Source organism: Oncorhynchus masou, chromosome 5 (assembly GCF_036934945.1).
Source record: "Oncorhynchus masou masou isolate Uvic2021 chromosome 5, UVic_Omas_1.1, whole genome shotgun sequence".
In the NCBI taxonomy this organism is placed as follows: domain Eukaryota; kingdom Metazoa; phylum Chordata; class Actinopteri; order Salmoniformes; family Salmonidae; genus Oncorhynchus; species Oncorhynchus masou.
Genome location: NC_088216.1, coordinates 75,098,651 through 75,161,986, shown reverse-complemented (window position 1 = coordinate 75,161,986; position 63,336 = coordinate 75,098,651). Strand labels below are relative to the sequence as shown.

The following is a 63,336-nucleotide window of genomic DNA, read 5'->3' as shown; positions in this document are numbered from 1 at the left end:
TATGGTGGCGCTATTTCATTTTTGGAAGAAAAACGTTCCCGTTTTAAACAAGATATTTTGTCACAAAAAGATGCTCGACTATGCATATAATTGCTACTGTTCGAAAGAAAACACTCTGACGTGTCCAGAAATACAAATATCTTCTCTGTGCGTGCCCTTTAACGTGAGCTTCAGGCAAAACCAAGATGACTTGGCATCCAGGAAATGACAAGGATTTTTGAGGCTCTGTCTTTCATGATCTCCTTATATGGCTGTGAACGCAAGAGGAATGAGTCTGCCCTTTCTGTCGTTTCCCCAAGGTGTCTGCAGCATTGTGACGTATTTGTAGGCAGATCGTTGGAAGATTGACCATAAGAGACCACATTTACCACGTGTCCGCCCGGTGTCCTGCGCCGAAATTGGTGCGCAAAAGTCACCTGCCAGTATTTTTCCATGGGGCACAGAGAGAGAAGCAAGCTTCCATGAACTGCATGTCAATGAAGAGATATGTGAAAAAACACCTTGAGGATTGATTCCAAACAACGTTTGCCATGTTTCAGTCGATATTATGCGTTAATCCGGAAAAAGTTTCACGTTGTAGGTGACTGCATTTTCGGTTCGTTTCAGTAGCCAGGCGCAATGTAGAAAACGGAACGATTTCTCCTACACACTGGCAGCTTTCCAGGAAACACTCGCATTTGGTATGTGGCTGGAGTCTCCTCATTAGAAAACATCAGAAGCTCTTCAAAGGTAAATGATTTTATTTATTTGGTTATCTGGCTTTTGTGAAAATGTTGCGTGCTACATGCTACAAAAATGCTATGCTAACTTGCATACTCTTACACAAATTAGTCAATTTCTATGGTTCAAAAACATATTTTGAAAATCTGAGATGACAGTGTTGTTAAGAAAAGGCTAAGCTTGAGAGCAAACGCATTATTTTAATTTTATTTGCGATTTTCAGAAATCGTGCGTTGCGTTATGCTAATGAGCCTGAGGCTTAGTCACAATCCCGGATCCGGGATGGGGAGTTTCAGAGGTTAAACATTGAATACACTACAGGTTTGCATTTCCTGCTGTGCAGTAAATTTCCTGCAACAACAGGGTGATCAAAGTAAGATCTGGACCATCCATGTTTCAGATTAGCACTGTTCCTGTTGGACTATACAGGAGTATAAAGTCATGCCACAATCCCCATCCCTTACTCCCTAACCTCTAGAGGGCAGTGATGAGACCCTATCTCCTGTGAAAGGTCCTTGGATTGAGTGGTGGATACAACATAAATCACATGATTCCGAAAATTCTAAAACAAAGACAAATTCAAGGACATGGCAGACCTCCCTCGGTTGAAGGAATTTGTCTGTTTTTCATCAGAGAATGGCGCTGTGGACATTTTTTTAACATGGCAAGTCCCAATCCGCCTGCCATTGCATTTACATTTGAGTAATTTAGCAAGACACTCTTATCAGAGTAATTTACAGTAGTGAATGCATACATTCCATGAAGCCCTACCACACTAGGGTTAGTTTAAGGCTAGGGTTGGGATTTCTTCACTGTATCAGAACTATTGTCCAGGGTTTGGTAAGGTGATGTGGTAGCAGCAATGTAAATTCAGCCCCTCTGCTGCTGCTAACCTCAGTGGAGTGCTTTTAGAATGCTGTTCAAAACCTTTGGAATCTTCTCATCCTTATTTTTCCTTCTTGTTGTTTTGATATTTGATCCGGCAAACAATATGCGCTGCAGCAGAACACTTTGAAGTTAAAGCCCTTCACAATTCACAATGTCTAAAAGATTCACATTTTATCAGTACTTTTTACCCCTCGATTTATTTGCTTTGAAGTGCCTCTTAATGCACAAATTAATATTTTGTTTCAGCTGCACAAATAAATCCTAGCTTCAAAGCACTACTTGTTAATAATGAAACAGTACTATCTACGCAATAAGAAAGTCATTTGAAAACCACAGAGTAATTCTTCTAAGGGGATCAGATATAAGTTCTACTGGAAGCTAGATATTTATATGTATCTGGTCCTCTTAAGAAAACCGTGCGATAAACCACTCTGTGGACTCAGACTCTGTACTATATCAATGTCACCAATGCCACTCAGTAGTTGGCTATATCAATTCAAGGCTTAGTAATGACGGTACAATGGTACAACACTGTCACATCACCAGTCTTAATGGAGCAGGCATCTCCAGTAACACTAATAATCCCAACCTTACCTGTGAACACCAAGTCAAAGTCATCCCAGCAAACCAAATTTTTTTCTGTGAAAGTTCCCAGAACATTCGTTAGGTTGCGGCCAATGTTCTCATAACTCAAAAACTGTCCAGTTGTGCTGATGATTATATAATATTTGTATAAAACATTCACATGATGTTACAAGAATGTTCCCAGAATGTTGAGCTCACATTTTGTTGCCACAGTACCTTCTAAAAACATTACTGGTACATTGTGTTATTACGTTACCTGGAAACCTAATGAAAATGTTTGGGGAATGTTCTGTGGTGGTTCTTACAGATGTTTTGCACAACATTTCTGTGAATGTTAGGAGACCTTTACAAGTATATTTCTCACACAGTTTTATCAAATACGTTCTTTGATTTGTTGCTAAGTTTCTGGGAATGTTCCCGGTTTGCTGGGAGAACTGTCCCTCCTCCTGGTGCTGAGAGGCCTTAGCAGGACCAGAACAGTACCCATGTCTCAACACCAAGGCACCAGGGTGGAGCAGTGAGGGGACCATCAGTCGACCCACAGTGAGATATGACACCCTGAGAGCAGCCTGCATGTCGCTCTGAGCAAAGACCTGTTTGGCAGGCAGGTGGGTGCAATGCGGACAACGGATCTGCTGAAACCACGTAAATTGTGATACAGCATCCTCTGTTATCACATCGTTAAAGCGTATGCTCACAACACTGCTAAGAGAGTGTTGACTGATGCCTCACAAGATTAAACTTGATAGATAATCTATGGGGTTTGTACAATTATTCAGGTGACATTTCATATCAACTAAAGGCAACAAAAAAAACAGCATTGAAGATTCTGGATATAATAAATCAACATCTTGGCATAATTTCTCCAATAACCTCTGCCCAAAATTGTTTTCCACAGGAAATTATTCGACTTTGTTGTTTTCAAGGCTAATGTACAGTTAATGACGGTTTATCATTTAATTGAACAAAATCAGCATTTCGTTACACTTCAACTTCACTGCTCTGTTCTCAAAAGGGAATTTTGAAAAGAGATGAGTCATGTGCCTTTTGAAAGCCAACCATTACTAATGAAGTTACTTTCCTGATTATCCAGCCTGCTGTTTATTAATAAAGGGAATATCAGAATATACATAAGATTTTCACGAAGACACTGGCAGTTTAATTTGTTGAGGTGCTACAGATCCATAGACATACACAGAAGGCTCATAATAGATTTCCAGTGCACTGCAATATATCCAGACAGGATCAGGTTCATGATATAAACCTTAGCCATTTCAGAAAGCCATTTCAGTAGCAGGCTCATCTGCTGATGTAAGGCTGATCACACCCAGAATAATTTTCCTCCCACTGTGTCAAAGCCTGGTGTTAAACGATAGGAGAGCTTTGCCAAATGATTTACAGTGAAGAGACTCAAAGGAGAAGAGACTCAAGGAGACCTCAAGTATCCTGTCTCTTCTCTGTTTGATCCCTGTGCTCTCTGCTCTCCCTCATATGTGTTGGCCGGGGCACAAGTATTTCCCTTTCTTAATTTGTCCCATGACAGCTTGACATCCCCATGATTACAGCTGGGAGTGTTTCCGGTACGTGACCTAACAAGTAAACACTGAGGCCTAGATGTTACTCCATGACTAAGAGGAAAGCTAAATATACAGTAGTCTACAAGCTTCACTCAGTCAACCTTACAGTAAGTCAACCCCAGATCCACCCCTGTGCATATGACTAAGCCATATGCATATGGCACCTTAGTCCACTGTCCCTACATGTGGTCTGTAAATGTAGGTAATTCCCAGTAGAGTGTGTTGTATGTTGTAGCTGTTTGTTCTTAAAACATCCGCATCTAAAATAATATAAAAAATGATTTGGTCATAGCAATTTGATTATTATCCTTATAGAAGATCACGTTCATAACTCCATTTTATAAACGTTCAATAAACCTGTATTGCATAGTGTATGATGTTAGATATTTGATTAGCATAATGTTCAAAATTATAGTGTTTGTATTAGCGAGTCATTCCTAAATTCAGAGGTGCAGGTTGTAATGACCTTAGTTGTAACCAATTAAAGATAGTGTAGGGGCACTGACACTCACTATATCATGCACCTCGTTAACACACAGGTCTTATACTGTCTGTCTTACCTCTTTTAATCAGGCATTATACAATGGGTGGTTCAAATCCTGAATTCTGATTGGTTAAAACCGCATTCTAGCCGGTGTCTATTCCACAAATTACCGCCGGCTAAATCTATGAAGTTAAACTGCCTATTTACTCTGTTCCAACTGACTGCGTAATCCTCTGTCTCATCCCAGCCAAGTCATTTATAAACTTGATCTCCGCTATAAAAAGCATCTAGACATTATCTCACATTTCTTTTAGACTAACATTTAGCTTTCGAACAACCAAGATTTGTGTAAACCTTGCTGTCTGTCTCTCCGGCATTTGCAAAATTGATTCAATTGTCTAATTCGAACTCCAGTATACACAAAGAAATGTCAATTGAATAAAGGTAAAAGGAAACGAAGTGCAGATACTTTGCAGTCTAGCCAACTTCAGTTTGAAGTGATTGTGTTAGATGTGTTGTTGGCTAGCTCTTCTGAACAACAGTGTCCTGACGAGAGAGCACATTTTCTATGCCAGGCGAAATTGCGCCTCATTAGCTCATTTTGTTGTGGATGTATCGAAATGAATGTCACAAGAAAACAGCTTAAACAAATGCAAATGTTCTACTTGAAACCGCTTTTATAGTTTCAACATGTCCACACTTTTTTTTAATCCTAATTTAATATTTTATGTATAGATATATATATATATATATACATAGGTATATATATATATGTGATCGATATCTACAGTGATATATATATATATGTATATATATTACTGTAAATATTAATCACATTCCTTGTTCGTATATTTTGAAAAACTAAATGCATGCTCCTCAACCGTCCGCTGCCTGCACCCCCCTGCCCGCTCGACTAGCATCACCACTCTGGACGGTTCTGACTTAGAATATGTGGACAACTACAAATACCTAGGCGTCTGGCTAGACTGTAAACTCTCCTTCCAGACTCATATTAAACATCTACAATCCCTAATTAAATCTAGAATCGGTATCCTATTCCGCAACAAAGCTTCCTTCACTCCACGCCAACAAACATACCCTCGTAAAACTGACCATCCTACCGATCCTCGACTTCGGCGATGTCATTTACAAAATAGCCTCCAACACTCAACTTAGCAAACTGGATGCAGTCTATCACAGTGCCATCCGTTTTGTCACCAAAGCCCCATATACCACCCACAATTGCGACTTGTGTGCTCTAATCAGCTGGCCCTTGCTACATATTCGTCACCAGACCCACTGGCTCCAGGTCATCTATAAGTCTTTGCTAGGTAAAGCTCCGCCTTATCTCAGCTCACCGGTCACCATAACAACACCCACCCGTAGCACGCACTCAGCAGGTATATCTCACTGGTTATCCCCAAAGCCAACACCTGCTTTAGCTGCCTTTCTTTCCAGTTGTCTGCAGCCAATGACTGGAACAAATAGCAAAATCGCTGAAGCTGGAGACATATTTTCCTCACTAACTTTAAACATCAGCTATCCGAGCAGCTAGCCGATCACTGCAGCCGTACAAATATTTTTTTGTATTGTGTTATTGACTGTACGCTTGTTTATTCCATGTGTAACTCTGTGTTGCTGTTTGTGTCGCACTGCTTTGCTTTATCTTGGCCAGGTTGCAGTTGTAAATGAGAACTTGCTCTCAACTTGCCTACCTGGTTAAATAAAGGTGAAATAATAATAAATAAAAGTTTAATATTGTGCACCTACTGTATGTTACATATTTTATACCTCCTGATTCAAGAAGTGATGTCACTGAGTACTGCCCCTATATATAGTACCTTCCACCCTCACCTGGGATATTGATGCCTGATGAAGACCTAAGGGTTGGAACTTATGCGGCGTTTTCCTTTCTGTTTTCCATGAGTTGCCTAAAACTCCAGCACCTGCTGAAAGTACCTGGATGTGCGTATGTTCTTTATCTTTTGTATAAGAACGTTTCCAGCCAGTATGACAATGGAACATTTAGAGATAATGACTGGGTCACGTACATAAATACAGAAAAAAAATACCTAATGACTGGGTCGCGTCTTTAAAAAAAAAATTTTTTTTTTAAATGTATTTATTAACCAGGTAGGCCAGTTGAGAACAAATTCTCATTTACAACTGCGACCTGGCCAAGATAAAGCATAGCAGTGCGACACAAACAACAACACAGAGTTACACATAAACAAACGTACAGTCAATAACACAAAATAAAATAAAAATAGAAAGATCTATGTACAGTGTGTACAAATGTAAGAGAGTAAAGAGGTAGGCATAAATAGGCCCTAGAGGTGAAAATAATTACAATTTAGCATTAATACTGGAGTGATACATGTGCAGATGATGATGTGCAAGTAGAGATACTGGGGTACAAAAGAGCAAGAGGGTAAGTAATAATATGGGGAGGAGGTAGTCAGGTGTGCTATTTACAGATTGGCTGTGTACAGGTACAGAACTCGACGTCTCTGGCAACCGAACCGATAGACCAAACTACCAGCTGGCTTGGGTAGCATCCTATTTGTGTCGGGACTAAATCTTGTGGAAGGATGAAAACACGCAATATATCCTCCAAACACCAACTTCTCTGGCATTATCGCTTAAATAAGATACAATTTTCTTCACATCCTTTTTCCACTATGTGGGAAGGGGTCCCTCCTCATTGTGAAACCTAAAGAGATTTGCACACTATTCAATGGATGCCAATATAGATATTCCTGCAATATCTCAATTAGCCCCTGATAGCTGTGCTATTGAGCATGAAACTCATAAAATGTTAAGGGAATTTGGGCTACAGAACGTCACAGACCCTTTTCTTGAAACAGAATTCAAAGATATTTGATGTTTTCAGATACAGAGAGAGATCAGGAAAAAAATATGAAAATCTAAAACACAAAGGCCTATGCATTCCTCTCCAGCCATGGAGGATCAATAGCTTGCACTACTCACTTCAGTCATTGGGAAGGAGATCAGTTCTACCATAAATAATTACTGAACATTAGGAGAATTGTAATCACAGAAGCTATTTTCTGTTAAGTTTGACATGCGAGTGCAACAAAGTCCATCCCTATACAGCCCACCCAAGGGTGGAGATCATGCTTGGGACAGGTGGCAACTTTTTCCATGTCAGCTTTTCCACACTGGTGTCAAAATGTCTCATGTCTGCTGGGGTGGTCCAGAGTTCCACAGGTTCCCGCATAGCATGTGGATTCATATCTGCTGTTCCCTGAGAACTGTCTAATATAATCCAACATTGCTTTACAGGAACGTGTGCAACTAAGTGATTGGCTTTGTTCCAAGACTATGTGACAGTTGTACTTTATGCACTCATCACAGCGGTTAAACTGATGGTGTCTCTCCTCCCAGCTGGTCCAGCTGAGAGGAGCTGATGCCTGGATATCCCAGGGGCTCTCATATCTAGGGACAGGATTCTTTCCTGACTATGTGACCAGACCAGGAAGAAACAATGAACCTAGTTATTCCTAGTCAGTTCACAAGGTCAGTAAAGTCTCTTGGGCCTGCTCATATCTGCAAGTGCAGGGATACAGGACATCTGACTGAGCGTCACCCTTGACTGTAGGGGATGTAGCAAGGGGCTCTGTATTTGTGCCCGGTGGTGGGTCCCCCAGCCAGCTGCATGGACCAGGGGCACAGACAGACAGGCCTTCTTTCAGACACATTGCTCCTTTTATGCCTCACACACTAAGGCATTGATCTAGGATGCCTGTCTATGCTACAAGTCACAACTAAGGTCTGTGTGGAGTTAATGCAACATTTATCTTACAAAGGTCATTTGCATAATAAAAATGAATAATGTCAACATAATATCGAGAACATTATATTCTTAAGTAGCCAATCACTCCACACAAAGTATGAAAACTTACAAAATATTCACATTACTCAATATATCTTTGAAACCTACATTCTTTGCCCCAGACACTTGGATACTCCAGTGAGGAAGTTCCCTGCAGGCCCAGTGGAGTTTGGATGGAGCACTAGTTTACTCTTTCCATCAGTGGGCTATGGCTCCAACAGTGAGGTTGACATGAAAATGTTGGGATTGTATTCTGTGTACATGGTCCAGTGTAGCTCAGTTAGTAGAGCATGGCGCATGCAACGCTAGGGTCGTGGGATTGATTCTCACGAGGGACCAGTTTGAAAATGTACGCACTCACTACTGTAAGTTTCTCTAGATAAGAGTGTTTGCTAAATGACTATTTTTTTAAATGTAAATGCACTAGGGAGGAGGTGATTATGACAGGGTCTAAGAGTGAGAGAGCACAGCCTCTTCTGTCTCTCTCAGTCACTCTGGGGTTCTGCTCAGTAATCACTATCAGCCCTGGTCTGCCTGCTTGATATTCACTGCAGTCCTCCTGTACTGTTGCTGATCCACCGCCCAGTGTAAACTCTGAGACAGATAAGGGAATGTAAATGTTAAACTGTAGCCTGGTCATGCCAGGTTGGTTAGTGATTTTATTTTTTTACCTTTATTTAACTAGGCCAGTCACAAGTTCTTATTGACAGTGACAGCCTAAGCTGGGCCAATTGAGCGCCGCCCTATGGGACTCACAATCACAGCTGGTTGTGAAACAGCCTAGATATGAACCAGAGTGTCTGTAGTGACACCTCTAGCACTGAGGAGCAGGGCCTTAGACCGCAGCGCCACTTGGAAGGCCCGAATGTATTTTGTATGGCATGAGGATGAAGTTCAGAGGAGTTGGTAAAGGCATAAAACAGATAAAACATACACCAAGCTTGTGAAGTTCAGGTTCCTCTCAGATTTACATGTTTTACAGACCTCTTCTAGGCAATGCCAGTGAACATAGATCTCCTCAGCATGGTGTGTATGTTTCATAAGTTCTTAACAGCTGTTTAGCTATAGAGGGACTTCCTTTGAGCTACTCTGTTGAGATTAATGAATCCCCCCCGCTCTGACCATAGGGAGGTAAGGCCACCTGCGCCGTCACATTACAGACCTGCCGAGCCGTTTGAAAGCATCCTGTTTCCTATGAGTGCAATGCCCTTGGTTTCCGCTGACTCAATTTGACTTTGCAATGATTTACTTAGATATTCATCAGAGTCATTGTGAGGCACTACAATGAAAGTTATGCAGACATCATGATGTTTGTTTAGTATGATATTTACGTCTAATTAAAGCCTGATAATCTGAAATAATATCTTACAGTACGTATTGTTACCATTGTCATCAAGAACCCCAATCATTTAATGTGCTGATGTACCTGGTGGACACATCAGTGAAGTAAGAAGAAAGTCAAGATCAATATTCACAATTCACTCTTTCTATTATCTATGAGGCTAAAGCACTCATGTATGATTAAGAACACATAGGCCTAATGGTTTCATTGTTTGTACTCCTGACACTGTTTGTTCTCCAGAGATGGACTTGATGTATAGGTTGGCTCAGAAATTATGAGACTGGGGACCTCCTGAGGGGTGCAGGGGTATAAGGCACTGCATCGCAGTGCTTGAGGAGACACTACAGATCTGGGTTCAATCCTGGACTGTGTCGCAGCCGGCTGTGTCCAGGAGACCCATGAGGCGGCACACAATTGTCCCATCGTTGTCTGCGTTAGGGGAGGTTTTGGCCAGCCAGGATGTCGAGTTGTGCTCTAGCAACTCCGTTTTCCTCCAACACATTGGTGCTTAAGCGAGCAGGGTTGTGTTTTGGAGGATGCATGGCTCTTGACCTTCGCCTCTCCCGAGTTGCAGCGATGGGACAACACTGTAACTACCAATTGAGGAGAGTAAATTTGGGAGACTATGATATTATGTTTGGTAGTGTTACATAAGATAGAAGGTTACTTTAGACAAAAACAAAAGGAAGGTCAGGGTGGATGGATGGGTGGGCGTATAACACAAACGTCTAGCTATCACGGACAACTTTCGAATTTGAGCTAATTAGCAACTTTGCAACTCAGCTGGCTAACCTAGCAACCTAGCTAACGTCAGCCACAAAAAAAAATGGAATTCGTAACATATCATATGTTTTGCAAATTCGTAACAAATGTACAAATTGCAGTTCGTAACATATTGTATGAATTACAATTTGTAGCATATCATACAAAATGGATGATGGACATTCACAAATAAATACATACCATACGAAAATCAAATTTTATTTGTCACATACACATGGTTAGCAGATGTTAATGCGAGTGTAGCGAAATGCTTGTGCTTCAAATTCCGACAATGCAGTACTAACCAACTGTCACGCCCTGGTCGAAATATATTATGTTTATTCTTCATTTATTCGGTCAGGCCAGGGTGTGACATGGGTTATTGTGGTGTGTTTTTGTCTTGGGGTTTTGTGGGGTGTCTAGCGTAGTCTAATGGCTGCATGAGACGGTTCTCAATCAGAGTCAGGTGATTATCGTTGTCTCTGATTGGGAACCATATTTAGGCAGCCATATTCTTTGAGTGTTTGGGGGGTGATTGTTCCTGTCTCTGTGTTTAGTGTCACTAGATAGGCTGTATAGTTTTTTCACGTTTCCGTCTGTTGTTTTTGTACATTCCAGTATTTTCATGTCAAGTCATTTTCCATCATTAAACATGAGTAATCACCACGCTGCATTTTGGTCCGCTCCTCCTTCAACAGAAGAAAGTCGTTACACCAACAAGTAATCTCACTAACAATTCCAAAACTACTGTCTTATACACACAAGTGTAGGGGGAAAAAGAATATGTACATAAAGATATATGAATGAGTGATGGTACAGAGCGGCATAGGCAAGATACAGTAGATGGTATCGAGTACAGTATATACATATGAGATGAGTATGTAAACAAAGTGGCATAGTTAAAGTGGCTAGTGATACATGTATTACATAAAGATGCAGTAGATGATATAGAGTACAGTATATACGTATACATATGAGATGAATAATGTAGGGTATGTAAACATTATATTAGGTAGCATTGTTTAAAGTGCTAGTGATATATTTTACATCATTTCCCATTAATTCCCATTATTAAAGTGGCTGGAGTTGAGTCAGTGTGTTGGCAGCAGCCACCAATGTTAGTGGTTGCTGTTTAACAGTCTGATGGCCTTGAGATAGAAGCGGTTTTTCAGTCTCTCAGTCCCAGCTTTGATGCACCTGTACTGACCTCACCTTCTGGATGATAGCGGGGTGAACAGGCAGTGGCTCGGGTGGTTGTTGTCCTTGATGATCTTTGTGGCCTTCCTGTAACATCGGGTGGTGTAGGTGTCCTGGAGGGCAGGTAGTTTGCCCCCGGTGATGCGTTGTGCAGACCTCACTACCCTCTGGAGTGCCTTACGGTTGTGGGCGGAGCAGTTGCCATACCAGGCGGTGATACAGCCCTCCAGGATGCTCTCGATTGTGCATCTGTAGAAGTTTGTGAGTGCTTTTGGTGACAAGCCGAATTTCTGCAGCCTCCTGAGGTTGAAGAGGCACTGCTGCGCCTTCTTCACGATGCTATCTGTGTGGGTGGACCAATTCAGTTTGTCTGTGATGTGTATGCCGAGGAACTTAAAACTTACTACCCTCTCCACTACTTTTCCATCGATGTGGATAGGGGGGTGTTCCCTCTGCTGTTTCCTGAAGTCCACAATCATCTCCTTAGTTTTGTTGACGTTGAGTGTGAGGTTATCTTCCTGACACCACACTCCGAGGGCCCTCACCTCCTCCCTGTAGGCCGTCTCGTCGTTGTTGGTAATCAAGCCTACCACTGTTGTGTCGTCCGCAAACTTGATGATTGAGTTGGAGGCGTCTCGACCCCCCAGGGCGGGGTCGAGACCCAGGGTCTCGAGCTTGTTGACGAGCTTGGTGGGTACTTGGTGGGTACTTGGTGGGTACTTGGTGTTAAATGCCGAGCTGTAGTCGATGAACAGCATTCTCACATAGGTATTCCTCTTGTCCAGATGGGTTAGGGCAGTGTGTAGTGTGGTTGAGATTGCATCGTCTGTGGACCTATTTGGGCGGTAAGCAAATTGGAGTGGGTCTAGGGTGTCAGGTAGGGTGGAGGTGATATGGTCCTTGACTAGTCTCTCAAAGCACTTCATGATGACGGAAGTGAGTGCTACGGGGCGGTAGTCGTTTAGCTCAGTTACCTTTGCTTTCTTGGGAACAGGAACAATGGTGGCCCTCTTGAAGCATGTGGGAACAGCAGACTGGGATAGGGATTGATTGAATATGTCCATAAACACACCAGCCAGCTGGTCTGCGCATGCTCTGAGGGCGCGGCTGGGGATGCCGTCTGGGCCTGCAGCCTTGCGAGGTTAACATGTTTAAATGTTTTACTCACCTCGGCTGCAGTGAAGGAGAGGCTGCATGTTTTGGTTGCAGGCCGTGTCAGTGGCACTGTATTGTCCTCAAAGCGGACAAAAAGTTATTTAGTCTCCCTGGGAGCAAGACATCCTGATCCGTGACGGGGCTGGTTTTCATTTTGTAATCCGTGATTGACTGTAGACCCTGCCACATACCTAACATATCATACTAAATGGAGCGTACGGATTTACGTGCAGAATAATACAAATGTTCTGAGACCACGTTAAAATGATTGACAGATATTCTAAGACTGTCATCTATGTGGGATTTTTAGCATTGCACTTAAAAATATATATAATTTGAAATATCATAACCTTCAAATGATGGCAAAAAATAAATCAGTTTTCCATCCTGGAAAAAATCCTAATCTACAAGCCAGTGGATGGTCGCTTGGTATAAATGTCCTTTCAAAAGCCTTTTTACAGGATCTTCCCAGCCAGACCATAGTACCTCTTTGGTTCTTGGTAAGAGTCTACATCATGACCAAATGTTTAACTCTACAAGACATTACTTCGTTACTTCAATTATTGGTGGATTTGTATCAAACCAGGTGACCTATTTTACATTGGCATTCATAAACATTCCATTGTTTACTTTCTCTTTACTGTATATATCATTGATGAACAAATCATGTAATTGCAGATCAGAACTATTTATACGGGACAGCAGGGTAGCCTAGTGGTTAGAGCATTGGAATAGTAACCGTAAGGTTGCAAGTTTGCATCCCCGAGCTGACAAGGTACAAATCTGTTGTTCTGCCCCTGAACAGGCAGTTAACCCACTGTTCCTAGGCCGTTATTGAAAATAAGAATTTGTTCTTAACTGACGTGCCTAGTAAAATAATAAATACAGCTTCAGCTTAAACAAGAGTCCAGTCAACAGCGCCCTCTAAAGGCCCTGGTAGAGTCCTACTTACTGGAGTGCTACTCTCTGACAAACATAATGGACTAAGTCCCCAAAAATGTTTTTTTATCATGTAGGTTTAAGATTAACATACTGGACAGTAATGAGAATAGGAAGATATCTTCTTCATCTTCTGTTCATGCAGAAGGTTTTCAAAGTCTTGCTGTGATTGAAACTTTTGACTGTTATGTGCTGAAGAAGTGTATCTAATTAAATGATTTGATCTATGAAAAAGATATAGTCAATGACAGTTATAATTGAAATCGTAATCTTATGGTCTGTGCAACATATGTTATCTATCCTCCATGAGGACTTTTAACCCAAAATGGGTATGATACTGCATCATCCATCTTTTTGGGATTCTCTGTTATTGCAATCTACACTAAGATAAACGTATTTTTTCCCCACTACATTTGTGTAGTGATGCTTCATCACTTTATATGTCTTTGATAAATAGTTGCATTAAATTAACGTCATTAATTGACTCTTGCAGTCTATGTCTTATTCACAGGTAACTCAGACCTCCAAATGTGCATGCATAGGCATATAACTGTTCTAATACCTTAACTTGCACAATGATTGTTCTCTGCCACATCCAACAACAAGTAGCACCACATTGTGGCACCACGCACAATTACGAGCCATTTTTGGTTTGATCTCATTGTTCAAGATCAATTACTAATCAATTTGTTCTTTAAATGGCTTTAAATTAAAGTTGTTAAGAAAAAAAAAATGTGCCCACACTTTCAGCGTTAATGGTGTTGTATTATCATCCCACTTGGCACACAGTGGTTGAATCAACGTTGTTTCCACGTCATTTAAATTAAGTTATGTTGAACCAAAGTGGATACACATTGAGTTGAAGTATGTGCCCAGTGGAATGGCTTCATTCAAATGCTCAATTGCTCAATTTGGCATTCACTATCTCTAGCAACATCACACATTTCCATGGTAATTCTGACAGTGTAATTACATTTCAGGTAGGCCTACATAGCCTACAAGCTTCATAACTTACATCATAAACCCCCTGTGCATGTAATGGAAATGATGTCACCATTGCACTTGATACTAAGCAATGTTGTGCTGCTCTTTTTATTGACTTGGCCAAAGCTTTTGATACGGTAGACCATTCCATTCTTGTGGGCCAGTTAAGGAGTATTGGTGTCTCTGAGGGGTCTTTGGCCTGGTTTGCTAACTACCTCTCTCAAAGAGTGCAATCTATAAAGTCAGAACATCTCAGCCACAGCCTGTCAGCAAGGGAGTACCCCAAGGCTCGATCCTAGGCCCCACACTCTTCTCAATTTACACCAACAACATAGCTCAGGCAGTAGGAAGCTCTCTCATCTATTTATATGCAGATGATACCGTCTTACACTCAGCTGGCCCCTCCACAGATTTTGTGTTAAACGCTCTACAACAAAGCTTTCTTAGTGTCCAACAAGCTTTCTCTGCCCTTAACTTTGTTCTGAACCCTTCCAAAACAAAGGTCATGTCGTTTGGTTATAAGAATGCCCCTCTCCCCACAGGTGTGATTACTACCTCTGAGGGTTTAGAGCTTGAGGTAGTCACATCATACAAGTACTTGGGAGTATGGCTAGACGGTACACTGTCCTTCTCTCAGCACATATCAAAGCTGCAGGCTAAGTTAAATATAGACTCAGTTTCCTCTATCGTAATCGCTTCTCTTTCACCCCAGCTGCCAAACTAAGCTCGACTCAGATGACCATCCTACTCATGCTACATTACGGAGACGTAATTTATACATCGGCAGGTTAGGGTGCTCTCGAGCTAGATGTTTTTTTACCATTCTGCCATCAGACGTGCCACCAATACTCCTTATAGGACACATCACTGCACTCTATACTCCCCTGTAAACTGGTCGTCTCTGTACACCCGTCGCAAGACCGACTGGTTGATGTTGATTTATAAAACCCTGTTAGGCATCACTCCCCCATATCTGAGATACCTACTGCAGCCCTCATCCTCCACATACAACACCCGTTCTGCCAGTCACATTCTGTTAAAGGTCCCCAAAGCACACACATCCCTGGGTCACTCATCTTTTCAGTTCGCTGCATTTAGCGACTGGAACGAGCTGCAACAAACACTCAAACGGGATAGTTTTATCTCAATCTCTTCATTCAAAGACTCAATCATGGAAACTCTTTCTGACAGTTGTGGCTGCTTTGCATGATGTATTGCTGCCCCTACCTTCTTGCCCTTTGGGCTGTTACCTGTGCCCAATAATGTTTGTACCATGTTCTGTGCTGCTATCATGTTGTGCTGCTGCCATGTTGTGTTGCTACTGTGTTGTTGCCATGTTGTGTTATTATCATGCTGTGTTGTCATGGGTTGCTGCCTTAATATGTCTTAGGTCTCTCTTTATGTAGTGTTGTGGTGTTGTGATGTGTGTTTTTCCTATATTTTTATTTTATTTTTAATCCCAGCCCCCATCCCTGCTGGAGGCCATTTGCCTTTTGGTAGACCGTCATTGTAAATAAGATTTTGTTCTTAACTAACTTGCCTAGTTAAATCAACATTAAATGTAAAAAAATAAACAATAAATTAAGGAGATAATTACTTGATAATAACGGCTCAATACATTCATCTTAGACCAACATTGATAATTGTAATCGTTTGGCATATTGTTGAGCTAAAATGTTGTCATAGTAACGAAAGGGACAAGGAAACAAGAGCAAAGTAATTAAGAGCAAAGTAATGACATTTATTTGATTAAAATGGAGTCAATGAGTCACATTATAGATAACACCTTAACTTAAGGTGCGTATAAAGTGATTCAATGTCACAACAAGAACTTGGATAAATCTCCAAGACATGATACTCCATCAGAGTAAGACACACAGAATTGTTTGAAATGAACATGGGTTTTACAATGAGAAAACATCTGCAGTAAATACATTTTTCAGGTAATAAAACAGATAAAATAGTGATAATCACAGAGTGATGATAACATAATACCCAGTTTGGGTAAATCATCCTCATAGAGAAACAGGGATGCTATAACTCAGGTTTAACATTATCAATATAACTGATACATGTTTCACAGAAGATGCTGAATACACTGTAGTGGTAAAAAAAAATGTTGCTTATACATTTTGACCTAAAAACAGATCTGTCATAGACAATCACAAACAGATTGATCCCAGTTTTGGGTTAAAATTCCTAATCTAGGACCATTAAAGCTATTGTTAATCATGAATAAAAACATGATCAACATAGTCAAGGTTACGATTTCAATGAACACAACATGTAACGGCGTTCTTCGTTTGTCGAAAGAGAGTCGGACCAAAATGCAGCGTGTTGGTTACTCATGTTTTTAATGAAACAAAAATGACGATGCAAATACAAAACAACAAAACGGAACGTGAAACCTATTACAGCCTGACTGGTGAACACTAACACAGAGACAGGAACAATCACCCACGAAATACAAAGTGAAACCCAGGCTACCTAAATACGGTTCCCAATCAGAGACAACGAGAATCACCTGACTCTGATTGAGAACCGCCTCAGGCAGCCAAACCTATGCAACACCCCTACTCAGCCGCAATCCCAATAACTAAAAAAAAAAAAAAAAAAACACTACGAAATACAACAACATAAACCCATGTCACACCCTGGCCTGACCAACTAATTAACGAAAACACAAAATACTAAGTCCAAGGCGTGACAGAACCCCCCCCAAGGTGCGGACTCCCGGACGCACCTCAAAACCATAGGGAGGGTGCGGGTGGGCGTCTGTCCATGGTGGCGGTTCCGGCTCGGGACTTGGACCCCACTCCATAAATGTCATAGTTCCTCCCCTTTGCGTCCTGGGATGATCCACCCTCGCTGCCGACCATGGCCTAATAGTCCTCACCCAGAACCCCACTGAACTGAGGAGCAGCTCGTGACTGAGGGCTGGGACTGAGGGGCAGCTCGGGACTGACTGGCAGCTCGGGACTGAGAGGAAGCTCGGGACTGAGGGGAAGCTTGGGACTGAGGGGCAGCACGGGACTGAGGGGCAGCTCGGGACTGAGGGGCAGCCCAGTACTGAGAGAAAGCCCAGCACTGAGAGGAAGCCCAGTACTGAGAGGAAGCCCAGTACTGAGATGAAGCCCAGCCAGGCAGTTGAATCCGGCAGATCCTGGCTGACTGGTGGATCTGGAAGAGTCTGGTTGACTAGCGGATCTGGAAGAGTCTGGTTGACTAGCAGATCTGGAAGAGTCTGGTTGACTGGCAGATCTGGAAGAGTTTGGCTGACTGGCAGATCTGGAAGAGTCTGGCTGACTGGCAGATCTGGAAGAGTCTGGCTGACTGGCAGATCTGGAAGAGTCTGGCTGACTGGCAGATCTGATATAGTCTGGCTGACTGGCAGATCTGGAAGAGTCTGGCTTACTGGCAGATCTGGAAGAGTCTGGCTAACTGGCAGATCTGGAAGAGTCTGGCTGACTGGCAGATCTGGAAGAGTCTGGTTGACTGGCAGATCTGGAAGAGTCTGGCTGACTGGCGGATCCTGGCAGACTGACGGCTCTGGCTGCTTCATGCTGACTGATGGCTCTGTCTGCTCCATGCTGACTGGCGGCTCTGGCTGCTCCATGCAGATTGACAGCTCTGGCGGCTTCTTGCAGACTGACAGCTCTGACTGTTCCATGCAGACTAATAGCTTTGGCAGCTCCTTGCCGACTGGCAGCTCCTTGCAGACTTGCAGCTGCTTGCAGACTGGCAGCTCCTAGCAGACTGGCAACTCCATGCAGACTGGCAACTCCATGCAGACTGGCAACTCCATGCAGACTGGCAGCTCCTTGCAGACTGGCAGCTCCATGCAGACTGGAAACTCAATGCAGACTGACAGCTCTAGCTGCTCCATGCAGACTGGCAGCTCTAGCTGCTCCATGCAGACAGGAGGCTCCGGCTGCGCTGGAGAGGAGAAAGGCTCTGATAGCGCTGAACAGGCGGGAGACTCCGACAGCGCAGGAGAGAAGAAAGGCTCCGTCAGCGCAGGAGAGGCGAGGCGCACTGTAGGACTGATGCGTGGTGCTGGCACTGGTGGTATTGGGCCGAAGACACGCACAGGAAGCCTGGTGTGGGGAGCTGCTACCGGAGGGCTGGGGTGTGGAGGTGGTACTGGATAGACCGGACCGTGCAGGCGCACTGGAGCTCTTGAGCACCGAGCCTGCCCAACCTTACCCGGTTGAATACTCTCGGTCGCCCTGCCAGTGCGGCGAGGTGGAATAGCCTGCACTGGGCTATGTAGGCGAACCGGAGACACAGAGCGCAAGGCTGGTGCCATGTAATCCGGCCCAAGGAGACGCACTGGGGACCAGATGCGTGGAGTCGGCTTCATGGCATTTGGCTCGACGCTCAATCTAGCCCGGCCGATACGCGGAGCTGAAATATACCACACCGGGCTATGCACCCGCACTGGGGACACCGTGCGCACCACTGCATAACACGGTGCCTGCCCGGTCTCTCTAGCCCCCGGTAAGCACAGGGAGTTTGCGCAGGTCTCCTACCTGGCGTAGCCATACTCCCTGAAAGCCCCCTCCCCAAGAAATGTTTAGGTTTGGCTGCCTGAGGCAGTTCTCAATCAGAGTCAGGTGATTCTCGTTGTCTCTGATTGGGAACCGTATATACTCAGATGATGAGGAAGATCTCTGATCACTGTCCATCACATGAATGTTAGACTAACATGGTCCATTGACTTTGTTTGAGAGTGGAGTTCCAGTCTGTAGGACATTTTCTACCCGTTACAACCAGAGACTCCAGAGGGTGATGTTGACTTGACTCTTCTCTTTGCTGATCAGCATCAGCTGGGCTGTGGAGCTGAACTAAGGCAGGTCCTGTTTTTATCAGAGGATGGATGGAGGCTCTGGAAGTGGCTCAGCAGTCTTCTCTGGGTTTGTGTCTTCACCTCATCCTTGGTCAGGAAGTGCACAATCTCTTGGACACATCTGGAGTAACCCTGATTGACAGCTGCTGAGCAAGAGGAGGAGCTAACTGGCTGGTTCTGTTGCTCTTATCTCAGGAAGAAAACTGTCATCTCCAGGATGTTGGCTTTCTCCACCTTGGAGTCTGACTGCTGGTTGAGGATCTCTGGACGCAGGAGAGAATTGAGCAGCTCAATGCTGATGTTGATACGATCTCCGTGTAACTTCACCACTGTCTTTTTAGCTGCAAGCAGAGAAGGGGAGAGTCATTAATAACCTTATTATGAGATAATAATGAAACAAATAAATAATCAATCAAATAAGATTAATTTCCTTGAAATTGATTCTTCAATTTACCTTGTTCGTCAGTCAGGTGCTCATTCGAGTAGATCACAGCTGAAGTGATTGTGGGTGCCATGGTTGGATCTCTGTGCTGGCCTCTGTGTAGAGTGAATATGATTCCTACTGGCTTCATCTCTCATATATATATATATAGTCCATAATCTGCATATGAATGTGTGGGTCTTGGGCTTCTTGGAGTTTCTCACAGTCTGTAGCCAATGGGTGAGCTTGGGAGGACAGGGAGGAATGTGGAGCTGCCACATGCTCAGTGTTCTTATTGCTGGGGGACAATGGTCACGTATCATGGAACAGGTGGAATGGTGGGGGGGATGGAGAGAGACTCAGAGTGTTGTGTGAATCTGGTGACCCCCAGATCTGCTGCCTGATGTTGGAATCAATGATGCTGAGAGAGCACATACTCATCATCACAACTTACAGGTTTGAGACTGACGCAGATCCTCTACATTACATTTACAATGTAACATAGTCCCCACCTATGAAAACATTATTTAATGTATAGTGTTTAAACGCTTTATTACTGATTCAGTCACGTTTTATTATCTCACAATGAATGGGAGATAATCAAATCAAATCAAATCAACAATTATGATTTAGTATAGTGTTTTACATTTTACATTTTGTCACAATTGAAAAGTAAAACATATTTATAATTTTCTGTGCTGCTGAATTTCATTTTTGTCACAAAAAAAATATGTTTATTTGCAGAGAAATATGGCTTGTGGTTAAGTTCACAGGTTCGATATTGTATTAATATCATGAGGTCTCGAAAGTCAGAAGTAGTAATTATATGGTCAAGCACTCTGGAGTCCAGAGGTAGCAGATGTTTCCTCTGTCTTGAGGCTACTGGTCAGCATGAGTAGATAGCTGATCTGAGTTTCCCACACTGAGTCATGTGTGCCGTGATCAATGCACTACAAAAGCTGCTCAGTGGATCCTCACTGACGGCTATTGGCTCTGTGTTGTATTATAGACAGAGTATGACATCACAGACCATCTGGATTCTGGAGGGAAACACTTGATTTTATCCTAAAAGTGTGATGCAAGACATATACTGTACTTTATCAGTTTTCATTTCTACGTTATGTTTGTACCCTGGAGAAACTGATGTATTCAGCTAATGTTTAATTCCCTTCTATAGGTGTGGCTATTCCCCAGTGACTCTGGGTGTTCCCCAGACAGACGGGTGCTGGTCGGACTGAGGATGATGATGACGCTAGACTGAGACTCTGCTTTCCAGAGCTTTCCCACACTCTGCCCATTGACAGAGCTTCCACCTAACAACAGAAGTGTGCCTTGTTAAATGTTAATTCATCTCTACACAAGCAGTTCCCATTAAAAAAAAAATCTGACATGCATGTATTAAGAATGTAGTAAATACAAATATTTTGACTATCGGATGACATAGACTTGTACAGCATATGGCCATTCAGAGATGGTCAAGAATGGACTGAATGCTGAATATATTTCAAGCGTGTACATTTTAGATATAAGATTTATAATCTTCCATACAACAATCACATTTTTGCAGTCACTCTTATCCAGGCATATACTTTCATACTTTCTTGTTGTTGTACTGACCACCTGTAGGTCTTGAACCCACAACCCTGGCTTTGCAAGTGCCATGCTCTACCTACTGAGTTACACAGGACTACTAGAATGTAATCACGTTTGTATAAAGTGTAATATAATGTATTTCCTGATCTGTTACCTAATTCCTCTTACACCCTGTCATAATAAAAAAACACTTGTGCAAGTCCTTATAATTCATTATATCTGTGATATAATTAATTTCTAGAATTCAATGATGAAACCTTACTAGTGAAATTGCTTCTCACCCCTCATCATACAGGGTACAGACGTTTGAGTCTATAGTCCCAAAGGCGGTCTGTGAGTGAGTTTTCCTTGGTTTCCCACACTTTCTCCATTCACTGCTCCAAAAAAAATCTGACATACATCAATTAATAATGTAGTAAATACAAACATTTTGACTATTGTATGAAATAGACTTGTATCGCATATGACCATTCAGAGATAGTTAAGATTGGACTGAATGCTGAAAGTCTTTCAAGCATATATGTTTTAGATATAAACGGTGTCAAATCAAATCAAATTGTATTTGTCAAATGTGCCAAATTCAACAGTGAAATGCTTACTTACAAGCCCTTAACCAACAATGCAGTTTTAAGAAAATACCTTCCACCCCTGAAAAAAAAGTAAGACATAATAAAAACAAATAATTAAAGAGCAGAAGTAAATAATGTGTCAATGTGTCAACGTGTCAACGTGCCAACGTGCGGGGGCACCGGTGTCGAGGTCGTTGAGGTAATTATGTAAATGCAGGTAGGGTTATTAAAGTGGCTGTTGTGTCAACGTGCGGGGGCACCGGTGTCGAGGTCGTTGAGGTAATTATGTAAATGCAGGTAGGGTTATTAAAGTGGCTGTTGTGTCAACGTGCGGGGGCAACGGTGTCGAGGTCGTTGAGGTAATTATGTAAATGCAGGTAGGGTTATTAAAGTGGCTGTTGTGTCAACGTGCGGGGGCAACGGTGTCGAGGTAGTTGAGGTAATTATGTAAATGCAGGTAGGGTTATTAAAGTGGCTGTTGTGTCAACGTGCGGGGCAACGGTGTCGAGGTCGTTGAGGTAATTATGTAAATGCAGGTAGGGTTATTAAAGTGGCTGTTGTGTCAACGTGCGGGGCAACGGTGTCGAGGTCGTTGAGGTAATTATGTAAATGCAGGTAGGGTTATTAAAGTGGCTGTTGTGTCAACGTGCGGGGGCAACGGTGTCGAGGTAGTTGAGGTAATTATGTAAATGCAGGTAGGGTTATTAAAGTGGCTGTTGTGTCAACGTGCGGGGGCAACGGTGTCGAGGTCGTTGAGGTAATTATGTAAATGCAGGTAGGGTTATTAAAGTGGCTGTTGTGTCAACGTGCGGGGGCAACGGTGTCGAGGTAGTTGAGGTAATTATGTAAATGCAGGTAGGGTTATTAAAGTGGCTGTTGTGTCAACGTGCGGGGCAACGGTGTCGAGGTAGTTGAGGTAATTATGTAAATGCAGGTAGGGTTATTAAAGTGGCTGTTGTGTCAACGTGCGGGGCAACGGTGTCGAGGTAGTTGAGGTAATTATGTAAATGCAGGTAGGGTTATTAAAGTGGCTGTTGTGTCAACGTGCGGGCAACGGTGTTGAGGTCGTTGAGGTAATTATGTAAATGCAGGTAGGGTTATTAAAGTGGCTGTTGTGTCAACGTGCAGGGGCAACGGTGTCGAGGTCGTTGAGGTAATTATGTAAATGCAGGTAGGGTTATTAAAGTGGCTGTTGTGTCAACGTGCGGGGCAACGGTGTCGAGGTAGTTGAGGTAATTATGTAAATGCATGTAGGGTTATTAAAGTGGCTGTTGTGTCAACGTGCGGGGCAACGGTGTCGAGGTCTTTGAGGTAATTATGTAAATGCAGGTTGGATTATTAAAGTGGCTGTTCTGTCAACGTGCGGGGCAACGGTGTCGAGGTCTTTGAGGTAATTATGTAAATGCAGGTTGGATTATTAAAGTGGCTGTTGTGTCAACGTGCGGGGCAACGGTGTCGAGGTCGTTGAGGTAATTATGTAAATGTAGGTAGGGTTATTAAAGTGGCTGTTGTGTCAACGTGCGGGGGCAACGGTGTCGAGGTCGTTGAGGTAATTATGTAAATGTAGGTAGGGTTATTAAAGTGGCTGTTGTGTCAACGTGCGGGGGCAACGGTGTCGAGGTCGTTGAGGTAATTATGTAAATGCAGGTCAAATCAAATCAAAATCAAATTTTATTTGTCACATACACATGGTTAGCAGATGTTAATGCGAGTGTAGCGAAATGCTTGTGCTTCTAGTTCCGACAATGCAGTAATAACCAACAAGTAATCTAACTAACAATTCCTAAACTACTGTCTTATACACAGTGTAAGGGGATAAAGAATATGTACATAAGGATATATGAATGAGTGATGGCACAGAGCAGCATAGGCAAGATACAGTAGATGGTATCGAGTACAGTATATACATATGAGATGAGTAATTCAATTCCCATTATTAAAGTGGCTGGAGTTGAGTCAGTGTCAGTGTGTTGGCAGCAGCCACTCAATGTTAGTGGTGGCTGTTTAACAGTCTGATGGCCTTGAGATAGAAGCTGTTTTTCAGTCTCTCGGTCCCAGCTTTGATGCACCTGTACTGACCTCGCCTTCTGGATGATAGCGGGGTGAACAGGCAGTGGCTCGGGTGGTTGATGTCCTTGATGATCTTTATGGCCTTCCTGTAACATCGGGTGGTGTAGGTGTCCTGGAGGGCAAGTAGTTTGACCCTGGTGATACGTTGTGCAGACCTCACTACCCTCTGGAGAGCCTTACGGTTGAGGGCGGAGTAGGTGCCGTACCAGACGGTGTTACAGCCCGCCAGGATGCTCTCGATTGTGCATCTGTAGAAGTTTGTGAGTGCTTTTGGTGACAAGCCAAATTTTTCAGCCTCCTGAGGTTGAAGAGGCGCTGCTGCGCATTCTTCACGATGCTGTCTGTGTGAGTGGACCAATTCAGTTTGTCTGTGATGTGTATGCCGAGGAACTTAAAACTTGCTACTCTCTCCACTACTGTTCCATCGATGTGGATAGGGGGTGTTCCCTATGCTGTTTCCTGAAGTCCACAATCATCTCCTTAGTTTTGTTGACGTTGAGTGTGAGGTTATTTTCCTGACACCACACTCCGAGGGCCCTCACCTCCTCCCTGTAAGCCGTCTCGTCGTTGTTGGTAATCAAGCCTACCACTGTTGTGTCGTCCGCAAACTTGATGATTGAGTTGGAGGCGTGCGTGGCCACGCAGTCGTGGGTGAACAGGGAGTACAGGAGAGGGCTCAGAACGCACCCTTGTGGGGCCCCAGTGTTGAGGATCAGCGGGGAGGAGATGTTGTTATCTACCCTCACCACCTGGGGGCGGCCCGTCAGGAAGTCCAGTACCCAGTTGCACAGGGCGGGGTCGAGACCCAGGGTCTCGAGCTTGATGACGAGTTTGGAGGGTACTATGGTGTTGAATGCCGAGCTGTAGTCAATGAACAGCATTCTCACATAGGTATTCCTCTTGTCCAGATGGGTTAGGGCAGTGTGCAGTGTGGTTGAGATTGCATCGTCTGTGGACCTATTTGAGCGATAAGCAAATTGGAGTGGGTCTAGGGTGTCAGGTAGGGTGGAGGTGATATGGTCCTTGACTAGTCTCTCAAAGCACTTCATGATGACGGAAGTGAGTGCTACGGGCGGTAGTCGTTTAGCTCAGTTACCTTAGCTTTCTTGGGAACAGGAACAATGGTGGCCCTCTTGAAGCATGTGGGAACAGCAGACTGGTATAGGGATTGATTGAATATGTCCGTAAACACACCAGCCAGCTGGTCTGCACTATTAAAGTGGCTGTCGTGGCAAAGAAGGGGGCCGAGTGATAAATGGCAGAAATTGGAGTGACTCTAGGGATTCTGGGATAATGGTGTTGATGTGAGCCATGACCAGCCTTTCAAAGCCATTCATGGCTACAGACGTGAGTGATTTGGGTCGGCAGTCATTTAGGCAGATTACCTTAGTGTTCTTGGGCACAGGGACTATGGTGGTCTACTTGAAACATGTAGGTATCACAGACTCAGACAGGGAGAGGTTGAAAATGTCAGTGAAGACACTTGCCAGTTGATCAGCGCATGCTGAATCATTTTTGATTCTACAATCTGATCATGTTTTGTATAAAGTGTGACATAATGTCTTTAATTGTCTGTTACCTAATTCCTCTTAAACCTTGTCATAATAAAAAAAAACACTTGTGCAGTCCTTATAATTCATTGTCTAATTTCAACTGGTGAAGATAAGCTTTACCACTGTCACATAGCCCCTGACCCCACAGCCCTAGGTGCAATATGTGAAACATAAAAATAGCTGCTACCTATTCATGATTTTGTAGCATTTTGATGCAGAGGACATATCTGTGATATAATTCATATCTAGAATTCAATGATGAAAGCGTACTAGTGAAATTCCTTCTCACCCCTCATCATACAGGGTACAGGAGTCTATTGTCCCAAAGCGGGACTGTGAGTGAGTTTTCCTTGGTTTCCCACACTCTCTCCATTCACTGCTCTCAATGGTGGAACAATAGAAGTGTGCCTTATTATAATGCATCATATTAGGTACTCAGTTCAGTCCAGTTTCTAGGCAACCATTAAAAATGCTTCAATTACCAAAACAGCATCTGGTCGTAGAGAAGGTTCCCTGAAAAACCTGGCTTGGAGGAAATTATTTGAGTTAAAGAACAATCAGCACTATAGACATGTCTTGGTTCTGACCTAAATTGAATCAATGAGAGACAAGTGACATGTTGATTTTAGCCATCGCCTTAACCCTAACCTTAACCCTAACCCTAGTTTTACTGTATATTCACACCCCTTCTGAACCCTAGCACGAACATCAACGCTAACTCCAGCTTCATGTCCACACCCTGTTTCAACCCTAACCCTAACTCCAGCTTCATGTCCACACCCTGTTTCAACCCTAACCATAACTCCAGCTTCATGTCCACACCCTGTTTCAACCCTAACCACAACCATAACCCTAACTTCATGTCCACACCCTGTTTCAACCCTAACCACAACCATAACCCTAACTTCATGTCCACACCCTGTTTCAACCCTAACAATAACCCTAACACTAACTCTAGCTTCATGTCCACACCCTGTTTCAACCCTAACCACAACCATAACACTAACTCTAGCTTCATGTCCACACCCTGTTTCAACCCTAACCATAACCATAACACTAACTCTAGCTTCATGTCCACACCCCGTTTCAACCCTAACAATAACCTTAACACTACCTCCAGCTTCATGTCCACACCCTGTTTCAACCCTAACCACAACCATAACACTAACTCTAGCTTCATGTCCACACCCCGTTTCAACCCTAACCACAACCATAACACTAACTCTAGCTTCATGTCCACACCCCGTTTCAACCCTAACAATAACCCTAACCATAACTCTAGCTTCATGTCCACACCCTGTTTCAACCCTAACCATAACCATAACCATAACCCTAACCCTAACTCCAGCTTCATGTCCACACCCTGGGCCTTTTCTTCTTACATGCTGACCACACAGCTCACGTCTCGTGCCTCAACGAGATTCTGCATTGCCAGGAACTAAAATAGAACTTGGTTCTATTTGTGATGCTTGATGCACTGTATGTCCCACCTCTCCCATCTCCTCATTGGCTTTTAGGACAATATACCCATGTTCCATCTCCTCATTGGTTTTTAGGAGCATATACCCACGTGGGTGATTGAAATATGAACTGAGGTCCACACTCCAGTACAATTGGTAGTGGTAATGCACCTTAAAGTTGGTGTCCAAAAGCCATGCTAAGTCCGAAGAAGAAGCCTGAAGGAAGAGAGATTACTAGAAACAAACTCGGTTCACCCTTTTATCTGTGGATTAATTGTTGGAGTAGAGGACCTTGTTCATTTCAGGTAGGATAACAACTCAATATTTATATCACAGGACAAATTAGCTGGCAACAGCAAGCTAGCTAGCTAAATTTCCATAAATGTTTCATGCTTTTCGGCCTGTCCCAAAACTAATAAGGTTGGTTCAGAGTCTGTTTTGATATTTCAACTTGTGCTGCATGTGATCGGCATGTTAGACACATACAGCCATCACTATTTCTGTTTCTGCTCATAACTGGGACCACTGTAGATTACTTGATTGCGATGAAATATTTTAATCTTCCAAATCATTGCAAAAGTAAGTATGACCTTATACAGTAGATCTGCATTGTAGTCTACAGTCAATATGTCGATTACAGGAAAGGTCAAGAACAATAAAAAATGATTTAATTTCATTATTTTGGGATTTATTGACATTGACTCAAGGAGTCGCATCATAGACACCTAAATATAAGGTGAATAGTTTATGTGATTACACATTACACTTGGATCAATCTCCAAGACATATGATACTCGAACAGAGTATAGGATACACATTTACTGTCTTTATAAAAGACAACATATTGTCCAAAATAAATTGAGGTTTCACATTGAGAGAGAACATTTTATACCCGTTACAATAAACACATTATTAAAATAATTTGAGCAACATTTTCACACAAAGTCTGATCTTTAAACAAATCAATTATTTCTAATCACAGAGTGATGATAACAGGTACAATTCCCAGTTTGGGTAAATAATCATCATGGAGAATCAGTGATTCTGGAGCTCAAGTTGATCAATAACAAATGGTTAACTAATACTGATATATACCTCACAGAAGATGCTCAATATAATGTTAATATGACCATATCGTTGCAACAATTAAATTGTAACAAAATAGCTAATTATTGATAAGTGTTGACCTTTAAACAGATCGGTAACAGATCATCACAAAAAGATGGAAGATATAATACACATTTTGGGTTAGAAGTCCTCATGGAGGACAGTTGAAGTTGATCATTAATAAGCAAACTATCAACATAATCAACACATGATGATACTTCACAAAACAAAGGTTATTAACATTACAAAAATGCAGATTTCAGTGTTTTATATTAGAGAAACATTTTAACTTGTTCAGTACAACTGAAATGAAAAGTTTCAATCGAAATGACTTTTAACAACCTGCACAAGCAGAATATGAAGAAGATCTCTGATCACTGTCCATCACATTAATGTTAGACCAACATGGTCCATTGAGTTTGTTTGAGAGAGGAGTTCCAGTATATAGGACTCTACCAGGGCCTCCAGAGAGCAGTGTGGACTGGACTCTTCTCTTTGCTGGTGCTGTACTGGGCTGGGAGCTGAACTGAGGCAGGTCACTCTCCCTCCTGTTCTTATCAGAGGATGGATGCAGGCTCTGGAAGTGGCTCAGCAGTCTTTTCTGGGTCTGTGTCTTCACCTCATCCTTGGACAGGAAGTGCACAATCTCTTGGGCACAGCTGGAGTAACCCTGATTGAATGGTGCTGAGGAGGAGCTCACTGACGGGTTCTGTTGCTATTATCTCCAAGACGTCGGCTTTCTCCATTTTGAAATCTGGCTGCTGGCTGAGGCTCTCTCCAAAAGAGACTTGAGCTGCTCAATGCTGTTGTTGAAACTATCTCTGCGTAACTTCTCAACCACTGGCTTTCTTATCTGCAAGAAGAGGAGAGTCATTAATAATATTATTCTGAATACAACAGAGCTGACATGAATGGATGAAATCTAGAAGCAAAAACTGAAATAATGCAACACTATTTGTAACTCAATTTACCTTGTTGGTCAGAGTCAGGTGCTCATTAGAGTAGATCATAGCTAAAGTGATTTTTGGTGCCATGGCTGGATCTCTGTGCTGTAACGGGTCTCAGTGTAGAGTGAATATGATGTCTAATGCCTTCATCTCTCCTATATATAGTCAATAATCTGCATATGAATGTGTGGGTCTTGGGCTTGTTGGAGTTTCTCACAGTCTGTAGCCAATGGGTGAGCTTGGAAGGACAATGAGGAATGTGGAACTGCCACATGCTCAGTGTTCTTATTGCTGGGGGACAATGGTCACGTCTCATGGAACAGGTGGAGAGGTGGGAGGGGGGTGGAGAGAGACTCAGAGTGTTGTGTGAATCTGGGAAACCAGTGACCCTCAGATCTGCTGCCTGATGTTAGGATCAATGATACTGAGAGAGCACACACTCATCATCACAACTTACACGTTTGAGACTGACGCAGATCCCCTGCGTGAAAATGTTTTTTTTAATGGCTGCATACCTGAGAGAATATAGTTTCAAAATAGAGAAATTAAGTTGCAATTAGATTCTTGGAAATGGAATAGGCCTTTCTAAAATTTGTTTCATGGAGAATTTGAACATGAGGTTTTAACTATAGTAATTAGATTCCGTTCATTTTTTTTTAAAGCAGAGCATTTATAAACATTGCCACTTTTAAAACGTAATAATGTGTAGTAGTAAGTAAGTTGACATTCACCCCCTGGTATATTTATGTTGCAATACTGCTCTTGTGTCTGTGTATTCACAGATTTGACAGACTACTGCCAGAGGTAGTGAAGTCTGGAGGTAGCAGATGTGTCCTCTGTCTTGAGGCTGCTGGTCAGTGTGAGTAGAGAACTGATCTGAGTTTCCCACAGTCCTGTGTGCTGTGATCAATGCACTACAAAAACTACTCAGTGGAGCATTAGTGACGGCTTTTGACTCTGTGTTGTGCTTTAGACCGAGCCTGACGTCACAGACCATCTGGATTCTGGAGGGAAAAACTACCATAGGTTCCTTCCATACTGTTTCACAATTAGATATTTATTACATTTTATTCCAGAATTGTTTTTTTTGCAGACTACATTAAAATAACATTATACTCTATCTACTGCCTGATGTTGGGATCAATTATACTTACAGAGCACACGCTCATCATCACATCTTATATGTGTGAGGCTGACACAGAACCTCTACATTAAATGTACAGTGTAACTTAGTCCCCAACTACGGTATGAAGCCATTGTTGAATGTATAGTGTTTCAAAGCTTTAGCACTTATTCAGTCACATTGTATTATCTCACAATGGATTTTACCGCTGACAAAAATATATGCCTGTATATAGAACAAATATTTATAATGTTTTGTCTTGCTGAATGTAACAACGTTCTTCGTTTGTCGAAAGAGAGTCGGACCGAAATGCAGCGTGTTTGTTACTCATGTTTATTAGTGAAAACAAATAACGAAACTATACATGAAAATAACGAATAAATACAAAACAACAAAAACGGAACGTGAAACCTATTACAGCCTGACTGGTGAAACTAACACAGAGACAGGAACAATCACCCACGAAATACAAAGCGAAACCCAGGCTACCTAAATACGGTTCCCAATCAGAGACAACGAGAATCACCTGACTCTGATTGAGAACCGCCTCAGGCAGCCAAACCTATGAAACACACACCCCTAATCAGCCGCAATCCCAATAACTAAAAAACCCCACTAAATACAACAAACAATAAACCCATGTCACACCCTGGCCTGACCAACTAATTAACTAAAACACAAAATACTAAGACCAAGGCGTGACAGAACCCCCCTAAGGTGCGGACCCCGAACGCACCTCAAAACCATAGGGAGGGTCCGGGTGGGCGTCTGTCCATGGTGGCGGTTCCGGCTCCGGACGTGGACCCCACTTCATAAATGTCATTGTTCCTCCCCTTCGCGTCCTGGGATGATCCACCCTCGCCGCCGACCATGGCCGAATAGTCCTCACCCAGAACCCTACATAACAGAGGAGCAGCTCGTGACTGAGGGGCAGCTCGTGACTGAGGGGCAGCTCGGGACTGAGGGGCAGCTCGGGACTGAGGGGCAGCTCGGGACTGAGGGGCAGCTCGGGACTGAGGGGCAGCCCGGGACTGAGGGGCAGCCCAGTACCGAGAAGAAGCCCAGTACCGAGAAGAAGCCCAGTACCGAGAAGACGCCCAGTACCGAGATGAAGCCCAGCCAGGCAGTTGAATCCGGCAGATCCTGGTTGACTGGCGGATCCTGGCTGACTATCAGATCTGGCAGATCCTGGCTGACTGGCGGATCCTGGCTGAACGGCGGATCCTGGCTGACCGGCGGATCCTGGCTGACTGGCGGATCCTGGCTGACTGGCGGATCCTGGCTGACTGGCGGATCCTGGCTGACTAGCAGATCTGGCAGATCCTGGCAGACTGGCAGCTCTAGCTGCTCCATGCAGACTGGCAGCTCCTTGCAGACTGGCAGCTCCTTGCAGACTGGCAGCTCTAGCTGCTCCATGCAGACTGGCAGCTCCTTGCAGACTGGCAGTTCTAGCTGCTCCATGCAGACTAGCAGCTCAGGCTGCTCCAAACAGACTGACAGCTCTGGCTGCCCCATGCAGACTAGCAGCTCAGGCTGCTCCGAACAGACGGATAGCTCTGGCTGCCCCATGCAGACTGGCAGCTCTAGCTGCTCCATGCAGGCTGGCAACACTGGATGCTCCATGTAGACTGGCAGCTCTAGCTGCTCCATGCAGACTGACAGCTCTGGCTGCTCTAAGCAGACTGACAGCTCTGGCTGCCCCATGCAGACTGGCAGCTCTGGCTGCTCTATGCAGACTGACAGCTCTGGCTGCTCCATGCAAACTGGCAGCTCTAGCTGCTCCATGTAGACTGACAGCTCTGGCTGCTCCATGCAAACTGGCAGCTCTAGCTGCTCCATACAGACAGGAGGCTCCGGCAGCGCTGTAGATGTGCGCTGAACAGGCGAGGCGCACTGAAGGCCTGATGCGTGGTGCTGGCACTGGTGGTATTTGGCCGAGGACACGCACAGGAAGCCTAGTGCGGGGAACTGCTACCGGAGGGCTGGGGTGTGGAGGTGGTACTGGATAGAGGACAGGCACAGGAAGCCTGGTGCGGGGAGCTACCATCGGAGGACTAGTGTGTGAAGGTGGCACAGGATGGACTGGACCATGAAGGTGTACTGGAGAGCCTGAGTGCAGGACTGGCACAGGACGTGCAAGGCTAGGTAGGTACACAGGAGGCTTAGTGCGTGAGGCTGGCACATTTTTCACCAGCCGACTAACACGCATCTCAGGACTAGTATGGAGCGCTGACCCAGGTGCCATTAAATCCCCGACACGCTCCGTCGGACGAATATTGTACCTAAAGCACCAAACTAGCAACTCCCTCATTAATTTCTCCTCCAATTTCCCCATTAACTCCTTCACAGTCTCTGCTTCGCTCACCTCCAACACCGATTCTGGTCTCCTCCTTGGCTCTTCACGATAAACAGGGAGAGTTGGCTCAGGTCTGTCTCCTGACTCAGCCACTCCCCCTCTGAGCCCCCCCCCCAAAAAATTTTGGGGCTTCGCTCTGCGCCGCCGTGTCTTTTTTTTCGACTCCATTCTCCTATAGCCCTCTTCGCACTGCTCCAGCGAATCCCAGGCGGGCTCCGGCACTCTCTCTGGGTCGGCCGCCCACCTGTCTATTTCTTCCCACGTCGTAATATCCATACTGTACTCCATTCTGGGCTGCTCCTGTTTCCATCCACGTCGCCGTGCTGCCTCCTCATACCAGCGCCTCTCCGCTTCAGCCGCTTCTAGTTCCTCCTTAGGGCGGCGATATTCACCAGGCTGAGCCCAGGGTCCTTTTCCTTCCAGCTCCTGTTTCCTCTTCGCCTGCTGCACCTTTGGGCGGCTACACTCCCCTGGTTTAGCCCAGGGTCCTCTCCCGTCAAGGATTTCCTCCCATGTCCAGAAATCCTTAATACGCGGCTCCTCTTTGGGCTGCTCCTGCCTGTTGACACGCTGCTCGGTCCGTGTGTGATTCTGTAACGACGTTCTTCGTTTGTCGAAAGGGAGTCGGACCGAAATGCAGCGTGTTTGTTACTCATGTTTATTAGTGAAAACAAATAACGAAACTATACATGAAATAACGAATAAATACAAAACAACAAAACGGAACGTGAAACCTATTACAGCCTGACTGGTGAAACTAACACAGAGACAGGAACAATCACCCACGAAATACAAAGCGAAACCCAGGCTACCTAAATACGGTTCCCAATCAGAGACAACGAGAATCACCTGACTCTGATTGAGAACCGCCTCAGGCAGCCAAACCTATGAAACACACACCCCTAATCAGCTACAATCCCAATAACTAAAAAAAACCACTAAATACAACAAACAATAAACCCATGTCACACCCTGGCCTGACCAACTAATTAACTAAAACACAAAATACTAAGACCAAGGCGTGACACTGAATTTAGTTTCAATTCCATTTCTTTCTTTATTGAGTCAAATTAGCTTCCACTAAACAACATAAATGTTCTTTGTTAAATGCTAATTAATCTCTACACAAGCAGTTCCTGTCAAGACCCTGGGGGAAATGTTTTTTAAAATCAGACATACATCAATTAAGAAGGTAGTAAATACAAACTTTTTGAATGTCGGATGATATAGACTTGTATAGCATATGGCGGATCAGAGAGAGTCAAGATTGGACTAAATACTTTAGATCTTTCAAGGATATACGTTTTAGATATAAACTGTATCATCTTTGACTCTACAATCTGATCATGTGTAATATAATGTATTTCCTGATCTGTTACCTAATTCCTCTTAAACCTTGTCATAATAAAAAAAAACACTTGTGCAGTCCTTATAATTCATTGTCTAATTTCAACTGGTGAAGCTAAGTTTTACCACTGTCACATAGCCCCTGATCCCACAGCCCTGGGTGCAATATGTGAAACATAAAAATAGCTGCTACCTATTCATTACTTTTCTAGCATTTTGATGCAGAGGACATATCTGTGATATAATTCATATCTAGAATTCAATGATGAAAGCGTACTAGTGAAATTCCTGCTCACCCCTCATCATACAGGGTACAGAAGTCTATTGTCCCAAAGGCAGTCTGTGACTGAGTTTTCCTTGGTTTCCCACACTCTCTCCATTCACTGCTCTCAATGGTGGAACAATAGAAGTGTGCCTTATTATAATGCATCATATTAGGTCTTCAGTTTAGTCCGGTTTCTAGGCAACCATTAAAAATGCTTCAATTACCAAAACAGCATCTGGTCGTAGAGAAGGTTCCCTGAAACTTGGATTGGAGGAAATTATTTGAGTTAAAGAACAATCAGCACTGTAGACATGTCTTGGTTCTGACCTAAATTGAATCAATGAGAGACAAGTGACATGTTGATTTTAGCCATCACCTTAACCCTAACCTTAATCCTAACCCTAGATTTACTGTATATCCACACCCCTTCTAGACACTAACCACAACCCTTAGTCTAGCTTCATGTCCACACCCCGTTTCAACCCTAACCATAACCCCTAACTCCAGCTTCATGTCCACACCCTGTTTCACCCTTAACCATAACCCTAACTCTAGCTTCATGTCCACACCCGTTTCAACCCTAACCATAACCCTAACTCCAGCTTCATGTCCACACCCTGTTTCAACCCTAACCATAACTCTAGCTTCATGTCCACACCCTTTTCTTGTTACATGCTGACCACACAGCTCGTGTCTCGTGCCTCAACGAGATTCTGCATTGCCAGGAACTAAAATAGAACTTGGTTCAATTTGTGATGCTTGATGCACTGTACATCCCACCTCTCCCATCTCCTCATTGGTTTTTAGGACCATATACCCACGTGGGTGATTGAAAGATGAACTGAGGTCCACACTCGAGTCCAGTCCAAAACTAGGGTTAGGAACTCTAGACCACCTTTACTCCACACACAGAAATGCATACAAAGCTCTCTCCTGCCTTCCATTTGGTCAAATCTGACCATAATTATATCCTCAATATTCCTGCTTACAAGCAAAAACTAAACCAGGAAGTACCAGTGACTTGCTCAATACGGAATTGGTCAGATGAAGCGGAGGCTACGCTACAGGACTGTTTTGCTAGCACAGACTGGAATATGTTCCAGGATTCATCCAATGGCATTGAGGAATATACCACCTCAGACATCGGCTTCATCAATAAGTTAATCGACAACGTTGTCCCCACAGTGACCGTACGTACATATCCCAACCAGAAGACATGGATTACAGACAACTTCTGCATCGAACTAAAGGCTAGAGCTGCCACTGTCAAGGAGCGGGACACTAATCTGGACGTCTATAAGAAATCCTGCTATGCCCTTAGATGAACCATCAAACAAGCAAAGTGTCATTACAGTATTAAGATTTAATCCTACTACACCGACTCTGACACTCATCTGATGTGACAGGGCTTGAAAACTATTATGGACTACAAAGGGAAACCCAGACGCGAGCCTACCAGATGAGGAAAATGCCTTTTCGAGGCAAGCAACACTGAAACACGAGAGCTTGATGACTGTGTGATAATGCTATTGGTAGCCGATATGAGCAAGACATTTAAACAGGTCAACATTCTCAAATAAAGGTGAAATAAAAAATAAATTTAAAAGACAAGGCCGCTGGGCCAGATGGATTACCAGGATGTTTACGCAAAGCATCCGCAGACCAACTGGCAAGTGTCTTCACTGACATTGACACCTCTCCCTGACTGAGTCTGTAATACCAACATGTTTCAAGCAGACCACCGTAGTCCCTGTGCCCAAGGATGCGAAGGTAACCTGCCTAAATGATTACCACCCCGTAGCACTCCCGGATACCCTAGACCCACTCCAATTTGCATCCGCCCCAACAGATCCACAGATGACGCAATCTCAATTGCACTCCACGCTGCCCTTTCCCACCTGGACAAAAGGAGAAAGCTGTTCATTGACTACAGCTAGGCGTTCAACACCATAGTACCCAAGAAGTTCATCACTAAGCTAAGAACCCTGGGACTGAATACCTCCCTCTGCAACTGGATCCTGGACTTCCTGACGGGCATCCCCAGGTGGTAAGGGTAGGCAACAACACATCTGCCACACTGATCTGCCACGGTGATCCTCAAAACTGGGGCCCCTCAGGGGTGTGTACTTAGTCCCCTCCTGTACTCCCTATTCATCCATGACTGCATAGCCAAACACGACTCCAACACCATTAAGTATCCTGACGACACAAAAGTGGTAGGCCTGATCACCGACAACTATGGGATAGCCTATAGGGAGGAGGTCAGAGAACTGGCAATGTGGTGCAAGGACAACAACCTCTCCCTCAATGTGAGCAAGACAAAGCAGCTGATCGTGGACTACAGGAAAAAATGGGCCGAACAGGCCCCATTAACATCGACTGGGCAGTGAAGCGGGTTGAGAGTTTCAAGTTCCTTGGTGTCCACATCACCAATTATCTATCATGGTCTTAACACACCAAGACATTCTTGAAGAGGGCACGACAAAACCTATTCCTCTTCAGGATACTGAAAAGATGTTGCATGTGTCCCCAGATCCTCAAAAGTTCTACATCTGCACCATCGAGAGCATCCTGACCGTTTGCATCGCCGCCTCGTATGAGAACTGCTTGGCATCTGACCGTAAGACGCTACAGAGGGTAGTGTCAGAGGAAAGCCCATAAAATTGTCAGACTCCAGTCACCCAAGTCATAGACTGTTTTCTCTGCTGCCGCACGGCAAGCGGTACCGGAGAGAAAAGTCTAGGACCAAAAGGCTCCGTAACAGCTTCTACCCCTAAGCCATAAGACTGCTGAACAATTAATCAAATGGCCACCAGACTATTACATTGACCCGCTTCATTTATGTTGTACTCTGCTGCTATTCACTGTTTATTATCTATACATAGTCACTTTACCCCTACCTACATGTACAAGTTACCTCTAACCTGTAGCCCCTGCACACTGGTACCAGTACCCCCTGTATATAGTCTTGTTATTGTTATGTTATTATATTATATTTTTTACTTAGTTTATTTGATAAATATATTCTTAACTCTTCTTGAACTGCGCTGTTGGTTAAGGGATTGTAAGTACGCATTTCACGGTAAGGTCTACACTTGAATTCAGCGCAAATGTGACAAATACTTTGATTTGAGTTGGTGGTGGTAATGCACCTTAAAGTTGGTTGCCAACTGCCATATAAAGTCCAAAAAAGAAGCCTGGAGGAGGAGAGATTACTAGAAACAAACTCGGGTTTACCCTTTTATCTGGATTAATTGTTGGAGTAGAGGACCTTGTTCATTTCGGCTAAAATAACAACCCATTGTTTATATCCCAGACAGATTAGCTAGCAACAGCAAGCTAGCTAGCTAACTTTCAATATGTTTCATGCTTTTTGACCTGCCCCCATGAATAAGGTTGGTTCAGAGTTTGTTTTGATATTTCACCTGCGTGTCCTGATTGTGTCTGGTGTGGGTGGACAAAATCATCATAACAATAAAAAATGATTTAATTTCATTATTTTGGGATTTATTGATATTGCCTCAAGGAGTCGCATCATAGACTTGAACACCTAAATATAAGGTGAATAGTTTAGGTGATTACACATCACAACCAGAACTTGGATCAATCTCCAAGACATATGATACTCTAACAGAGTATAGGACATCTTTATAAAAGACAACATATTGTCTGTAAAAAAAAACAAATGAGAGAACATTTTCTCCCCTTTACAATATCCACATTATTCAAATAATGTGGGCAACATTTTCCCACACTGATCTTTAAACGTTTCATTGATTTCTAATCACAGAGTGATGATAACATGTACAATTCCCAGTTTGGGTAAATAATCATCATGGAGAATCTGTGATTTTGTAGCTCAAGTTGATCAATAACAAATGGTTAACTAATACTGATACATACCTCACAGAAGATGCTCAATATAATGTTAATATGACCATATCACTACAACAAAGTTGTAACAAAATTGCTAATTCTTCCATACGAGTTGACCTTTACAAAGATCGATAATGGAGTGCAACAGTCTGAGTCATAACACCCATAAAAACCTAGAGGTCAAGCAGCGAAATGGTTCCAATTGTTTTTCCAACATTCATTTTTCCCATATGAGATTTTAGAAACACTTAAACATGTAGTCTTACCCTGGTGTGACATTTTGAAAACCATGAAAATCTATCTAGGACAAGGTGATTTTTATCAATATATTTTCCTGCATTTTCCCCCCAAATTAAATGCTAATTAGCTGCTAATGTGGCTATCATAAAGAACTACAAATGCCATGATGATCTGGACCAGACTGCCGAATCGAGGCAAAGGTAAGAATTTTTGGGTTAACTATCTAATGTTAGCTAAATGTACTACTGAATACATTGGCTACATTGGCTATATTTCTTTATGCTACATTTCTCTTTTGTGCAAGTTTTAAATTGACACAATAACTGTTAGCAAATGTGTCAGCTCGAGATGACATGCAGGAGCTTGCAGGGATTTGTAGTTTTGCATGATGTCTACTTTGATGCTGATTGTCATTTTTTAATCTGAGAGCAAATACAGATGAAAGTCACCTTGTCCGAGAGAGATTTTAAATGGTTAGCAAAACGTTATGCCAGGGTAAGCCTACACAAAACGTTATGCCAGGGTAAGCCTACACAAAACGTTATGCCAGGGTAAGCCTACACAAAACGTTATGCCAGGATAAGCCTACACAAAACGTTATGCCAGGGTAAGCCTACACAAAACGTTATGCCAGGGTAAGTCTACACAAAACGTTATGCCAGGGTAAGCCTACACAAAACGTTATGCCAGGGTAAGCCTACACAAAACGTTATGCCAGGGTAAGTCTACACAAAACGTTATGCCAGGGTAAGCCTACACAAAACGTTATGCCAGGGTAAGCCTACACAAAACGTTATGCCAGGGTAAGCCTACACAAAACGTTATGCCAGGGTAAGTCTACACAAAACGTTATGCCAGGGTAAGCCTACACAAAACGTTATGCCAGGGTAAGTCTACACAAAACGTTATGCCAGGGTAAGCCTACACAAAACGTTGTGCCAGGGTAAGTCTACACAAAACGTTATGCCATGGTAAGCCTACACAAAACGTTATGCCAGGGTAAGTCTACACAAAACGTTATGCCAGGTTAAGCCTACACAAAACGTTATGCCAGGGTAAGTCTACACAAAACGTTATGCCAGGGTAAGCCTACACAAAACGTTATGCCAGGGTAAGCCTACACAGAACGTTATGCCAGGCTAAGCATACACAGAAGGTTATGCCAGGCTAGGCCTACACAAAACATAGCCCTTATCTTTTGTGTTTCTAAAATCCTCTATGGGAAAAATAAATGGTGGGTATTATGACACCTCCACTGTGGGCCTCTATAGACAATCAAAAAAAAGATTGAAGATAAAATACCCATTTTAGGATAAAAGTCCTCATGGAGGACCATTGAAGTTGATGTTACTCATGAATAAACACATAATCAACACATGCTTCACAAAACATAAAGTTATTAACATCACAAAAATGCAATGTTCGTAGAAAAAAAAGCTTTGTTTTACTTGTTCAGTACAACTGAAATGAAAAGTTTCAATTGAAACACAACTTTTAAAACAACCTGCACAAGCATAATATGAAGAAGATCTCTGATCACTGCCCATCACATTAATGTTAGACCAACATGGTCCATTGAGTTTGTTTGAGAGTGGAGTTCCAGTATGTAGGACTCTACCAGGGCCTCCTGAGAGCAGTGTGGACTGGACTCTTCTCTTTGCTGGTGCTGTACTGGGCTGGGAGCTGAACTGAGGCAGGTCACTCTCCCTCCTGTTCTTATCAGAGGATGGATGCAGGCTCTGGAAGTGGCTCAGCAGTCTTCTCTGGGTCTGTGTCTTCACCTCATCCTTGGTCAGGAAGTGCACATCTCTTAGACACACCTGAGTAACCCTGATTGAATGGTGCTGAGGAGGAGCTCACTGGCTGGTACTGCTGCTGTCTTCTCACGAACCAAACTGTCATCTCTAAGATGTCGGCTTTCTCCATTTTGAAATCTGGCTGCTGGTTGAGGCTCTCTCCAAGAGAGACTTGAGCTGCTCAATGCTGTTGTTGAAACTATCTCTGCGTAACTTCTCAAACACTGGCTTTCTTATCTGCAAGAAGAGGAGAGTCATTAATAATATTATTCTGGATACAACAGAGCTGACATGAATGGATGATATCTCGAAGCAAAAACTGAAACAATGCAACATTATTTGTAACTCAATTTACCTTGTTGGTCAGAGTCAGGTGCTCATTAGCTGAGATCATAGCTGAAGTGATTGTAGGTGCCATGGCTGGATCTCTGTGCTGTACTGGTCTCTATGTAGAGTGAATATGATGTCTAATGCCTTCATCTCTCCTATATATAGTCAATAATCTGCATATGAATGTGTGGGTCTTGAGCTTGTTGGAGTTTCTCACAGTCTGTAGCCAATGGGTGAGCTTGGAAGGACAATAAGGAATGTGGAGCTGCCACATGCTCAGTGTTCTAATTGCTGGGGGACAATGGTCACAAATCATGGAACAGGTGGAATGGTGGGTGGGGATGGAGAAAAACTCAGAGTGTTGTGTGAATCTGGTGACCCCCATATCTGCTGCCTGATGTTGGAATCAATGATACTGAGAGAGCACACACTCATCATCACAACTTACATGTGTTAATAACACTGATCCTCTACATTAAAACATTTGGTGATACAGAAGACCTTTTGATTGATGAATATCATGCTTTTTTTATACAGTGGAGTCATGTTTTTTTAACTAGGCAAGTCAGTTATGAAGACATTTTTATTTTCAATTACAGCTTAGGAACAGTGGGATAACTGCCTTGATCAGGGTCAGAATGACAGATTTATACCTTGTTGGCTCAGCAATTCGATCTTGCAACGTTTCGGTTACTAGTCCACCGCTCTAACCACTAGGCTACCTGCCACCACACTAAACACGTGCAGATGGGTTTGACCTCTCTGATTGCACTGTTATGAATGTGTTGTGGTCTGCTACAGGTTCATGTCACGGTAGGGCTGTTAGTCAAATCATTGCACTCAGAATAAGAAATATGACGTGAAATGTCTGTCAAACTACTTAAGATAAATTATAAGACCATTTATTTGGTAGATAGCTGATCTGAGCTTCCCACACTGAGTCCTGTGTGCTGTGATCAATGCACTACAAAGCTGCTCAGTGGACCCTCAGTGACAGCTATTGGCTCTGTGTTGTACTGACAGATGACATCACAGACCATCTATATGACATCACCATCTGGATTCTGGAGGAAAATACTAGAACACTTGATTTTGTCCTAAAAGTGTGCTGCAAAGCATATAATGTGCTGTATTTGTGTTCATTTCCACATTATTTCATTTTAATCACATTGATTTTGGATTTTATTTGTACGTTTATGTTCAAATTGCTTCATGTTTACATTCAGATTATTATTTTGGAGAAACTTAATACTCAAATTAAAAAGTTTAAAATAAAGTATGCACAGTTTTTCACAAATTATATTTTAAATCTAATATCATGTTTCTTGATCCAGCTTCCACCCCATAGGAAGACAGACGAGAAAGAAAGAGTTAAACCCTGGAGAAAGTGATGTATTCAGATATTGTTTAATTCCCTTCTGTAAGTGTTGCTATTCCCCAGTGGTTCTGGGTGTTCCCCAGACAGTCAGGTGCTGATGATGACGCTAAAGCTTGACTCTGCCCATTGACAGAGCTTCCACTAAACAACAAAAGTGTCCCTTGTTAAATGTTAATTCATCTTTCACAAGCAGTTCCCATCAAGCCCTTGGCGGTAAAGCTCATTACTGAAATATTTTTCTCAGGAAACAGAAAGACATTGTTACAGAGAATCAATTCAAATTGAAAGCGTGTTTGTGTGTCATGTTTCACTTTCAACCACACCTCACATACAAACGGCATAAAAACGGAATATATTACATTCATCTTGAAGAAGATGTAAGTATTGCTCGAATATGCTTAAAAAAAGCAAATGATCGAAATATGTCTTGAACCTTTTTAGTGATAATGTAAATATTTTATCAGATTTCTTCCTGCAAGACACAAAATACAGAACATTTTTGGGATCATTAGCAATAGATCCATTAATTTTCCCAGAGATTCAGACCCCATCTAACTTCTGACGGTCGAGGTTAGAGGTCCCAGTCTATTGCCCCAAAGGGGCTCTGTGAGTGAGTTCTCCTCAGCTTCCCACACTCTCTCCATTCACTGCTTTAAATGGAGGGACAATAGAAGTGTCTTATTGAACATCACATTATGCAGCCCTGCAGACCTAAACCTTTATAGCACTAAGACGACAGTGCCTGTTTTGGCCTAACACCTGGAATAACTGATATCATGAACAAACAAAAAAGACATCAATGATATGCAAAAAAATGATTTCCATAAAACAGGTGTTTCTGTAAAAACAACACAACCATACCTCTGGGACTCATGGGATCAATTATCTCTTACACACTGTTACGTTCCCCAGCAAGACAACCAAAAGTTGTCACTCAAACAGAAAGGGAAACAAACAGAGTCACTGATAATAACCAAAACGAAGCAGGTGGGGTTTTAGGAAGGGCTGAAATACACTCATGGGGGATGTCAACTGAAAGTTGACTAGCAAAAACAACTGGTACCTAAAAAGACACCCACCATGAGCGCCCACTACATTTTCCCAAGAAGAGGTAAACAAAAGAACCCACACCAAACTTAAAGACAGGAAGTAAAAACAAAGTGGCGCAAAACAAAAACAGGGAAGATCAGCTAAAGGATTGTTTGTCTAAAAATCAAATAGAGAGAGCCAGCTAAAGGTGTTCCCCCCACATCTCTCAAGACAACTGTAGCACTGGACCAGCCTCTTAAATTGCACCTGGGACAGCACATTCCCACCCACCCAGTAACGAGATGACAAAACAGCACATGTGTAATTAAAAAATATATATATACTGTATATTTAACCTTTATTTAACTAGTCAAGTCAGTTAAGAACAAATTCTTATTTACAATGATGGCCTACCCCAGCCAAACCCAGACATCGCTGCGCCAATTGTGAACCGCCCTATGGGACTCCCAATCACGGCCGGATGTGATACAGCCTGGATAACACATTTTGTTACATATAGCCTGTAACACATATTGACACCAATCGAGGAACCCCACCTGCTAACGCGCTAACTTCCAAAATATAAATGGAAAAACTAAAGCCTGTAACACACACTTCATTATACTTTAGTGACATATGTTAAATTACAGCCTAAATTGTTAGTTAGTCATGTCTGACTCATCCAACCAATTCATGTAAAGTAATAATATATGAGTAGAAATGTATTTTGTTTTACTCTGTAGATTTTGAACTTAGCACCAAGAGGTGAATGATATATATCTATATATATACATTTAGTGTTCCTTCTTTCAAGCTCATTCTGTGCAGTCTTGGCTCATGGTAGGCTTTTCTTTATTCAGCTCCATATATCTACAGTGACCTCCAGAAGTATTGGGACAGTGACACATTTGTTGTTGTTTTAGCTCTGAACTCCAACACTTTGGATTTGAAATGATACAATGACTATGAGTTTAAAGCGCAGACTGTCAGCTTTAATTTGAGGGTATTCTCATCCATATCGGGTGAACCGTTTAGTTTTTATACATATGCGACCAACTTTTGGTCCCCATTTTAAGGGACCAAAAGTATTTTGACAAATTCACTTTTATAGTGTATTAATGTAGTGTCATTTTGAAGTCACTTTTATTGTAAATAAAAAATAGAATGTCTCTAAACACTTCTACATTAATGTGGATGTTACCATCATTACAGATAGTCCTGAATGAATTGTGAAGAATGATGAGTGAGAAAGTTACAGCCGCACAAAGTAACATACAGTATCATACCCCCAAGACATGCTAACCTCTCACCATTACAATAACAGGGGAGGTTAGTATTTATTTGGGAGGGGATAAGGTAACTTTCTCACTCATCATCATTCATGATTCAATATCAATATTGATATCATAATAATAATGTGAGCAACATTTTCACACATAAAGTCTGATCTTTAAAAATTAAGTTGTAACAAAATTGCTTATTCTTGAATACGTGTTGACCTTTAAACAGTTCGGTAACAGACCATCACAAAAATATGATTAAATACCCATTTTGGGTTAAAGGTCCTCATGGATGACCATTGAAGTTGATGTGTATCATGAGTAGACAACTGATCAACATATGCTTCACAAAACATAAAGGTTATTAACATTACAAAAATGCAGTGTTTGTAGACTGCATTGTTTCCATAGCCAAAACTTTTAACTTGTTCAGTACAACTGAAATTAAAAGTTTAAATCCAGACACAACTTTTAAAACAACCTGCACATGCATAATATGAAGAAGATCTCTGATCACTGTCCATCACATTAATGTTAGACCAACATGGTCCATTGACTTTTTCTGAGTTGAGCTTTAGTCTGTAGGACTCTACCAGGGCCTCCAGAGGGCGATGTTGACTGGACTCTTCTCTTTGCTGATTCTGAACTGGGCTTGGGAGCTGAACTGAGGCAGGTCACTCTCCCTCCTGTTCTTATCAGAGGATGGATGCAGGCTCTGGAAGTGGCTCAGCAGTCTTCTCTGGGTCTGTGTCTTCACCTCATCCTTGGACAGGAAGTGCACAATCTATTGGATACACCTGGAGTAACCCTGATTGACAGCTGCTGAGCAAGAGGAGGAGCTCACTGGCTGGTTCTGTTGCTGTCGTCTCAGGAAGCAAACTGTCATCTCCAAGATGTCGGCTTTCTCCAGCTTGGAGTCTGGCTGCTGGTTGAGGATCTCTGGACCCAGGAGAGACTTGATCTGCTCTATGCTGTTGTTGAATATGATCTCTGCATAACTTTTCCACCACTGGCTTTCTTAGATGCAAGGAGAGGAGAGTCATTAATAACCTTATTCTGAATCCGACAGAGCTGACATGAATGGCTATATTCTAAAAGCAAATAGTGAAACAATGTGACACTATTTGTAACTCAATTTACCTTGTTGATCAGAGTCAGGTGCTCATTAGAGTAGATCACAGCTGAAGTGATTGTAGGTGCCATGGTTGGATCTCTGTGATGTACTGGTCTCCATGTAGAGTGAATCTGATTCCTACTGGCTTCATCTCTCCTACATATAGTCCATAATCTGCATATGAATGTGTGGGTCTTGGGCTTGTTGGAATTTCTCAGTCTGTAGCCAATGGGTGAGCTTGGAAATACAATGAAGGAATCTGGAACCGCCACATACTCAGTGTTCCTATTGAGGCGGGACAATGGTCACATCTCAGGGGAGCAGGTGGAGGGGGGTGGAGCGTGTCTCACAGAATGCTGTGTGAATCTGGGAAACTGCCTGATGTTGCAACCTGGTCTCAGAGCCTTTTGTATGTACATTTTTTATTTTATTTTACTAGGCAAGTCAGTTAAGAACAAATTCTTATTTTCAATGACGGCCTAGGAACTGGCTACTGCCTGTTCAGGGGCAGAACAACAGATTTGTACCTTGTCAGCTCGGGGATTCGAACTTGCAACCTTTCGGTTACAAGTCCAACGCTCTAAGGGTTATGGTAAGGTTTAGGGGAAAGGTTAGCTAAAAGGGTTATGGTAAGAGTTAGGGGAAAGGTGAGCTAAAAGGGTTATGGTAAGGGTTAGGGGAAAGTTTAGCTAAAAGGGTTATGGTGAGGGGAAAGGTTAGCTAAAGGGTTAAGGTACGAGTTAGGGGAAAGATTAGCTTAAAGGGATACGGTTAGGGGAAAGGTGAGCTAAAAGGGTTAAGGTTAGGGGAAAGGTTAGCTAAAAGGGTTAAGGTAAGAGTTAGGGGAAAGGTTAGCTAAAAGGGTTATGGTAAGGTTTAGGGGAAAGGCTACCCTGCCGTGACACCATTTACTATGTTACGTTTCATATGGTATGTATTAATTTGTGGATGTCCATACATTCAGGAGTTAAGTTAAAGGGTTACGGTTAGGGGAAAGGTTAGCTAAAAGGTTTAAGGTAAGAGTTAGGGGAAAGGTTAGCTAAAAGGGTCACGGTTAGGGGAAAGGTTAGCTAAAAGGGTTAAGGTAAGAGTTAGGGGAAAGGTTAGCTAAAGGGTTATGGTAAGGGTTAGGGGAAAGGTTAGCTAAAAGAGTTATGGTAAGGGTTAGGGGAAGGTTAGCTAAAAGGGTTAGGGGAAAGGTTAGCTAAAAGGGTTATGGTAAGGGTTAGGGGAAAGGTTAGCTAAAAGGGTTACGGTAAGGGTTAGGGGAAAGGTTAGCTAAAAGGGTTATGGTAAGGGTTAGGGGAAAGGTTAGCGAAAAGGGTTATGGTAAGGGTTAGGGGAAAGGTTAGCTAAAAGGGTTAAGGTAAGAGTTAGGGGAAAGGTTGGCTAAAAGGGTTAAGGTAAGAGTTAGGGGAAAGGTTAGCTAAAATGGTTAAGGTAAGGGTTAGGGGAAAGGTTAGCTAAAAGGGTTATGGTAAGGGTTAGGGGAAAGGTTAGCTAAAAGGGTTATGGTAAGGTTTAGGGGAAAGGTTAGCTAAAAGGGTTATGGTAAGAGTTAGGGGAAAGGTCTGCTAAAAGGGTTATGGTAAGGGTTAGGGGAAAGGTTAGCTAAAAGGGTTATGGTAAGGTTTAGGGGAAAGGTTAGCTAAAAGGGTTATGGTAAGAGTTAGGGGAAAGGTGAGCTAAAAGGGTTATGGTAAGGGTTAGGGGAAAGTTTAGCTAAAAGGGTTATGGTGAGGGGAAAGGTTAGCTAAAGGGTTAAGGTACGAGTTAGGGGAAAGATTAGCTTAAAGGGATACGGTTAGGGGAAAGGTGAGCTAAAAGGGTTAAGGTTAGGGGAAAGGTTAGCTAAAAGGGTTAAGGTAAGAGTTAGGGGAAAGGTTAGCTAAAAGGGTTATGGTAAGGTTTAGGGGAAAGTTTAGCTAAAAGGGTTAAGGTAAGAGTTAGGGAAATGTTAGCTAAAAGGGTTAAGGTAAGAGTTAGGGGAAATGTTAGCTAAAATGGTTAAGGTAAGGGTTAGGGGAAAGGTTAGCTAAAAGGGTTATGGTAAGGGTTAAAAGGTTAGCTAAAAGGGTTAGGGGAAAGGTAAAAGGGTTAGGGGAAATGTTAGCTAAAATGGTTATGGTAAGGGTTAGGGGAAAGGTTAGCTAAAAGGGTTATGGTAAGGGTTAGGGGAAAGGTTAGCTAAAAGGGTTAAGGTAAGGGTTAGGGGGTTAAAAGGTTAGCTAAAAGGGTTATAAAAGGGTTAAGGGTTAGGGGAAAGGTTAGCTAAAAGGGTTATGGTAAGGGTTAGGGGAAAAAAGGTTAGCTAAAAGGGTTATGGTTAAGAGTTAGGGGAAAGGTTAGCTAAAAGGGATAAGGTTAGGGGAAAGGTTAGCTAAAAGGGTTATGGTAAGGTTAGGGGAAAGGTTAGCTAAAGGGTTAAAGGGTTAGGGAAAGGTAAAAAGGGTTAAGGTTAGGGGAAAGGTTAGCTAAAGGGTTATGGTAAGGTTTAGGGGAAAGGTTAGCTAAAAGGGTTAAGGTAAGAGTTAAAAGGGTTAAGGTAAGAGTTAGGGAAATGTTAGCTAAAAGGGATATGGTTAGGTTAGCTAAAAGGGTTAAGGTAAGGTTAGGGAAATGTTAGCTAAAAGGGTTATGGTAAGAGTTAGGGAAAGGTTAGCTAAAAGGGTTAAGGTAAGGGTTAGGGGAAAGGTTAGCTAAAAGGGTTATGGTAAGGGTTAGGGGAAAGGTTAGCTAAAAGGGTTATGGTAAGGGTTAGGGGGAAGGTTAGCTAAAAGGGTTAAGGTTAGGGGAAAGGTTAGCTAAAAGGGTTAAGGTAAGGGTTAGGGGAAAGGTTAGCTTAAAGGGATATGGTTAGGGGAAAGGTGAGCTAAAAGGGTTAAGGTTAGGGGAAAGGTTAGCTAAAAGGGTTAAGGTAAGGGTTAGGGGAAAGGTTAGCTTAAAGGGTTAAGGTAAGGGTTAGGGGAAAGGTGAGCTAAAAGGGTTAAGGTTAGGGGAAAGGTTACCTAAAGGGGTTATGGTAAGGGTTAGGGGAAAGGTTAGCTAAAAGGGATACGGTTAGGGGAAAGGTTAGCTAAAAGGGTTAAGGTTAGGGGAAAGGTTAGCTAAAAGGGTTAAGGTAAGGGTTAGGGGAAAGGTTAGCTAAAAGGGATACGGTTAGGGTTAGGGGGAAGGTTAGCTAAAGGGGTTATGGTAAGGGTTAGGGGAAAGGTTAGCTAAAAGGGATACGGTTAGGGGAAAGGTTAGCTAAAAGGGTTAAGGTTAGGGGAAAGGTTAGCTAAAAGGGTTAAGGTTAGGGGAAAGGTTAGCTAAAAGGGTTAAGGTAAGGGTTAGGGGGAAGGTTAACTAGAAGGGTAGTAAGTGGATGCAAAGTAGCTAAAAAGTAGTAAGTTGTCAATTGTGCTTATTAGCTAAAATGCTTACGTTGTCTGTGGTGAGATTTGAAATCGCAATCTTTGGGTTACTAGATGTTCACGCTATACATCCACCCACCGTCTAAGTTAATGTCTGTCTTATGTAATCATACTAAACATATCATATTAATTTCAATGTCCCTGATTTACATTTCCTATGTTATGTCTAGTCTATGAGACCAAGCTGGATGTTGGGATCAATGATACTGACAGAGCACATGCTCATCAGCACAACTTACTGGCTGACGCAGATCCTCTACATCAAACGGATGTGTTTTTGATGATTGCATTTCTATGTGAATATTGTTTCAAAATAGGGAACCTACAGTTGCATTTAAGTTATTGGAAATGGAATAGACCTTTATAGATTTTTATACATATTTTTAACATAATGTTCTCGCTATAATAATTTGACTACTTTTATTTACATTTTAGAAACAGAGCCTTTATGAACATTGCCACTTTTAAAACGTAATAATGTGTAGTGGTAAGTAAGTTGACATTCACCCCCTGGTATATTTATGTTGCAATACTGCTCTTGTGTCTGTGTATTCACAGATTTGACAGACTACTGCCAGAGGTAGTGAAGTCTGGAGGTAGCAGATGTGTCCTCTGTCTTGAGGCTGCTGGTCAGTGTGAGTAGAGAACTGATCTGAGTTTCCCACAGTCCTGTGTGCTGTGATCAATGCACTACAAAAACTACTCAGTGGAGCATTAGTGACGGCTTTTGACTCTGTGTTGTGCTTTAGACCGAGCCTGACGTCACAGACCATCTGGATTCTGGAGGGAAAAACTACCATAGGTTCCTTCCATACTGTTTCACAAGCATGTATTTATTACATTTTATTCAGGTAAACAAAAAAATATCAAACTATATTGCTGAATAATATTCTCTGTCTGTTTTGTGGAAAATTACATTGTTATTCATGTTTAAATTGATGTGAGGAATGATGTTGCCAATAACACTGAACTGTGACTCTGCTTGCCAGAGCTTTCCTACATTTTCTCCATTGACAGAAATACCTTAAAACAATAGAAGTGTGCCTTTATTAAGCTATTTTGTCTCTTAATACAATTCCCCAAAAAGTGCCTGGTGAGTAGCTTGTTAGTTATTAAATATTACTCCATTTCAATATGACTGAACTGCAAGTGCGCTAGGTACAAGAGTATAACAAAATAGCAATATTGCAACTACCATTATGAATAACCAGTTAATTACTTATGGTATTTTAAATCAGGACACCAATTAGTGTAGTGTTGTGATTTTTCAAAAGTTGAGCATGTAACTGACTTGACTTTAGACACAACAACATCTGGGTATTCTGATACACATATTAACAGAACAGTTGCATTGCAGTAAGTCAGGGGTAAATGTGTACTTATGTGGGTATTGTGGTTTTAGCCATATACAGTCATTGATGCTTGAACAAATTCCGGCATAAAGCTTGCTGGACAGTGAAGGGTTTTCTGAAGTTTGTGGAACTGCTTAAGGTGCATAACACTTTAGGTATAGTGTGTTTATTCATGCACAATGGAAGTTATTCCCTTATGTTCAGTTAGTACGTTCTACATTGAAAGGATTTACACTATTTATTTTATATAAATGAATGTCAATTCCAATGTATTTGTTTTAGAACAGACCTGACCTGTACTGTATGTGCATTCACTTTTATGTTTCTTATCCTTCAATTAATGTTTTCTGTGTGATAAAACTGACCAGATGTTGGATACTGTAGAGGTATGAATGACCCTACATATTCATCAGTTGTATATCATTGAGTTTTTCTGTCATTTCTTGTCAAGAGCATAACACTGGGAGAACAATTCATTCCTCCATGAGACACATATATAGCATATACCTCATGATGTCATGCCATATTCCTCATCCCTCTGAGGTTTGAATACAATGTGAAAAGAGAAGTGAAATATATTATCAAAATATTTATTTAGTCTTTGAATGAAACATGTTAGGCACATTTGAAAACCCTTTAGGCACATTTGTGTATGTGTGAAGCCATTAATAAGTAATTGAAAACAAAATAAAACAATATGCTTTAACATTAAAATCATAGCGTTTCCCATTAGTATAAAGGAAAGCAGGGTTCAAATTCTACATTGACTCACATACCCTAAAAAAGTGGGATAAACCAATGGTCATATTTTCAATACTTCTACTTTATGACAAGAGTGGCCAGCACTCTGTATTTCAAACTCTGGGGACAAGTGTTTACAATCAGAGTAACCAACTCTGCTCTCTTTCAGGTAACATAGATCCACAAATTCATCCAAAGGTGACTTTCTCAGGGAAAGGATAGAGCAGTACAACTGCTTATAACAATGCATGCAATGCATTTCCAAATCATTTCTAGAGAATTTGCAACATACACAAAACTAAGCTTCACAAAATCATTGTACTTTTAGACAAAATGTATAAAAAAAATATTATTCATTTAGCTATGTCTCTCTGTCAGTTGCGATCCAATATCTGCCAATCAGTTGCAGTCTGTCTATAGTAGCATCACAAGAGAATACATTAAGCCAAGGCCAAAGTGAATTACAGCAGGGTCTGTGAGCTCTGAATGGTAACCATCACGTCCATGCATCTATCAGTTCATTGTTCGAAGCAGAGTGGTACAATGTCCTCCTCTGGAGTGGGAAAGAGACGCAGCATGTCCCTGGAATATTTGGAATAGCCGGTGGGTGACAGCGAGACCTTCTTGGGAGTGAAAAACAACACGGTTTTCTCCAGAATAGGAGATATGGGAGATGTAGCGATCCCGTTCTGGAGGTGTTCTCCAATAACTATCTTCAGTTTCTCCACACCGCTGCTGCACTTCCTCTCCAACAGAGAGAGTTTACATCTGAAAAACAAGACAAGACTCTCATGAACATCTCTTCTCACACATAGGTTTTATTAATTTTGAACTCTTATGACCTGAAGTATTTCAGTGTAATTGATCATGAGCTTACCTAATGTGCTGATCTTTCACATTCATGCTGTCCTGAAGAGCAATGTCCAAGTAGGCAGGCATTTTCAGATGTTGGCCTTGAGTTTGCAGCTCGGAAATGAAGTAGAGATGTTGATCTTGCTAGGTCTTGATGGTGGTCTGGAGTTAGTGTTCTGATAGCTCCTCTGTTCTGCTGTGTTGCTGCTGGTCTTGGCTCAGCTGATGCTAAGAGCGTATTCGATAGTGAACTCTGCAACTCCACACTGTATTTATGTGCCTCCTCTCGCGCTGTCTCATGCCCTGCAGCCAATCAGAGGGCTCTGAAGGTGGGACAATAGTCAGTGGGAATAATAGCTGATTCCGCACAGGACAGGTGGGATGTTCTTTAAGCCATATGCAAAAGAGGATGGCCACGTTAGTCCCTGAGAACGTCTCTTTATACCCATGAGTACTCAGAAAAAGACTATTCCCCATGTCAAGTTGTGACACAAATCAACAAAATGCAAATGTGACACATGCTAGGATCACCTGTCTTTTTCGTCCTACAACAGCGAACTATCATTGCATTAGATCCCAAATCACATAATGACGATAAATGTGTGTAATAGTCATATTTCTGAAATGGCCTTTTCACGGGAACTTGGTCATGGCAAGAGTCTACTAGATCAGCTCACCAATCCTATTTGCTAATGGCCCAGATACATAATCAACTTTTGGCGTCTCCATAAAATGGTACATTTTGTAAACTTTCTCTTCAATATATATTTTAAGAATTTCTTCTGTAGAAATATTTTAAAAATATTGTGCAATTCATTTAAGTATTCCCAATCTGAGTTATCAGGGATACAGATGGTTTGTCTGTTGGTACTAGACTGCCCTATAAACTAATCTCTCTCACAGCATGGCTGGCTGTGCATGGGAACAGCCAGTGGGTCTTTGTGAGAGCAGACACACTTCTATTATGTCTCGCGGCTCAGCAAGCTGCATTCAGAAGTATGGGAAGCCATGTGTCCCTGTGGCTCCCATCTCCAAAGAGAGGAGGGCGTGCGACTGGGGCACGCTCAGCGTTGTGCTGTAGAGACAGCTGTGCTGTGGAGCTCAGAGGAGGTAAGTGTGCTGCCTGGGGCTCCTGGGAAACTTGAGCGAGCGAGCAGGCAGGCAGGCAGGCAGGCAGGCAGGCAGGCAGGCAGGCAGGCAGGCAGGCAGGCAGGCAGGCAGGCAGGCAGGCAGGCAGGCAGGCAGGCAGGCAGGCAGGCAGGCAGGCAGGCAGGCAGGCAGGCAGGCAGGCAGGCAGGCAGGCAGGCAGGCAGGCAGGCAGGCAGGCAGGCAGGCAGGCAGGCAGGCAGGCAGGCAGGCAGGCAGGCAGGCAGGCAGGCAGGCAGGCAGGCAGGCAGGCAGGCAGGCAGGCAGGCAGGCAGGCAGGCAGGCAGGCAGGCAGGCAGGCAGGCAGGCAGGCAGGCAGGCAGGCAGGCAGGCAGGCAGGCAGGCAGGCAGGCAGGCAGGCAGGCAGGCAGGCAGGCAGGCAGGCAGGCAGGCAGGCAGGCAGGCAGGCAGGCAGGCAGGCAGGCAGGCAGGCAGGCAGGCAGGCAGGCAGGCAGGAAGTCATCATCACCTAACAGCTGATGCACTCTGATGGAGTCACAAAACCTGTGAGGTCATCAGCTAGAGACAGATCAGTCTGAAATGACTCCAATTTATTAAATATGAGTAGCCTACCAGCATTTTCATTTTATAATGTTGTGTTTTCCTTTGTGTTTTAGAAACCTGTGTTAATCTCCCACGTGTAAATTGTGATGATGAGCATGCACTCTGTCAGTATCATTGATCTCAACATCAGGCAGTAGATCTGGGGTTACCGGTTTTGCAAAGTCACGCAGCACTCTCCATCACCCCCACAACTTCACCTGTTTCATGAGATGTGACGATTATCCCCCAGCAATAAGAACACTGAGCATGTGGCACCTCCACATTCCTCATTGTCCTCCCAACCTCACCCATTGTCAACAGACAGTGAGAAACTCCAACAAGCCCAAGACCCACACATTCTTGCAGATTATGGACTATATATAGGAGAGATGAAGCCATTTGACATCAGATTCACTCTACACAGAGACCAGTACAGCACAGAGATCCAACCATGGCACCTACAATCACTTCAGCTGTGATCTACTCTAATGAGCACCTGACTCTGACCAACAAGGTAAATTGAGTTACAGTGTTGCATTATTTCAGTTTTTGCTTCTAGATTTCATCCATTCATGTCAGCTCTGTTGTATTCAGAATAATATTATTAATGACTCTCCTTTTCTTGCAGATAAGAAAGCCAGTGGTTGAGAAGTTACGCAGAGATTGTTTCAACAACAGCATTGAGCAGCTCAAGTCTCTTTGGAGAGAGCCTCAACCAGCAGCCAGACTCCAAGCTGGAGACAGCCGACATCCTGGAGATGACAGTAACAGAACCAGTCAGTGAGCTCCTCCTCCTGCTCGGCAGCTGTCAATCAGGGTTACTCCAGCTGTGTCCAAGAGATTGTACACTTCCTGACCAAGGATTAGGTGAAGACACAGACCCAGAGAAGACTGCTGAGCCACTTCCAGAGCCTGCATCCATCCTCTGATAAGAACAGGAGGGAGAGTGATCTGCCTCAGTTCAGCTCCCAGCCCAGTACAGCACCAGCAAAGAGAAGAGTCCAGTCCACACTGTTCTCAGGAGGCCCTGGTAGAGTCCTACATACTGGAACTCCACTCTCAAACAAACTCAATGGACCATGTTGGTCTAACATTAATGTGATGGACAGTGATCAGAGATCTTCTTCATATTCTGCTTGTGCAGGTTGTTTTAAAAGTTTTGTTTTGATTAAAAGTTGTCATTATAATTGTCCTGAAGAAGTAAAAAAGTTAACCTTTGTTTGTTTGTGAAGCATATGTTGATTACGTTGACCATGTGCTTATTAATGATCAACATTAACTTCAATGGTCATCCATGAGGACCTTTAACCCAAAATGGTTATTTAATCATATTTTTGTGATGGTCTGTTACCGAACTGTTTAAAGGTCAACACGTATTCAAGAATAAGCAATTTTGTTACAAGTACAATTTTGTAATGATATGGTCATATTAACATTATATTGAGCATCTTCTGTGAGGTATGTATCAGTATTAGTTAAACATTTGTTATTGATCAACTTGAGCTACAAAATCACAGATTCTCCATGATGATTATTTACCCAAACTGGGAATTATACCAGTTATCATCACTCTGTGATTAGAAATCAATGAACTGTTTAAAGATCAGACTTTGTGGATGAAAATGTTACTCACATTATTAATGGTGTGTATATTGTAGAGGGGAGACATTTTTTTTTTCTCAACATGAAAACTTTATGATGTCTTTTATAAAGACAGTAAATGTCCTATACTCTGTTAGAGTATCATATGTCTTGGAGATTTATTCAAGTTCTGGTTGTGATGTGTAATCACCTAAACTATTCACCTTATATTTAGGTGTTCAAGTCTACGATGTGACTCTTTGAGTCAATGTCAATAAATCCCCAAAATAATGAAATAATTTGTTATTGATCTTTCCTTCTCTCTACTGTCATCCACATATTGATGGTAGAATACAACACAGATCTACTGTATAAGGTCATACTTACTTTTGCAATGATTTGTAATGAAGTTTTGGAAGATTAAAATATTATATCTCAATCAAATAATCTACAGTGGTCCCAGTATTGAGCAGGAACAGAAATAATGATGGCTGTATGTGTCTAACATGCTGACCACATGCTGCACCATCACGCACATGTTGATTTTGTCCACCCACACCAGACACAATCAGGACACGCAGGTGAAATATCAAAACAAACTCTGAACCAACCTTATTCATGGGGACAGGTCAAAAAGCATGAAACATATTGAAAGTTAGCTAGCTAGCTTGCTGTTGCTAGCTAATTTGTCTGGGATATAAACATTGGGTTGTTATTTTACCTGAAATGAACAATGTCCTCTACACCAACAATTAATCCACAGATAAAAGTGTCAACTGAGTTTGTTTCAAGTAATCTCTCCTCCTTCAGGCTTCTTCTTCGTTGAACCTTATATGGCGGTTGGCAACCAACTTTAAGGTGTATTACCACCACCAACTGGACTGGAGTGTGTACCTCAGTTCATCTTTCAATCACCCTTGTGGGTATATCGTCCTAAAAACCAATGAGGAGATGGGAGAGGCGGGACTTGCAGCGAGTCAGGCATCACAAACAGAACCAAGTTACATTTTATCACCTGGCAACGCAGAATCTCGTTGAGGCACAAGACGCAAGCTGTGTGGTCTGCATGTAACAAGAAAAGGCCCAGGGTGTGAACATGAAGCTGGAGTTAGGGTTATGGATAGGGTTGAAACGGGTGTGGACATGAAGCTTGAGTTAGGGTTATGGTTAAGGGTTAGGGTTGAAACGGGATGTGGACATGGAGCTGGAGTTAGGGTTAGGGTTATAGTTAGGGTTGAAACGGCATGTAGACATGAAGCTAGAGTTAGGGTAATGGTTAGTGTTGAAATAGGGTGTGGACATGAAGCTGGAATTATGGTTAGGGTTGAAAAAGGGTGTGGACATGAACTGGATTTATGGTTAGGGTTAGGGTTGAAACAGGTTGTGGACATGAAGCTAGAATTAGGGTTAGGGTTGAAACAGGCTGTGGACATGAAGCTAGAGTTAGGGGTTATGGTTAGGGTTGAAACGGCATGTAGACATGAAGCTAGAGTTAGGGTTATGGTTAGTGTTGAAATAGGGTGCGGACATGAAGCTGGAATTAGGGTTAGTGTTGAAACAGGTTGTGGACATGAAGCTAGAGTTAGGGTTAGAGTTTAGAAGGGGTGTGGATATACAGTAAAACTAGGGTTAAGATTAAGGTTAGGGTTAAGGTGATGGCTAAAATCCACATCACTTGTCTCTCATTGATTCAATTTAGGTCAGAACCAAGACATGTGCTACTCTATAGTGCTCACTGTTCTTAAACTCAAATCATTTCCTTCAATCCAGGTTTTTCAGGGAACCTTCTCTACGACCAGATGCTGTTTTGGTAATTGAAGCATTTTTAATGGTTGCCTAGAAACCGGACGAAACTGAATACCTAATATGATGCATTATAATAAGGCACACTTCTATTGTTCCACCATTGAGAGCAGTGAATGGAGAGAGTGTGGGAAACCAAGGAAAACTCACTCACAGACTGCCTTTGGGACAATAGACTTCTGTACCCTGTATGATGAGGGGTGAGAAGGAATTTCACTTGTAAGGTTTCATCACTGAATTCTAGAAATGAATTGTATCACATATATAATGAATTATAAGGACTGCACAAGTGTTTTTTTATTATGACAGGGTGTAAGAGGAATTAGGTAACAGATCAGGAAATACATTATATTACACTTTATACAAATGTGATTACATTGTAGTAGTCCTGTATAACACTTGCAATGCCAGGGTTGTGGGTTCAAGACCTTCAGGTGATCAGTACAACAACAAAAAAAGTATGAAAATATATGCCTGGATAAGAGTGTCTGCTAAAATGTGAATGTTGTATCGAAGATTATAAATCTTATATCTAAAACGTAAACGCTTGAAATATCTTCAGTTTTCAGTCCAATCTTGACCATCTCTGAATGGCCATATGCTGTACAAGTCTATATCATCCGATAGTCAAAATATTTGTATTTACTACATTCTTAATTTATGTATGTCAGATGTATTTATTTTCTCCCCCATGGGCTTAATGGAAACTGCTTGTATAGAGATGAATTAACATTTAACAAGGCACACTTCTGTTGTTAGGTGGAAGCTCTGTCAATAGGCAGAGTGTGGGAAAGCTCTGGAAAGCAGAGTCTCAGTCTAGCGTCATCATCATCAGTCCGACCAGCACCCGTCTGTCTGGGGAACACCCAGAGTCACTGGGGAATAGCCACACTTATAGAAGGGAATTAAACATTAGCTGAATACATCAGTTTCTCCAGGGTTGAACTCTTTCTTTCTCCTTCTCTTCAGTCTTCCTTTCGGGTGGAAGCTGGATCAAGGCACATGATATTAGATCTAAAACCAAATGTGTGTGCAACTGTGCATGAATGACTTAGAAATTTGAATTTGAATATTAAGCTTCTGCAATATGTAAATCTGAATGTAAACATATAAAGCAATTTGAACATAAATGTACAAATAAAATACAAAATCATTGTGGTTAAAATTAAATCATGTAGAACTGAACACTGATAAAGTACAGTATATGTCTTGCAGCACACATTTAGCATAAAATCAAGTGTTGTAGTGTTTCCCTCTGGAATCCAGATGGTCTGTGATGTCATACTCTGTCTATAATACAACACAGAGCCAATAGCTGTCACTGAGGATCCACTGAGCAGCTTTTGTAGTGCATTGATCACAGCACACATGACTCAGTGTGGGAAACTCAGATCAGCTATCTACTCATGCTGACCAGTAGCCTCAAGACAGAGGAAACATCTGCTACCTCTGGACTCCAGAGTGCTTGACCATATAATTACTACTTCTGACTTTCGAGACCTCGTGATATTAATACAATATCGAACCTGTGAACTTAACCACAAGCTATATTTCTCTGCAAATAAACTTACTTTATATTTTTGAAAGACCTCATATTTGACTCAATAAATAAAAATAAAAATAAAATTCAGCAGAACAGAAAATTATAAATATTTTTTTACTTTTCATCTATGACAAAATGTAAACATATACAAAATATCATTTTTGTCAGCGGTCACGTTCATTGTTAGATAATGTGATGTGTTTAAACACTATACATTCAACAATGTCTTCATAGGTGGGGGCTAAGCTACACTGTAGATTTCATGTAGAGGATCTGCGTCAGTCTCAAACGTGTAAGTTGTGATGATGAGTGTGTGCTCTCTCAGTATCATTGATCCTAACATCAGGCAGCAGATCTGAGGGTCACTGGTTTCCCAGATTCACACAACACTCTGAGTCTCTCTCCACCCCCCCTCCCACCTCTCCACCTGTTCCATGAGACGTGACCATTGTCCCCCAGCAATAAGAACACTGAGCATGTGGCAGCTCCACATTCCTCATTGTCCTCTCAAGCTCACCCATTGGCTACAGACTGTGAGAAACTCCAACAAGCCCAAGACCCACACATTCATATGCAGATTATGGACTATATATAGGAGAGATGAAGGCATTAGACATCAGATTCACTCTACATAGAGACCCGTACAGCACAGAGATCCAGCCATGGCACCTACAATCACTTCAGCTATGAACTACTCTAATGAGCACCTGACTCTGACAAGGTAAATTGAATAATCGAATTAAAGGAAATGCATCCAATTTGATTGATTATTTATTAGTTTCAATAATGCCCAATTTCAGAATAAGATCGGCTCTTCTTTTTGTTAACAAAGCCATTGATGGAGAAGTTACACAGATATCGTATCAACATCAGCATCGAGCAGCTCAAGTCTCTCCTGGGTCCAGAGATCCTCAACCAGCAGTCGGACTCCAAGCTGGAGATAGCCGACATCCAGGATTTGCCAGTTTTCTTGCTGAGACGACAGCAACAGAACCAGCCAGTTAGCTCCTCCTCCTGCTCAGCAGCTGTCAATCAGGGTTACTCCAGTTACTCCAGAGAAGTTACGCAGAGATCGTTTCAACAACAGCATTGAGCAGCTCAAGTCTCTCTTGGAGAGAGCCTCAACCAGCAGCCAGATTTCAAAATGGAGAAAGCCAACATCTTAGAGATGACAGTTTGGTTCATGAGAAGACAGCAACAGTACCAGCCAGTGAGCTCCTCCTCAGCACCATTCAATCAGGGTTACTCAGGTGTGTCCAAGAGATTGTGCACTTCCTGTCCAAGGATGAGGTGAAGACACAGACCCAGAGAAGACTGCTGAGCCACTTCCAGAGCCTGCATCCATCCTCTGATAAGAACAGGAGGGAGAGTGACCTGCCTCAGTTCAGCTCCCAGCCCAGTACAGCACCAGCAAAGAGAAGAGTCCAGTCCACACTGCTCTCTGGTAGAGTCCTACATACTGGAACTCCACTCTCAAACAAACTCAATGGACCATGTTGGTCTAACATTAATGTGATGGACAGTGATCAGAGATCTTCTTCATATTCTGCTTGTGCAGGTTGTTTTAAATGTCTTGCTGTTATGAAGACTTATTTTCTGTTGTACTGAACAAGTTGTAATGTTTTTCTTAGAAAATGATCAAATTGATCAAATTGAATAATAACATTTATGTTTTGTAAAAACGTGTTGATATTGATCATATGTTCATTCATGATCAACATGATCAGCATCAACTTCTATGGTCCTCCATGAGAACTTTTACCGCAAAATAGGTGTTATTTCATTGAACTGTTCGTCATGTTCTATGATTGATCTGTTTTAAGGTGAAAAGGTATAAGACAACAATGTTTTACAACAGTGATATATCATTATTGACATTGTATTGAGCATGTTCAGTGTCGCATGTATCAGTTATATATGTGATCATGTTCAACCTGAGCTACAACATCAATGGTCCTCCATGAGGACTTTGAACCCAAAATGTTGTTACAACCACAATTTTGTAATGATATGGTCATATTAACATTATATTGAGCATCTTCTGTGAGGTATGTATCAGTATTAGTTAAACATTTGTTATTGATCAACTTGAGCTCCAGAATCACTGATTCTCCATGATGATTATTTACCCAAACTGGGAATTGTACCTGTTATCATCACTCTGTGATAAGAAATAATTGATTTGTTTAAAGATCAGACTTCATGTGTGAAAATGTTGCTCACGCTGTTTGAATGATGTGGATATTGTAAAGGTGAGAAAATGTTTTCTTTTAATGTGAAACCCTTGTTAGTTTAAACAATGTTGTCTTTTATAAAGATTTATAAATAAAATTTTATAAAATTTATAAAGAAAATCCTATAGTCTGTTGGAGTATAATGTCTTGAAGATGTATCCACGTTTTTAATGTGATGTATTCTTGTCGGTCTGAATAAATATACAAATCATCAAATGACATGTTCCTCTCTGTTCCTTTATTATTGTCTTCACTGAGACGAGCTTCCAATACGGTTACATTACTGATTTATTCAATTCCATATGTAGAAGCAAAAAAGCCTACTTTGCCCCAAGACTGTACACAATGATCTTGAATGCATTAGAATACAACACTGAATCTACATATTCCTTTCTACCTCTGGGTGCAGCAAAATCTACCAAGTAAGGTAAAAGTCAAAAGATTTTTATATCCATACATAACTACTTGACATTCATTGTTTTATTTGACATGTGAAATTAAATATAGAGAGATAATTCATCTTAATGATGAGTTTCCCAGGAGGCATGACTGTTTTCTCTTGTTGCTGATGTCCCTGTTTTACATGTATGTTCAATTACATTTTCATGATTTTTAGTCTGGTCCTGATATCAGTGATTCCAGGTGTTGGGACAAAACTTGGTACTGTCATCTAAGTTCTCTAAAAGTTTAGAGCAAGATGTGCCCTCCAAACTCAATAGCTTACATGATGTGTCACTCTATGCTGCAATGGATTATTTGTTTATACATGGAGTGGCTGCATTGCCAAAAACATCTGACGCCTCTTCCCGATAGCAAAAAAATGAACCATCTGCGCATGTGAAGGATTCTCTACTCTACAATGTTTTTCTCCCTCTGCAGCAACTTCCCCCTCTGTGCGTGTGTGTGTGTGTGTGTGTGTGTGTGTGTGTGTGTGTGTGTGTGTGTGTGTGTGTGTGTGTGTGTGTGTGTGTGTGTGTGTGTGTGTGTGTGTGTGTGTGTGTGTGTGTGTGTGTGTGTGTGTGTGTGTGTGTGTGTGTGTGAAGTTGGGAGAGTTAGCTAAATGTTCATGACTATTTTAGTTTTGATAATTTTTTTATACAGCGTTAATGCCATACTTCTACATATTTGGTGAAAAGACACAACCAAGCAACCACAGTACCTAAGTTCAACTCTGTCCACATATATGATTGTCAGAGTAGTGTACCACCATCTACATTGAGTCATTATCAGTTTCTATGCCTCTTTTGATTAGCAAATATTCTCCTAAAAGCGTGTATTGTGAGTATGAAGATGCAGAATCAGCCAGTGGTAGTGTTTCCCTCCAGAATCCAGATGGTCTGTGATGTCATACTCTGTCTATAACACAACACAGAGCCAAAAGCCGTCACTGAGGGTCCACTGAGCAGTTTTTGTAGTGCATTGATCACAGCACACAGGACTCAGTGTGGGAAACTCAGATCAGTTCTCTACTCAGACCAGTAGCCCTAAGACACATTTGCTACCTCCGGAATAGTGTGCTTGCCCAAATAACTACCATTGGTTTGACCAAATAACTAGTATTTCTGAGTTTAGAGTTTAGAAACTTAAACACTAACTGAACTAAAGAACAAGTTCTAAATCTCAGGATGTCCACTTACCTATACAATAAACAGGTAACTGGCAAAACAAAGGAAATACGAGTAAATGAGGCATACAAAGTGTATTGAAAGCAGGTGATACCACACAGGTTTGGAATTAACATCCCATCATGCTTCAGTGACGAAGACTGCTCAACTTGCTGGTGTTTCAAGATATGCTATGGGTGTTTCCCGATATGTTTCCCGATTATGCCATGGGTGTTTCCCAATATGTTTCCCGATATGTTTCACGATATGCCATGGGTGTTTCCCGATATGTTTCACGATATGCCATGGGTGTTTCCCGATATGTTTCACGATATGCCATGGGTGTTTCCCGATATGTTTCACGATATGCCATGGGTGTTTCCCGATATGCCATGGGTGTTTCCCGAAATGTTTCCCGAAATGCCATGGGTGTTTCCCGAAATGTTTCCCCGATATGCCATGGGTGTTTCCCGATATGCCATGGGTGTTTCCCGATATGTTTCCCGATATGCCATGGGTGTTTCCCGATATGCCATGGGTGTTTCCCGATATGTTTCCCGATATGCCATGGGTGTTTCCCGATATGTCATGGGTGTTTCCTGATATGTTTCCCGATATGCCATGGGTGTTTCCCGATATGTTTCCCGATATGCCATGGGTGTTTCCCGATATGCCATGGGTGTCTCAGTCACCAGATCTCATCCCAATTGAACTCTTGAAAGATTCTGGAGCGGCACCTGAGACAGCGTTTTCCACCACCATCAACAAAACATCAAATTATGGAATTTCTCGTGGAAGAACGGTGTCACATCCCTCCAATAGAGTTCCAGACACTTGTAGAATCGATGCCAAGATGCATTGAAGCTGTTCTGGTGGCTCATGGTGGCCCAAACCACTATTAAGACACTTTCTGTTGGCGTTTTCTTTATTTTGGCAGTAACCTGCATATACTGTACATGTATACAGTATATGTCATTTAGGAGACATTTTAATTCAAAGCAAACTACAGTCATGCCCACTATCCTGGCGTTGCAACAGCCATGCTCTACCACACGTGTCAAACTCATTCCACGGAGGGTGGAGTGTCTGCGGGTTTTAGCTCCTCCCTTGTCCTTAATTGATGAATTAAGGTCACTAATGAACTACCCTCACCTGGTTGTCTAGTGCTTAATTGAAAGGAAAAAACAAAACCTGCAGACACTAGGCTCTCCATGGAATGGGTTTGACACCCTGCTCTACCAACTGAGCGACAAAGCAGAGTTTCCCAACATTTTCCTCAGGGACCACCAGATGCGCCAATTCAGGGCTACCAAAAATATGTGAAACATC

At 42.4% G+C, this 63,336-nt stretch overlaps 5 pseudogenes; 2 read left to right on the top strand and 3 right to left on the bottom strand.

Annotated features, from left to right (window-relative positions):
* Nucleotides 1–19,255: 19,255 nt before the first annotated feature.
* Nucleotides 19,256–19,853, bottom strand: LOC135529856 (transcription factor HES-5-like; annotated as a pseudogene).
* Nucleotides 19,854–28,543: 8,690 nt separating this feature from the next.
* On the bottom strand, nucleotides 28,544–29,180 carry LOC135527914 (transcription factor HES-5-like; annotated as a pseudogene).
* Nucleotides 29,181–43,805: 14,625 nt separating this feature from the next.
* On the bottom strand, nucleotides 43,806–45,330 carry LOC135527906 (transcription factor HES-5-like; annotated as a pseudogene).
* An 8,363-nt stretch (nucleotides 45,331–53,693) lies between these two features.
* Nucleotides 53,694–54,276, top strand: LOC135527901 (transcription factor HES-5-like; annotated as a pseudogene).
* Nucleotides 54,277–58,977: 4,701 nt separating this feature from the next.
* Nucleotides 58,978–60,595, top strand: LOC135527894 (uncharacterized; annotated as a pseudogene).
* Nucleotides 60,596–63,336: the final 2,741 nt, after the last annotated feature.